At 49.7% G+C, this 67,657-nt stretch overlaps 5 protein-coding genes and 1 long non-coding RNA gene across 24 annotated transcripts in view; 4 read left to right on the top strand and 2 right to left on the bottom strand.

Moving 5' to 3' along the window:
- The window catches only part of Cdc25b (cell division cycle 25B), a 10,140-nt gene extending 4,155 nt beyond the window's left edge, over nt 1–5,985 (bottom strand). The window contains exons 1-8 of one of the 5 annotated variants that reach the window (NM_133572.2): nt 5,571–5,960; nt 4,706–4,827; nt 4,026–4,077; nt 1,857–1,898; nt 1,654–1,690; nt 1,317–1,439; nt 1,103–1,225; nt 341–472 (exon numbers count right to left, since the gene is read on the bottom strand). In NM_133572.2, the coding sequence (NP_598256.2) occupies nt 341–472; nt 1,103–1,225; nt 1,317–1,439; nt 1,654–1,690; nt 1,857–1,898; nt 4,026–4,077; nt 4,706–4,827; nt 5,571–5,770 (831 nt within the window). In that variant the 5' untranslated portion in view covers nt 5,771–5,960. Of the gene's footprint in view, nt 1–340; nt 473–1,102; nt 1,226–1,271; nt 1,440–1,653; nt 1,691–1,856; nt 1,899–4,025; nt 4,078–4,705; nt 4,828–5,570 lie in introns of those variants that run through there. The other 4 variants (XM_039104193.2, NM_001389213.1, XM_063283040.1 and 1 more) reach the window with 4 other exon arrangements.
- Nucleotides 5,986–6,099: 114 nt separating this feature from the next.
- On the top strand, nt 6,100–7,892 carry LOC134486156 (uncharacterized). The gene is made up of 3 exons (XR_010064902.1): nt 6,100–6,322; nt 6,832–6,871; nt 7,579–7,892. It is a non-coding gene; the product is annotated as an uncharacterized LOC134486156 (long non-coding RNA).
- Nucleotides 7,893–13,336: 5,444 nt separating this feature from the next.
- Nucleotides 13,337–16,130, top strand: Cenpb (centromere protein B). Its single transcript, NM_001399319.1, has one exon. It carries the CDS (start codon nt 13,522–13,524, stop codon nt 15,331–15,333), a length of 1,812 nt encoding a protein of 603 aa, NP_001386248.1. The 5' UTR covers nt 13,337–13,521; the 3' UTR covers nt 15,334–16,130.
- A 240-nt stretch (nt 16,131–16,370) lies between these two features.
- Spef1 (sperm flagellar 1) lies at nt 16,371–22,454 on the top strand. 4 transcript variants are annotated; one of them, XR_005501882.2, is made up of 8 exons: nt 16,371–18,836; nt 20,086–20,197; nt 20,708–20,864; nt 21,075–21,114; nt 21,204–21,255; nt 21,514–21,561; nt 21,689–21,792; nt 22,016–22,154. XR_005501882.2 is itself a non-coding variant. In XM_006235033.5 (8 exons), the coding sequence occupies exons 1-8, from the start codon at nt 18,728–18,730 to the stop codon at nt 22,323–22,325; spliced, it is 1,008 nt and encodes a 335-aa protein (XP_006235095.1). In that variant the 5' UTR covers nt 16,371–18,727; the 3' UTR covers nt 22,326–22,454. The 4 variants fall into 4 exon arrangements, 3 of the variants coding, with proteins under 3 accessions (XP_006235095.1, XP_038960938.1, NP_001034113.2); XM_006235033.5 differs by having other exon boundaries at nt 21,438–21,561; nt 22,016–22,454; XM_039105010.2 differs by having other exon boundaries at nt 21,689–22,454.
- An 11,470-nt stretch (nt 22,455–33,924) lies between these two features.
- Adissp (adipose secreted signaling protein) lies at nt 33,925–48,381 on the top strand. 11 transcript variants are annotated; one of them, XM_063283771.1, is made up of 8 exons: nt 33,925–34,383; nt 38,944–39,108; nt 40,973–41,034; nt 41,244–41,360; nt 43,148–43,290; nt 46,447–46,585; nt 47,411–47,533; nt 47,716–48,374. In XM_063283771.1, exons 4-8 carry the CDS (start codon nt 41,342–41,344, stop codon nt 47,814–47,816), a joined length of 525 nt encoding a protein of 174 aa, XP_063139841.1. In that variant the 5' UTR covers nt 33,925–34,383; nt 38,944–39,108; nt 40,973–41,034; nt 41,244–41,341; the 3' UTR covers nt 47,817–48,374. The 11 variants fall into 11 exon arrangements, with proteins under 11 accessions (XP_063139841.1, XP_063139838.1, XP_063139836.1 ...); XM_063283768.1 differs by having other exon boundaries at nt 40,970–41,034; XM_063283766.1 differs by having other exon boundaries at nt 38,586–39,108; nt 40,970–41,034.
- Nucleotides 48,382–48,736: 355 nt separating this feature from the next.
- On the bottom strand, nt 48,737–66,737 carry Hspa12b (heat shock protein family A (Hsp70) member 12B). 2 transcript variants are annotated; one of them, NM_001395016.1, is made up of 14 exons: nt 66,632–66,737; nt 61,711–61,830; nt 60,220–60,279; nt 58,415–58,512; nt 57,195–57,319; nt 55,810–55,996; nt 55,390–55,494; nt 54,974–55,090; nt 53,378–53,552; nt 52,598–52,684; nt 51,801–51,905; nt 51,445–51,703; nt 50,835–50,938; nt 48,737–50,173 (listed from the first exon to the last, which is right to left on the bottom strand). In NM_001395016.1, the coding sequence occupies exons 3-14, from the start codon at nt 60,260–60,262 to the stop codon at nt 49,521–49,523; spliced, it is 2,058 nt and encodes a 685-aa protein (NP_001381945.1). In that variant the 5' UTR covers nt 60,263–60,279; nt 61,711–61,830; nt 66,632–66,737; the 3' UTR covers nt 48,737–49,520. The 2 variants fall into 2 exon arrangements, with proteins under 2 accessions (NP_001381945.1, NP_001381946.1); NM_001395017.1 differs by lacking the exon at nt 61,711–61,830.
- Nucleotides 66,738–67,657: the final 920 nt, after the last annotated feature.

Below are 67,657 nucleotides of genomic sequence, written 5' to 3'. Positions count from 1 at the left end.
AATGGTGGAGAGTCTTCTCTTGCTTACTCCCAAAGAAACACTGGTTGTCCCCAGCCCTGCTGACTATGGCAGCAACACTGCCCCACCCCACCCCCAACACACACACAAAAAGAGCTGTACAAACACCAGCTGCTGCTGCCGCTGGGCTTGCCCTGACCCAGAAGTACCTTCATCATGCCTAGCCTCCATTCCTCTGCAGCACCAGCCCACCTGGTCTTCTGATTGGCCAATATCAGTTCCCTCAAATTCTTCTGACATTGGGTGAGGTTGGAGTCTGGCTGATAGTCTGGACTATCCAAGCAGGGAGCAAGTAGGGGCCTTGTGGACCAAGGCTGTTTACCTTTAAATCACTCTCTAGGATGTCCACAAATCCGTCATCTTCTTCACAAGCCCTTTCGACAGGAGTCAAGGAGGAAGACTGTGCCACAGGGCTCGCCTCCTCCACGTCCATCTTCCCGTCAGTGGTAAGACACTGTCCAAATGGCAAGCACAGAACACTCAGGTGGGGACCTGTCACTCCTTCTGAGGAAAAGTCTGCAGTACCCAGGCGGTTTGTGGGGAAGGAGTCTTCTCCTACTGTCTCTTTAAAAAGTGTTTTAGCTTTTATTTATTTATATTTTTATTTTTTATATTATAAATATACAAACATATTTATATATAAATAAAATATTTTATAGCTTTTATATTTACTTATTTGACTCTTTTCAAGACAGGGTTTCTCTGTGTAGCCCTGGCTGTCCTAGAACTCACTCTGTAGACCAAGCTAGCCTTGAACTCAGAAATTCCCTTGTTTCTGCCTCCCAAGTGAAGGGATTAAAGGCATACACAACCACACCCAGGTATTTTTTTAATTTTTAACTTTATTTTATGTGTATGGGTATTCTGCCTGCACATATGTCTGTGTGCCATTTGCAACCAGTGACCACAGAAGCCAGAAGTGGGTATTAGGTCATCCGGGACTGGAATTATAGAGGGTCATGAGGTGGGTTGGGAGCTGGGAATTGAACCTCTGGAAGAGCAACCAGTGCCTTTAACCACTGAGCCATGTCTGCAGCCACCACCTTTCCCCAGAGCTGTTCCTTGGCCCTATTCTCCTATGTACCATCAAGTCAGGGGCTGAGCTGGGCCTCTGGGTAAAGGCCTCTCTGCGGCTGGCCCACTCTGCCAAAGCTCGGGCAGAGCTGGAATGAGGGAGCTTCTGTGGCATCTTGAAGATATATCCATCCTGTGGGCAAGATTGGAGAGGAGCTATCAGGACAAACCCAGTGTACCCTTCTCTCCCTGGAGATCCTCCATCCCGGTCTCTGGAAGCGCACGTTCTCTTTGTCCTCCCCAGGACTACTGGCAGCTCTGTAGCCTGCTTCATCTTTCTCCCAGCTGTCCAGTGCTTGGGAGTTGGTGATGTTCTGTAGCACAGGACTATGTCCCAGCAGCCTCACCTAGGGAACCAGACAGGGCAGTGATTACTAAAGGCTGCATTCCAGGTATCACCCAGGATACCTTCTGCTACCTTGCTCCGTCCGACTCTTCAGCCCCCCCCCCCCCCAGATGAAATCCCATCTCCCCCAACCAGTCCGGGAATGCCTGGCTAGTTCAAACACATCTCTCAGGTACCCCCAATAAGCTCCCTGTCAGGCCTCAGAAGATACTCACTGGCAAAGACCGGAAGCGTTTTATGGTAAATTGCTCACTGCAAAACAAAACAAAACAAAACAAAAACAAAAACAAAAAAAAAACAGTTCAGAGCTGTGAAATCAGAGGCCAGTGACTCAAAGCAGGCAGGATTCCCTTGCACCCATGACATCCACACCACACAAGACAGCAGGAGGTGGGTAAGGAAGGAAGGGAAGACTCACTTTTGAATGACCCGACTGGCTGCCTGAATGGCCTGTTCAAACCTAGGAGAGAGCAGAAATGACCCATTTTCCCAGTAGCCCAACATCTACCCCAAGCCTCAGGCCCAAGCCTGGCTCATGCCCATAGGGCCAGCAACAAGGGCAAGGATGAGGGCCTGTGGTCAGGCTCTAGGAGGGGAGAGTAGAAAATAGTGCACTGTTGGTGGGACCAGGGACCAAGGAGGAAGGGTTTGAGGCAGCCTGGAATTGTAAAGGCTGCTGTGAATGAAAAGCAGGCCCAGAGAAAGGCAGTGATGGAGACAGCTGGGGCAGGTCACAGGGTCATTAAGACATCACCAAGGCAACAGTCTCGCCAGCCTGCACACACAAGCACAGGCCTTCCACCTGTATGCAAATTACATTACTGGGGCCATATGGCCACCATGAAAGGCATTGATCCATCCCAGACAACAGGCTGAAGGTACCCTGTAATATAGGTGACCCTGGGGGTGGATGCCAGCAATGCTGGGTTTCCCTTTCTGCTAGCCACTGGCCTGGCTCCCTGGACAGGGGCTGCTTTGGTGATTTTTCTGGATCAGCCCAGCAGACCCTTTAGTGACAAGTATACAGGGTTACATTCTCTCCTCCCTCCTATGGAATTTTCTAAGACCCAACCTCTGTTCCACCCCCTCCTTCTGTCTTAGAAGAGGCCAGCCAGCAAGGAATTCCAACAGATGCTCCATTTGAGGCTGAAGCGTCAACTTCTACATACAGGCCCTGCCTTCCAATGTTGCTGGAGCACCTGTCATGTGGAGCTTAACACACACACACACACACACACACACACACACACACACACACACACACGTACACCCCAGCTTCTTTCTGAGAAGCTGTAAATAGTCAAAAGTAAGTGCAGACTAACTGGAGAGGCACTTAGTGTCCAAGTGACCCTCAGAGAGGCCTGTGTGCAATCAACCTGGCATCATTTGTAGCTGGGCCTCAGGGGTGAGGGATCTATCTGTGTTGTCGCTAAAAAACAACGTACACTCCTCCCATCCCCACCCAACTCTCGATTTCCTGTTTGTGAATAAACCTTGAGACCAGCACAGTCTGATCAAAGACATCAGGGGGAAATAGTAACCCCCGCCCTAAACCAAAAGCTGTGACTGGCAATGCCCAGCTGTTCCTCCTAATGACTGACAGCTACTCCACAGCTGGATGGGAACAGGTGTGCTCTACAAGGCTCTATTGTGCCACAGCCAAGGAGGAGGAGTCTGCTCACAGCAAAGACCAGCTTTCTCCTCTCCATTCCCTGTTGCAAAGGGTCTGGTCAAGGGTCAGCCAAAAGCACCAAGTGTCAGGGAAAACTGGGAGCTGCTGATGAGCCAGGCCAGTCTGCAAATGCAATTTTTGTTTGGCCTCGGTTGGCCTTGAACTGCCTATCTTTCTGTCTGATCTTCCAGAGTGTTGGGCCACCACACCCAACAGGACCATATTTTTTTTCTTTTTTTTTTGGAGCTGGGGACCGAACTCAGGGCCTTGCGCTTGCTAGGCGAGCGCTCTACCACTGAGCTAAATCCCCAACCCCAGGACCATATTTTTAAGTTTGAAAAAAATGTTACATGTACAAAAAAATGTATACAGGAGAAAAAGAAAAGTGGGAACATGAGGGGCATTGTTTTTCTGAATGACAATGTTAGCTGGACTAATATTGGAGTATACTTTCCCAGAGGCCATTGTTCCTGTGACCTGTGGTCCTGAGCCCACGTTCCTCTGGTTTCTATGGTATCAGGCCTTCTCTGAATAAGGAGCCAATTCTTAAGACTTAGGAAGAAACCAACCCCTCGCAATGGGGATCCTGAGGAACCTGCCTATTATTTGGTTTCCCTTTCTTAAGCAGGATACTGGGGGCTGGAGAGATGGCTCAGTGACGAAGAGTATTTGTTATTCTTGCAGAGGACCTGAGTTCAGTACCCAGCACCCACATATGGCAACTCACGACAGCCTGGAATTCTAGCTCTAAGTGTTCCAAGGCCCTCTCTGACCGCTATAGGACAACACGCTTACACGCACATATCCCCATGTAGAAAACCATATAACACATAATTAAAAACACATTAAAGAAAGATCAGTCCTCAAGGGCAGGTGCCAAGTCCTCAGTGGAAGGACTCCTCCCCCTCTACTCACGTGCGCTCTGCTGTCTGTGGGTCCATAGGGCTAGGGGAGTCCATGCAGAGACCTGGTGGGACAGAGCACCTTGGCTTGCAGGTAGCAGCCTTTCCTGCTTACTTTTTCCCCAAGAAAGGGAAAAGAAACCTCTTTCTCTTTGAGATCAAGGCATACTTTAATGGGACACTGCCCCCATAGGACGAGGGGCTACATTCTCTATTTACTATGGGAAACGTATCTGCACTTTTTTGTTTTATTTATTTATTTTTTAGTGCTTTCTAAGCATTTTTCTTAAGCTGGTTTAAAACAACTTGGAAAAGATAATGGTTTTCTAAGGAGAAAAGGCTACAGCTTAAGAGAATGCTTCACAAGGACAGGCTTTTGGTACCAAGTGCTGTCTGGGTGGAGCTGTAGTTCAGTGGCTTTACCGCTAGGTTTCAAATAAGTAAGATACCATCTCCTACCAAGAGTCGTCCTTCCCCAGACTCCCAGTTTAGGCTGGGTGTGGTAAGACCCACCAGAGGTTTGTTTGCTTCATAGTTTTGAAGGCAAGCTGGGGGATGATTCTGTGGAAAGGACCGGGATCTATCTCATGGGCAGAGAATTTAGAAGGTCCAGAAAGTTCCCTGATCTCTTTTGGTGGTGGTGGTGGTGGTGGTGGTGGTGTGTGTACCCCCACTACGGGCCCTGGGCCTTACCTGCATCAGAAGATTCTGAGGACTCAGATGACAGGGAGCACTCAGAGGTACGTCTGGACAGGGACAGGTCTGTCAGCCTGTTCTGGAACGACAGGCTTCCTACTTGAGTTTTTGGGGTCTCGCTAGGAAAGGAGAAAGAGGCACAGAGGAGGAGAAAAAGAAATTAATGTTGGATTTGGAAGCTGGTCAGCCCATGCTCCCATGAATTCCCCAACTATGAAGGGCCCATCTATCTGTCACTGAGAGGTGATCCTAGAACTAGCCTGTATCTCAAGTCAAAGCATTTCATTCTACTGAGGCCCGAGAGGGTCTTCTCTGCGTTGACTGGTTCAGGAAAGACCCTTCTAAGTGTCTGGAAGAGTGAGAAGGATGGGCAGGAGACAGCCCAGAAGCTCTGGAGAACCTTCTCCTGCTGGGCACATCCTCACCTCGCCAGCATTTCCCAGGAGGCAAAGGCTAAGCAAGACCCGGCTCTCTGCTGCAGCTGGACCGACCACCCAGCTGGGACCCCACAGGTTAAGGAGGTGGCCCGTCTTTTTTCAGTTTAAGCCTTAGGGGAGTAGGTGAGATATTTTCAAAGAGCAGGGCGCAGCCTTTTAAGACCCACTTCTAGGCCAACCTCATGATCCTCTGCCTAAGAACAGTGTGCAGGAGGCACAATGAAGGAGCAGTGAGGTAAATGATCCTTAGACGGCCAGTCATCTGGAGGGTGTAAGTCGCATAGCTTCTGACTCAGCACACTGGTCCCATGTCACTGAAACAAGGCTAAAGGCGTCGGTGTGCTGCACTCCGTGGCTCTGGTGCCTAGTGTCTCCTGGTCCCGGCCTCCCATCCCACCACACCCAGTGCCCTTGGGGCATCCTACCTGCCGAGCCCTGCGAGGTTGTACATGGTCTGGGTAAGAGTGGTAACCGGAGAGGAGGAAGCCGCACGCTCTGGAGACCCCAGCAAGCCATCAGACCCAAACCCAAAGCCTGAGAGGTGGCGCGGCCGCTGAATGCCACCCAGCACGCGGGCAGTACTGAGAGCTGAGCCCGGCGCAGACTTCTGCGGGGGTACCTCCATGGTGGCGGGGCGGGCAAAGGCTAGCTAGAGGGCCACAAGTACAGCGGCCAGCAGACGCCGACCCAGATGGCTAGGCTCCGAGAGTGAGCCTGGGGTAAGGGGAAGGAGGGAGGGGAGGGAGGGAGGAAGAGCAGTGGGCCTGGGAGTGAGGAGAGGGATGTGGGGAGGAAGGGAGGGGAAGACGCGAGCTGGGCAGCTGCCACCTCCACCTCCTTATATATTCGAAAAATAACAGCGGCAGCGCCGCCAGACGCCACCAATGGGGGCGCCGGTTCCGGGAGGGCGGGACCAAGGGCGGGGCGCTGGTGGCTTGGGCTGAGGCTGGACCAGCTACTTCTGCCGGCTTGGCTTCTTAGGGTGGGTGACTCAGGGAGTTGGGTTAACCCCCTGTTCCACACATACCCTCCGCTCCCTTTGACACGAGAATCCTGGTCTCCAGGATATTGCCTCATGGGACAGGGTTTGGAGGTACATAACCTCAGAAGGAGTAGCCATCACTTAGGGTGGCCTCGTAAGGAGCCCTCGACGTTTACCATCAGTGCACGGTCACCGGTAAGGGTCGGTGCTACACTCTGCTTGAGCCTAGGACGTTTGCCAAGTTTGCTGTGAGCTCTGCGTTCCCTGTCCGGTTTACAGACCGAGCGTTGAAAAGTTCCGTGACTCGTTTAAGGTCACGGGTTTGGTTGAATGGCGGAGACGAAGATGCACCCTCCCGGGCTCCTCTGATCCTGCAGCCTCCCTGTCAACGCCCCTAGGCCGCAGAGAGCAGCTGCAGTCATTCAACCGCGGCGCTTTGCGAGGCACAGAGGAACTGCCTCACTGAGCTAAGCCCAATAGTCTCCCCTATAACCCCTGAGAATTAAACGTTTAGATTTACGCAATGATTTCTGCAGCAGGCAGTTGGGAGCAGCCAGAGAACCCAGTAAGGGAAGAATCTCACACCCACTATGGCTTGGCTAATTTGGGGTTAATAGCACCATAGTGTTTCTTTGAAAGTAAAAGAGGCTGAATTTGCTATTAGTTTACAATGAGCGTTTTCTAACGATCTAATCACCTTGCAGGCGAGAGTCTGTTTTCCTGGAATGAGCTGGGAAGGACCTAGTAAGTAGTTGGGAACTTTTTCAAATTCCCCAGTGAGGGTGTGGCTTCTGGGACGGTCATGGGGTGCAGTATAGGATCTAGGAGCTGAGAGCAGCCTTGAACACCTGCCTTTGCTATTTTAACCACCACCCTAGGCCCACCAGGTAAGAATGGCAAAGGGGTAACTAAGGGTAGGGATAGAGTCTAAGAGGTTCAGCTGTGAATAAAGGAGGACACTAGACACACCTGAGTGGAGTGCCCGAGGTAGGAACCACGACCTGACCACTTTTTTCTTTCAACATTTTGCCCAGTTCCTGTGGTATGTCAGGAACTTATATACTGCTACTGGGGACCCATTTCTTATTCCAGTCATAAGTCAAGACCTTAGTGCCAGGACCAGGAGAGAAATGTGTCCCCACATGGCCTTCCATTCCAAAGACCTGAAATAAAATTGCTCCAAGGAGTATATTTTCAAAACCAACATAGCTGGTTTCCCTCAACCTGCATCTCAGCTCACACACTGTTTGGGGTGAGGAGGAGCCATGCTGTGTTGAGTTTTGATCACTTGAATCTCATGAAGTTCCACAACTGAAAGGTTCTCCTTGTCCCAGTGGAGGAGAGAGATGTCCTTTCCACGGCAACTGACACCCACTCACACCCTCCTGAACCTCACTTTTCCACTTAGATCATAAAATACATACTCAACTAAAACAACAAATTGCTCTTAGAGATTGAAGGCCACCCAGAGACTGTCCCACCTGGAGATCCATCCCATCTGCAGACACCAAACCCAGACACTACTGCTGATGCCGAGAAGTGCTTGCTGACAGCCTGATACAGTTATTTTCTGAGAGGCTCTACCAGATCCTGACCAATACAGATGCTGATGCTCAAAGCCAACCATTGGACTGATCACAGGGACCCCAATAGAGGAGTTAGGGGAAGGACGAAGGAGCGAAAGGGGCCTTATCTGGCATCAATGGGAGGGGTGGCTTGGGTCCTATGAAGGCTTGATGTTCCAGTGTAGAGGAATGCTAAGGCAGTGAGGTGGGAGTGGAAGGGTAGGTGAGTGGGAGGAGCACCCTCATAGAAGCAGGGGTAGGGGGGTATGATAGGGGGTTTACACAGGGGAAACTGGGAAAGGGGATAATCTTTGAAATGTAAATAAATAAAATATCCAATTAAAAATTTGCTCTTTTTTGAGATTAGGAAGAGGAGTGCTATATTATGTAAACCTGGCTGGCTTCTGACTCTGTGTGTAGAGCAAGCTGGCTTCAACTTTATGGTGACTGGGCTGTTTTTGATTCCTGAGTGTTGGGAATTTCAGGCATGGAGTGCCACTGCCCGCAGGTTAAAAATCTCACGGTGCAGCCCGCAGAGTTTTATGTCACAGGCGCTTTGCCTGTGTGTGCACCATTTGCCTGCTTGGTGCCTGTGCAGGACAGAAGAGGACTTCAGATCCCCTGAAACAGAGGGTTGTGAGCTGCAATGTGGGTGCTGGGAGTCAAACCTGGGTCCTCTACAAGAGCAGGCAGTGTTATTAACCTAGAGCCATCTCTCCAGGGCCTTTTTAGGAACGGTGTTTCCTCTACTAGTCCCCCAACACACACCTTTTTTTTTTTTTCCATAGGTGTGACATGTTAAATTTTTGTGCCACTAAAACCTCAAAGAACAACATCTTATGATACAAAAGACAGCCCCACCCCTAAATCTTCAGAAACAGCACTGTGAGAAATTTCTTGTATCACCTCCTGAAGATGATTCATATTTAGCCAAAGGAAGCATGGTGGCAGACGCGCATGGCGGCCACAAACAGAATTAAAGATTCCTTAGTAGCCACGTTCAAAAAGCAAAAGGGAAGCTAACCTCAGTCCTGTACTCTGTCAACTTACGGAGGAGGAGTGAGGAAAGAGGATCAGTGACAGTTTGAGGCCAGCCTAGGCTGTAGAGTGAGAGCCTGTCACAAACAAACAACCCCAAAGTACTACCAACAAAAATAGAAAAGGGTCTGAGGTGTGTCTCAGGGGCAGACCATTTGCCTAGCATATGCAAAGGCCTGGTTTCTGGCATCTGCTCATAACACAGCAAAAATATAAATAAATGCGGTAAGGATAGTAAGTTTTATATTTTAATTTTAGTATTGTATTTAATCTAATATACTAAAAGTATTACTGTGCTGGTTAGTTTTTTGTCAACTTGACACAAACTAGAGTCTTCTGGGGAGAGGAAACAAGAACCAGCTTTAGGCAAGCCTAAGGCTTAAACAGCATTTTATAGTAAAGACAAACTAGGTTTATTCTTGTTTATGACTAAGCCTCTGCTTCTCAAGGATTGGGCTATACCCCACCATAACCTTACCTACCAATGGCTCTGTGCTGCCTGTTCCAGGAATGGCGATCGTGTCCCTGTTTCAAACAGTTAGGACCATCTTGCAACCCTACCTTTGTTTTAAAGATTACTTGACCACTTATGACTACCAGTTGTTTTGACTACTTTATAATGCCCATCTTGCAACCATGTATTTGTTTTAGAAGGTCATTAGGAATAACTTGAGTTTGTGTTCTACTCCTGTAACCTCATCTATTCTGCCCACCAAACCTCCCATTGGAAACACCTACCCCTGAGCTATAAAGCCTTGTCTTCCTCACATCCAATGCTGACCTCTTAAGCCCCACCTTAGAGGGAGGCAGCCTTTGTGCAGACTAGAAAAGCTTTCTTTAAGTAAGTGCTTGCTTTAATTAATTTGGCCATGATGATTTGGTTCACTGGTTTTTCTTCTCCAATCTTTGGGATTAACAGAAGCCTCAATTGAGAGTACGTCTCCAGCAGACTGACCTGGAGGCAAGTCTGTGGGGCATTTTCTTGATTAATGACTGACGTGGGAGGGCCCAGCCTATTGTGGGTGACATCACTCCTAGGCAGGCGGTCCTGAGTTGTATGTGTAGGGGATGGAGAGACATCCCTGTAGTTAAAGAGCACTTGAACTCTTCCGTAAGACTCAGGTTTGATTCCCAATATCCATATGGCAGTTCACAACTGTGTGTAACTCTCATCCTGGGGGATCCAATGCTCTTTTCTGACTTCTACAGACAACTAGGCTTGGTGCACAGACATATGTGATCAAAGCATTCATACATATGGCGATTTGAATAAGAGAATGACACCCATAAGCTGGCTTACATACCTGAATGCATAGGATGGCACTATTAATTGGAGAAGATGTGGCCTTTATTAAAGGACATGCATCACGGGGAGTGGGCTTTGAGGTTTCAAAATCCCAAGCCAGGCCTAGTGGCTCTCTCTCTCTTCCTGCTGTCTGTAGAACTCTCAGTTACTTCTCCTGCACAGTGTCTGTCTGCATGGCCCTATGCAGTGAATTAAACCTCTGAAAGTGCAAGCAAGTCCCCAAGGTCACCGTGTCTTTTCACAGCAAGAGGATGCTTACGACTAAGGCAATACATATAAAATGAGTAAATCTAAGCAAGCAAACAAAGAATATTTGTCCCCTGGGAGGCTAAGACTGGAGAATAACAAGACTGAGGGTACCTTGGGCTATATAGTGAGTCTCATATCCCCCCCCCCAAAAAAAACAAACAAAACCAAAGCCAGGCGTGGTGGCACCAGACTCTAGCACTCGTCTCTGTGAATCCATACAAGACTGCTTGCTCTATGCAGAGTTGCAGGACAGCCAGGTCTTCATAGTGAGCCCTTGTCTCTAAACAAACAAACAAACAAACAAACAATCCCCAAACCAAACCACACAACAACAACAACAACAACAACAACAACAACAACAACAACAATCCAGATTGTTTTAGAAGAATGCTTTTGTCTTTGTTTTCCCAAGTCACTGTTTCTCTATGTAGCCCTTGCTGTCCTGGAACTTGCCCTGTAGACAAGACAGGCTTCAGTAATTTGCCTCCTGAGTGCTGGAATTAAAGGTGTGTGCCACTACACCCAGTTTAGAAGAATTTTTTAAATATATCTTGGGTGGGAAAGGCTTCTGTGTAAGATACAAAAACAGAAGCAATATAGCAAAGTGTAGTCAGAGCTGCCTACTTGGAGATTACAAGTAATCTCATAAACTTGGAAAAACAAGTGGTCTCTAAATCGTTTTCTAAGCTAAGAGGCCCGTGGCAATTTAAGGGAAACATTTAAAATACACCTATCAAAGACTTTATATTCAGAGCACATGTAGGGTTTTTAGTTTGCTTTTTTTTTTTTTTTTTTTGAGACAGGGTTTCTTTGTGTGGTCCTAGCACTGTGTAGACCAGGCTGGCCTTGAACTCACAGAGACTCACTTGCTTCTGTCTCCCAAGTGCTGAGATTTAAGGTCTGTGGTACCATTGCTTGGCTAAAGTGGAGTTCCTAACCATCAGGATGATATGGTTGGGAGTAGAGCCTATGATTGGCAAGCACGAGGCCCTAAGTTTGATACTTATGGCACATGTAGAAGGGAAAAGACCAGTGGAAGAAATGTGGACGAAGACAGAGAATCTCAGGATCCAATATATACACGGATATTCTCTTCTCTGGCCTTGCAGAATACAACACTGATCTGATTTCTGGTTCTGTCTTTATCAGTTCCTCCTAAGTGTGTTGGTAATTTCTAGAGCCCTTCACTCGGAAGTGCTTCCCTTAAAGCTCCCAGGGCTTGGTCCTCTTTGTTTCTTGACCTAAAGCTTTGTCTACCCCAGCTCCTCAGCCTGTCATCCTGGATGCTACTCTTCCAAGACTTTTTTTTTTTTAATTTTCTTTTTTTCCGGAGCTGAGAACCGAACCAAGACTTTTAAAAACATGGCAACTCCTAAATAGAATGTTTTGATCAAAACCCTCACCAAAGGGCTCAGGGATCAATGCCAAGAAGGAGGTAAAATGATTTTTAATAGATAATTCCCCAGAAATAGTGACTTCCACACACAGCAGGACTGATACACATATGAACTCACAGAGACTACAGCAGTATGCACAAGGCCTGCACAGGTTCAAGACAGACCAGGTCCCAGCACTCAAAGGGAAGTGGTCAAAGTGTCCCACCCCAAACCAAGATGCTATCTGCAACTGATACCCACTGGCAAAGGGACAATCAGTTTCTCCCATGGAGTGTCACCAAGAGCAAATCCCATGCCTAGGTGGAGTTGGCCAACACAGAATGAACTCAATGGTATTTTTGGAGACTTTTGGGGCATTTTTTGTCTTACTGGTCTTTTGCTTGTTTGTTTTGAGTTTTCTTTTTGTAGGGCTGTGTGTGTGGCACGCACGTGTGTGTGCACATGTTTCTTGGGTTGTCTGGTGTGGTAGTACATGCTTTAGTCCTGTGGGAGGGGGGAAGCAGGTGAATCTTCATGAGTTTGAGACCAAACTGGTCTATACAGAGTTCCAGGCCGGCCAAGGCTACATAATGAGACTACTCAAACAAAACTAAACAAAAAATAAAAAACAGGCAAGCAAAACACAACAATGTGACACCTTGAGGGTTCATCACTTTCATGTGTTTGGTGCTACAGGGAGAAGTTTTAAGATTTATTTGTACAGATGTATATGTACATACATATTTCTGTAGTTTTAGTTATGGCTACTTTCATGGGGGGGGGGGACAATAACACCCAGATGTTAATAGTGTTTATGGATTTGAATGACTAGATTTGTTTATTTTTGTTTTTCAAGAAAGTGTTATTCTGCATAACAAACAGCCCTGGAGCTGGCTCTGTAGACCAGGCTGGCCTCGATCTCACAGAGATTCACATGCCTCTGCCTCCCTCATGCTGGGATTAAGGCATGGTCCACCACACAGAGCTGGATTGCTAGAATTTTTAAAATGTCGTTAGCGCCATCAAATGGATTTAAATGCTATGGTGTCTTTACAATAAGCTGTATAACCACAGATTGGCCTTTTCACATTTGGAACAATATATGCCATTAAAGTTCAGGTTAGGTGTCTGAGGAGAAGGTGCAGCACTTAAGTGCACTGGCTGCTCTCACAAAGAATCAGTTTGGATCCCAGCACTCACTTTGCAATTCATAATTACCTGCAATCTCACTCCCGTCTGACGCCCTCTTCTGGTCCCGTTGGGCATCTGCACGCAGGAGCGCCTACTCGCAGACAGACATACATATGCAATAAAGACAATTATTTTAAAAAGAAGCATACTGACAGTTGCATTTACACACAGCGAAAAATCCTAATCGCTCGACGCCAGCCAATTAAAACGCAGTCTAAGCAGCCTGATGCCAGCTAGCCGCCTCTGGAGGACAGAGCAGAAGCTAGAGCACCAAAACGTCCCTGTGCATCTGTCCAGGTGCCTGAGTGCGTTTTGTCTCCGCCAATGACCTTTCCGGCGCGTGGCCGAGGCGCACCGACCGGGCCTCAGCGCCCCCGGCGGCGGGTCCCGGCAGCGGCGCGGGGTCGGGGAGGCGGCGCCCAGCGTCCCCCCGCTTCCCGCGAGATCCCGCGCGCGCTCCGCCCCGCGCCGCGCCGCGCTCCCCGCTGGGCACGTCCTGCCGCCCGCGCCTCCCGCGCCGCTCGCCACCGCCCGCCGCCGCCCCGCGAGCCGCTTTGTCTCGGGCGGGGCGCGCGGAGAGGCCGCCAGGTGCCCCCCGCCGCGGGCCCGGGCCCCCCGCCCCGGGGCGGCGACGGCGGTGCCGGGCCCCGGGGCGGAGGGCGCGCCGGGATGGGCCCCAAGCGGCGGCAGCTGACGTTCCGGGAGAAGTCGCGGATCATCCAGGAGGTGGAGGAGAACCCGGACCTACGCAAGGGCGAGATTGCGCGGCGCTTCAACATCCCGCCGTCCACGCTGAGCACCATCCTGAAAAACAAGCGCGCCATCCTGGCGTCGGAGCGCAAGTACGGAGTGGCCTCCACCTGCCGCAAGACCAACAAGCTGTCCCCGTACGACAAGCTGGAGGGGCTTCTCATCGCTTGGTTCCAGCAGATCCGCGCCGCCGGCCTGCCGGTCAAGGGCATCATCCTGAAAGAGAAGGCGCTGCGGATAGCGGAGGAGCTGGGCATGGACGACTTCACTGCTTCCAACGGCTGGCTGGATCGCTTCCGCAGGCGCCACGGCGTAGTGGCCTGCAGCGGCGTGACCCGTTCCCGGGCGCGAAGCTCTGCCCCTCGGGCCCCAGCGGCACCTGCTGGCCCAGCCACGGTGCCCTCGGAGGGCAGTGGTGGGAGCACACCCAGCTGGCGCACTCGGGAGGAGCAGCCGCCGTCGGTGGCTGAGGGCTACGCCTCGCAGGACGTGTTCAGCGCCACCGAGACCAGTCTGTGGTACGACTTTCTGTCGGACCAGGCCTCAGGGCTCTGGGGAGGTGATGGACCGGCGCGCCAGGCCACCCAGCGCCTTAGCGTTTTGCTATGCGCCAATGCCGATGGCAGCGAGAAGCTTCCTCCACTGGTCGCAGGCAAGTCTGCCAAGCCCCGTGCAGGCCAAGGTGGTCTGCCCTGTGACTACACTGCCAACTCGAAGGGTGGAGTCACCACCCAGGCGCTGGCCAAGTACTTGAAAGCTCTGGACACTCGAATGGCTGCAGAATCTCGTCGGGTCCTTCTGCTGGCTGGCCGTCTGGCTGCTCAGTCCTTGGACACCTCGGGCCTGCGGCATGTGCAGCTGGCCTTCTTCCCTCCTGGCACCGTGCATCCATTGGAGCGAGGAGTAGTCCAACAGGTGAAGGGCCACTACCGACAGGCCATGTTGCTCAAGGCCATGGCAGCACTCGAGGGCCAGGATCCCTCAGGCTTGCAACTGGGCCTAGTGGAGGCCCTGCACTTTGTGGCTGCGGCCTGGCAGGCAGTGGAGCCCTCGGACATAGCAACTTGCTTTCGTGAGGCTGGTTTTGGAGGTGGCCTTAATGCCACTATCACCACTTCCTTCAAGAGTGAGGGAGAGGAAGAGGAGGAGGAGGAAGAAGAGGAGGAGGAGGAAGAAGAGGAGGGTGAAGGGGAAGAGGAGGAGGAAGAGGAAGAAGAAGGGGAGGAGGAAGAAGGAGGGGAAGGAGAGGAGGTAGGAGAAGAAGAGGAGGAGGTAGAAGAGGAGGGTGAGGTTGATGATAGTGATGAAGAGGAGGAGGAAGAAAGCTCCTCTGAGGGTTTAGAGGCTGAAGACTGGGCCCAGGGAGTAGTGGAGGCCAGCGGTGGTTTTGGGGGTTATAGTGTCCAGGAAGAGGCCCAGTGCCCCACCCTCCATTTCCTGGAAGGAGGAGAAGACTCTGACTCAGACAGTGATGAAGAGGAGGAAGATGAAGAGGAGGATGAGGAGGATGAAGAAGATGAGGATGATGATGAGGATGGTGATGAGGTCCCTGTACCCAGCTTTGGGGAGGCCATGGCTTACTTTGCCATGGTCAAGAGGTACCTGACCTCCTTTCCCATTGATGACCGAGTGCAGAGTCACATCCTTCATTTGGAACATGATCTGGTCCATGTGACTAGGAAGAACCATGCCAGGCAGGCGGGAGTTCGGGGTCTTGGACATCAAAGCTGAGCTCCTGGACATAGCTGTGCTCCAGCCCAGATGGGTGTCACCTGCCCAAGGCAGAGAACTCTGGGCAGCTGCTGGAGATGGCTGGAGAAACCCAGGGCTTTCAGTAATGCTTCGCCAGGCTCCAGGCTCCAGGCTCCGAGACAGGCCCAGGGGCTGAGGTCCGCCTCACTGCTATTGCCTCTTTCTCAGAATCCTCTTTCCTCCCCATTAGTCCCTGGGCTCAGGGCACTGGATGGGTGGGGAGCTGTCTGGTGCTACCACACCATGCCATCAGTGGGCTAGACTACAGCAGCAGCCAGGGTTGGGTCCTGGAAGCTCTTGGCCAGAGAGTGCCTCTCCCCCTGCCACCCAACCAGGTCTTTGGTCGGGGGATCCCAAAGCCATTCTGGAAAGGGCTCCAGAGGAAGGTCTAGCCTAGGCCCCCACAAAACTAGCAGCCCCCCTCCTGCATCTCTAGGTTATCTAAAGAAGCACAGTGTAACTTAGGGCAGGCTCCTGAGCCTGCCTCTGCCTGCCTTCCACCTCCCCAGATCCCTTTCTCTGGCCCAGTCTTTGGCCCTTGGTTTTCTTTCCAGATTGGAGGTTTCCAAGAGGCCCTCCAGGGGAGTGAGTGACAGCAGGCACCTCCAATCTGGGTAGCTGCAGGCCTTTGTGCCTCATCCTCTGCAGGCCCCCATCCTGGGCAGAGGGGCCTGGGGCTGGGCCCAGAGTCCAGCCATCCAGGTGCTCCTTTCCCAGTTTGAATTCAATAAATCTGTCCACTCCCCTTTTGTGGGAGTGAATGTTTTAACAGCCAAGGATGCATCCTTCATGGTCTGGGCTTGCGTCTATCTTGGGGGACACATCCTTTCCAGGTTCCTCTTGGTTCTTGCTGTAGTGGGGCATGGAAGCAAGGTTTGAGCAGGTGGATGTGGCTGGGGTGAGTGGCAGGCAGTGGGTGACACCCACATCTAAATGTTACAGAATTCTGGGGAAGGAGAGTGTTACATCTTTTGAGGAAACTTAACCTTAAACTTTGTTAGTGAGAAGCTCTGAGTGGGGCAGGAGATAGGGCCAGCCGTCTCTTGGGGCAGAGCAGCTGATGACCCAACCCACCAAAGCTAGTTAGAGTCCTGTAGGAGTGGAGCAGGAATGAGAACAACTTCGGGACCACTGTGAGCCAGGATGGGGTTGGAGGTACATATAAGGCACCCTTGCTTTACTTTCAGAGAGGGAGTTCTTCAGGCCTTTCAAGTGATTGACATTTTCAAGCCCGTTAGCCACAGGACAGTGACAGGTTCTGGGAAACAGATTGCAGCCCCATGAATTGGTAGCTCACTGTGCAAGGCCACTTCCCCCACGCTAGTCCAAAGGTGAAAGCATACCCTTCTTTCAGTACCTAGCACCTCCCTTCATGGCTCTTCCTTACTGAGGCCTTCAAGTTCCAGCCAAGGAAAGGCTTGATCAGGGTAGGTAACTCTCAGCACCAAACCGGTTTTCCCACCTTGACTAGGGCTGGCATATTACCTCTGGTAAATTCCCAATCCCAGCATACCCCAGCCACCAAGTTCTCCCTACCCTGGAATGTAAGGGGGTGGGGGATATCCAAGTCACCCTTTGTGCCTTGTTTGCCTTAGGTGCGGGCCAGAAAGGCTGGCCAGAAAGGGTTGAGTCTTTTGTATTTCTGGCACTATGGGATTACTTCCCTTGAAAATTAGGTTTTTTTTTTTAAATGCAAACTTTGTTTTTATTTGTATCAAGGTAGGGAGGAACTAGGGCCTATAGCAGCCTAGGCAGGTGTCTCACTGCTGAGCCACACTTCCCTTGAAAGTTTTGAAACAAAGTCAAACAAAGGAGTTGGGATTCCATTTGACATCACTCCTTCCTCTAGTTGGAATTCTAGAGGAGAGGACCAGAAAGTCTAGGCTACCCAATGGGCTTACTCTTCAGTAAGTAGGAGGGACCAGTGGCCTTTTCTCTAGATGCCCTGGCTAATCCAGGTCCTTTATCTCAAGTACCAAGTCAAATCCCTTGGATCAGTCTCCTTCCAACAAGAATCTCTTACTGGACTCTGATTTAACACAAGCTAATGCTCTTTTTCTGTGCTAAGTGTCAAACACTCAGGTGCCCATATGAGGTAACAAAAGCCAAGACAAACAGAGGCAGAGGTTCAGTAATGTGCCCAGTGCCACATTATTAATCTATTGGAAGCAAGCTTTCTCCTCAGGCAGGCTCTAGAAGTATCCCTTTAGTAGTTTGTATTCCTGCAGAAATCAGTTTCCAATCCCGACTAGCCTTAAGAGGGAGACCAGGGCATGCCAGTGTCTGTAGAAGCTCTTGCTTTCAGTGTACGGCCATCTTGCAATCCCCTAAACCCATACAAATTCAAAATACTTATACTTTTATTCCTATTTTGTAAATTACTTTGCAAGTACACCTTTGGGACAAGTAGATGAAAACGGTTTCCATTTTACAAAGGAAATAGGGTTAAGGAATTAAATGACCTTCCCTAAGAAAATGGCCTTGGTCTGCTCTCCCCGGGAGTCTGCGTTACATGTTGAAAGGTCCAGTAGAACACATTGCTGAGATGAGGAAATGCTAATGACCCTAGGCCGACAGAGCTTACAGGGAGAGAGTTATAGAGGAAACGCTGATAAACCACTTATCGGGCGGGAGAGATGGTTTAGTGGTTAAGAGTACTGGCTGTGCTTCCAGACGATCCAGGTTTGGTTCCTAGCACCTGCAATGGTGGCTCATCACCATCTGTAAAGCCAGTCCCAGGGGGATCCAACACCTGTCCTTTGCGTGCACCAGGTACACACGGTACACATTTATCAATACAGCTAGAACACCCATACACATAAGGAGATAAACCAATAATTTCAAAATAGACAACTTATCACACTATCTCCGTATGTATCAGATTAGCAGAGCTCTGCGCTGTCCACTCCCACCTTCCACCCCAACCTAGACTTGTCTGGTGATGCTGCCACGCTACTTCCTTTAGAGCTGATAAATGACACAGAAAAGGAATGGGTTCTGGGGGCATAGTAGGTTTTCACAAAGCACAGAATGGTTCAGTGATTGTGCAGGAGGTGGTGTGGGCAGATAGGTGATGCCTTCTTGGGGAGAAAGGAAGATATAAATAAAGCTAACTGCCTTTTCAAAGCCTGGGCCCGGGGGACGGTAACATAGAAAAACTACAACTCCCAGAAGTCTCTGTTTCTAGGCAAGTAGCGACGGTTGCTATGGTTTCGGAAAACAATATGGCTGCTCCCAGATGGGATTTGAGTCTGTGCGGAATAAGGACCCAAACACCTATCTGAACGCTCGCAATTGCGAGAGGAGGCATTTGAAGGGTTCTGGGGCTAGCGCTGGGCTCTGTCGGGAACGGTGAGGCCTTGCTCTGGATCTAATGGAAAGCAGCGTGGATGAGGAGGCTCTGCACCAGCTGTACCTCTGGGTAGACAACATCCCTCTGTCCAGACCCAAGAGGAACCTCTCCCGGGATTTCAGCGACGGAGGTGTGCATTGTTGTGTCTTAAGATATTGTTTTTATGGTTAATGGATTTGTGTACATGCTATTTTTTGTTATGTGTGTATGTAGAGTGGGGCGGGGTGGGATCTGTATTTTGGGACTTCAATTGTGGAAGTGTGCAGTTGCATGTTTCTTCTATTTGTGTGTGAACAATGTATGTCCATTCTATCTTGTGTACATGGAGTTTGTCTGTGTGTCTCCCTTTAGGGGCTTTTAAAACTGAGCTGTGTGTCTGGGTATGTGTGAACCTATTGCCGCGTACTGTAGTCTGTCTTGTAATTTTTGTTGTTTTATGAGATCATCTTGAACTCCTGACTCTCCCACCTTTACTACATTCCTGCGTTTGCCTACTATGTTCTGATATTATAGGCATCGCGCCACTATTCCTATTGTTTAGTGTGGTGCTAGGGAGTCAAACCCAGGGCATTGTGAATGCTAAACAAGCTTGCTACCACTGGGCTGAATCCCTAGCCTGTGTTCTTCTGTATTGACATGTTTGGTCCTGAATGTATATGGGTTTTTTTTTTCGTGGTTATGTGTTTGTTTTTCAAGAAAGGCTCCTGTATTTAAGAAATGCATAGTTCTGTAGGCAGAATGCCCTTTATTTCTATGTATATAATTGAAGTGGTTATGCATATATGTGACTTCTATGTGTGTGTGTGTTCTATATGTGCACTCATGTGTACTTGGCATTTACTTGTTGTGTTTGTCTATATATTCTGTCTTGTGTGCATTTGTAGATGAACATTTTCAAGACACACAGTTGCTGTGTAGCCCAGAACTATTTTCCTGCATCCCGTGTGATAGGATTGCAGGCATGTGCTACCATGCTGTCTCTTTGGTCCTGGGGATTGTGTGCAGTGCTTTGTACATGCTATTCAAGAGATCACGCTACTAATCAAGCTATACCACCAGCCCTGTAGGAGGATGTCTTTCTGCTCTGTTAATCTGTGATTCGTCTGAGACGGGTGTGTGTGTGTGTGTGTGTGTGTGTGTGTGTGTGTGTGTGTGCTCATTTGAATTCCTAGGATACTGTAGGGCCCTCTTGGAGACTCTCAGTTTTTCTATGATGTGAGATTGAGGAATATGCTGAGAAGTGACGGGTCTTGAATTGATCATTGATCTGGCTTTCTTTGTCTCCTTTCTGTGAACCTTCCCTTTTCTGTATCTCTAACCCTTCTTCCTTGACCCCATGCTCCTGCCTTCCGTATCTGTTCCCAACACTATTCCTTCAGTCCTGGTTGCAGAGCTTATCAAGTTTTACTTCCCCAAGATGGTGGAGATGCACAATTATGTCCCCGCCAACTCTCTCCAGCAGAAGCTCAGCAACTGGGGTCACCTGAACAGGTAGTAGAATTCCTGGGTGCAGAAGTAAACTCTGGCTCCTGCCTGCTTTCCAGAAAGGGCTGCTCAGCCCTAACCTCCTATGACCTTGGCTGGGGATGTGACACTGTAATAGAATGATTGCCTAGTGTTCTCAAGAGCACTCATGAGCGTGCGCGAGTGCGCACACACACACACACACACACACACACACACACACACACAGAGAGAGAGAGAGAGAGAGAGAGAGAGAGAGAGAGAGAGATATCCCTGGGTTGGTTCCTAGCAATACAAAGCGGGGGTGAGGGAACAAAACAACAACAACAAAACTTCCTATGATCTAGGCTGCGGGGAAGGGGAAACAGAAGAATCTATTCAGAAACAAAATCAAGTAATTATTTTAACTGGATAGAAACAAAGAACCTGGAACACTGGAGCAGAGGGCTTCAGATGTCTGCCCTTCTTCTGGTACTTTGTCCACTTCTTTCCCATTTCCCCAGTACCCGACCCACCTATCTCATATTCACCCCCCAGAAAGGTGCTGAACAAGCTGAACTTCTCCGTCCCAGATGATGTGATGCGGAAAATTGCGCAGTGTTCTCCGGGGGTAGTGGAGCTAGTGCTCATTCCATTGAGGCAGCGCCTGGAGGAGCGGCAGAGGCGCCAGAAGCTGGGTGTTGGCTCCTTACAGGTGGGGCTGTTGAGTTTGGTGTTGGGGCAAGGCGGTGGGGTGGGGTATGGGAGGGTGCTCCCCAGACAGTGGAGAGCTCTGCTGTGGTGATAAACAGGAAGACTGGGTGCCTATCTAAAAGAACCGGGCCTATGGTGTTGTGGAAACGAAACAGGGCTTCTTGGAGATAGATGAATTCAGGTTCACAGGAGACCATGTCTGTTCTTTCAGGAGCTGGTTCCTCAGGATAGCAGTGGCTACATGGATATGGGTGAGATGGTTTCCCCCATGTCCCTTTAATCAATTTTAGGGTCACCCCAGGACTTCAGCAAGGTCACTTCTCCACTTGCTTTGTCTTAGGTTTGTCCCAGAAGGTTCGAGGAGATGCCCCAACCCTGGGAGAGCAGCTCAGGTAAAGCTGAGAGCTGGACTTCACCAGGCTTGGTAACTTACCCACACAGACTAGGTGGCAGTGCCTTGGGAACTGGGAGCTTCGGTGGGGAAACAGTGAAGAGGGAAGGTCTGGCCACGGGTATTAGAAGGGAAAGATGGGGTCTGATGTCCAGGCCTCTGCTAAGCTGCTACCCACTGCAGAGAGGGCCATCCGCTGGCTCCCCGACCCCCTGGGTATAACCAGGCGCTGCAGGGGGATCCGAACTTCGTCCTCCAGATCGCTGAAAAGGAGCAGGAGCTGTTGGCCTCTCAAGAGACAGTACAGGTAGGTGAGGAGGGGGACACTGAAGCCTATGGGGCAGCTTGAGGCCTTCGGGGGCAAAGCACTATCGGGGCAAAGCTCTGGCAGAGCAACAGGCCTTCAGGTTTGATGTCTCTGCGCCGCCACCCAGGTCCTTCAGATGAAGGTGAAGCGTCTGGAACATCTGCTCCAACTCAAGAACGTGCGCATCGATGACCTCTCCCGGCGGCTCCAGCAGGCCGAGCGCAAGCAGCGGTGAGCGGTGCCAGGGCTGCGCGGGGTTTCCCAATACCCGCCAGAGCCCAGACGCCGCGACCCACCACTCACCTGCGGACGCAGGATTGGGAGGGCGGAGCGAGCTGCTCGTTAGCGTCTCCGGCAGCTACCGCGCTCGGCTGCAAAGGGTTCGGGCGAACGTGGGGGTGTTCAAAACCGAGGCCGGACACTGATCCTCCTCCTTACACTCCATCTGGGCCAGGAAAAAGGACCACTTTCCACAGCCCAGAAAACCTGTACGAACACACCTCATGACTTCCCAAATCGTGTCCTCTTTGAAGCTCCCGGCACTGGGCCTGGAGAGGCGGTCCTCTGGCTCGTTCCACACCCCTAGAACCGGTTCCTTTCTCAGCATAGAAGATAGCTTCATCTCTGTCCATGCTAAATCTCCATGCCCCCCGACACGCGAGAAACTATCCCCGGAAGCTGAGGAATTCTCTTGCCCCTTCTGGGTGCTGACCTGGGATCCTTCTCAGGGCTGGAAATCACAGCAGCTGGCGAGGAAGGGATAAGGTGTTGAAGTAGTCGGGAGTAAGGGAGGCATCCAGCTGTGCAATCGCTCTCCTCTCAGGGAGCATTATCAGGAGTGCCTGGGGAAGACAAGGCAGAGCTGTCTCCATTAAAGGTGGTGTTGTGCGTTCTTTCCTGTGCCTCGCTTCTCTTTCTGCCTGTATGGATCCCCAAAGGCAGTGAGTTCCTGGCTTGTCCTTTATCCCTTTCGTCTAGCTGTCTCCTTACAAACCCTGTGGACCCATGTTATGGTCTCATGTTATGGTTCCCACTGCTTATTAGATTGACGATGCTGCCAATGGGAAGATTTTGTGAAGTGTGACTCCCTGGCACTAGGTGACCCCCTGGTCCCTCTCCAGTGTCCTCCAACCTTGCCTAAACCCAAGTTGCTGATTTTCACCAATTGTGGCCACTCATATTCTCAATTCTTGCCCATGGACTCTCTTAAATTAGCTTTCTGTATGATTCTCAACCCTGTCCACACACCGGCCTCAATCTATCGATGGTTGGCTACATATCACTTAAAACCCTGACCAAGACACCTGGCCGTGGTATGACCCTCACTGTGACGATTTGCTGACTGACCATGATACTGATCATTTGTAAATCCCAAGGCCTGACAGTTCCATTCATGACAGTTCCATTCATGACAGTTCCATTCATGGGCATATTGCAGGGGAGGAACTCCTGTGCCCCGCGAGTTCTGGGAGACACACTACAACAATCTTACAGAATTGAATTGATGGGCTGGAGAAATGGCTTAGCCATTATAAGAGCATTTGCTGTTCTTACACAGCAGCCAGGTTCCATTCCCAGCACCTGCACGGCAGCTCACAAATGTTGATCACCCCAATTCCAGGGGCTCCAACACCCTTTTCTAACCTCCATAGACTCCAAGCCCACATGTGGTGCACAGATTTATGAGCTTAAAATAATTCTAAACACTTAAAAAAAAAAAGAATTAAAAGGAACTTGTATTTGGTTATCTATTACTGTGTAACAAATTACCATCAATGTAAAGGCTTAAAACAACACAATGGGTTGTTGTTGGTCTCTCTCTCTCTCTCTCTCTCTCTCTCTCTCTCTCTCTCTCTCTCTCAGGGTCAAGTCTGAGTATAGCTCAGGTGGACCATAGATTTCCAGGATCCAGGATGCTTACAAGGCTAAGACCAAGGTCTCAACTAGAGCTGTGACAACTGGAGAAGGAGGCACACTCTGCTGTTAACAAGCCAGTCCCTTATGGGCTACTGGGCCTTAGTGTTTTGATGATGGCTTGTGACTGCTCTGACTTCCTTGACACAAGGCCATTTCCAGGGAAGTAGCTTATAGTGACAATTTTGGCATTTTGGATTCTTTAAGAAACAGAAATATTATAAGAATGTGTTTTCATTTTAATCCGAGGTGTGGGATATGGGGCTGCTCCAAACTGTCCACAGCAGCTGACTGTGATTTGTTTCATGCTTTAGGAGGGGCATGATTTTGCTGGTGACTGATAGTCTCTGCGATTGTGTAATGTTTGGAATTCTGGGAACTTTTCAGAGGGTGTATAAATGCTAGGGCCCTGAGGCGCACTGTGGGTGGCAGCTGCTGGTGCCTGGCATTGGTTGTTGGTTGCAGTTTGTCAAGAAGTTGTGCGAGGAGAGGAAGAAAGAAGAAGAATTAGACATCCTGATAGCAAAGATCAAACGTGCCCCAAGGGACTCGATGTCTAATCAGCAGGAAGTAGTCTACAGATGACATCACAAAACAGCCGAAGTCCAGATACAGTAACTAACTTTAACAATTTTTAAATTTGCATATTAAATTTATATGTGCATATGCATGCCACAGTTTGTGTGTGTGTGTGTGTGTGTGTGTGAGAGAGAGAGAGAGAGAGAGAGAGAACCTGAGACTACATAGTGAAGTGTCAGTGCAATTTTAAAAGTGATGATTTTTTTCTTTAGCCCAACTTGCTCCCAAATAAATGGGACAGGGAGTATAAGATTTATTTAATCATGCTTTATGGCACAATAGCTGAGCAGTATTAATCTATTCTAATCCTCTGAGCTAATCTGGCTACCTCCCAGCCAAAATCCCTGAGATGCTTGCATTTTTGTATTGATCTGGCTCTCTCTGCTCCAGGTTTGTTCCCATGGTGTCTCCTAAACCCTTTCCTCCTGGTGAATTCTCTCATCCTCTCTATCTCTCCCTGTCTCTTTCTGTCTCTCTGTCTCTCAACCCCACTCCCCACTCCTCAGTTGGGATTGAAAGTCCAGCCCTATTCTCTTTCTTCCCAGCCATTGGCTGACCAGCTTTTATTGACAAATCAGAGAATAAATGGGGAGCAATATTTACACAACATTGAGACAGGAGATTCTTAAAATAATTATTACAATGCTATGTCTGGATTGCAACCATATATGGGGGCAGAGAAATCAGCATTACACAGGATAAACTTTACACAGTGCACAATAACATTACGCCTAGGTGCAGGAGAAAACTGACTTTGACAAGTGTTCTCTCAGCTGCACACATCACAACTCAGATTGTGCCAAATGCCTTTATCCACTGGGCCACTTGGTCCCAGAATAGCCTACTTTTACTAGGCTCCTGGTAATTTACCTTAACAAAGCTAGCAAGTAAGAAAGTAAAGAACGGGCTAGCAAACCAGTTGTGGTACTGCACATCTTTAAGCCCAGCACCTGGGAGGCAGAGGCAGTTCTATTTCTGTGAGGTCAAGGCCAGGCTGATCTACATGGCAAGTTCAAGGTTGGCTATCCAGGAATATATATTGAGACCCTGTCTCAATTAATTAATTGCAAAGATTAAAGAGCTGGAGCTAAAGCTCAGTGATTGAGTGTATACTGCTCTTGTAAGGACTAGAATTCAATCTTCAGCATGTACAATGGGCAGGCCCAAACTTTAACTTAGTTCCAGGGGATTTGCTACCTCTGGTTTCTGAGGGAATCTGCACATATGTTGACACACATAATTAAAAATAATGACATTAAATATTTTATATGAGTATGTAGCAGAAAGGAGATTACAGTTGAGATACCAAACCTACTCTCTCTTGGAACTGGCCTCCATCTTAAAAAAAAAAAGAAATACAAAAGAAAAAGAAGAAGAAGAAGAAGAAGAAGAAGAAGAAGAAGAAGAAGAAGAAGAAGAAGAAGAAGAAGAAGAAGAAAAGCCTGAGAACTTGACCTACAGCTAAACCCATACCAGGAAGGCCCCATGCTTGTCCTTGGCCAGAGTCACGCCCTTGCTACTTCCTAGCAACTGTTAATCAAAGATTAGTCTGATCGTTTCAGATGTACTTTCAGATCATTTGTGATCATACACGGTCTTGCTTCAGAGCACCCACCTGTCAGCTCACAACAGACATTCAGTTAGATGCTTGCCAGGATGGACACCCTGTTTTCTATAAAACCTTGTCCCAGTGAGAATTTGGAGCTGCTTCACCAAACCATCCTGTGGGTCAGCGATGAGCTCAAGCTCAAGTTTGTATCTCAGTTGAAAGAACGTTACCCTAATGTGACTGCATCGGAGTCGGCTCCTTGGTCATCTTTTGGGGTTCACAATGCTTCCTGGCACAGTCTTATCTAACATAATTGTTTAAGTGACATCCCAACACATTTGCTGTATTCTGCTTATTGGAAGCATGTCACTGGGTCCAGTCCGAACTTAGGAAAGGGTCATATACTGGCATCAACACCAAGAGGAACTGTTGGAACTATTTTTCCTTTTGTGGTAGTGGAGGTTGAAGAGAGATGAAAGAAATTCAGTTGGATTATGTTATTCGTAATGGTTTGGTTCTTAGGACAAGTGGTGGGTTATGTGTATGTGAGTTGTTTGTGGAACCAATGGCTAAATAGTATCAAGAGTATGCTGGGGACTGTATCTCAGTGGGAAGAACGTTTACCTCACACACAAGTAGCCCTATGTTCAATCTTTACTAACATAAACAAGGTATGATGGCCAACTCTAATCCCAGCAATTGGGAGGCAGAGGCAAGAGGATCGACAATTCAGTACTATCCTTGGCTACACAGTAAATCCATAGCCAGCCTGGGATACAGAGACCTTGTCTCAAAAGAGAAGACTGTGGGGTTGGTGATTTAGCTCAGTGGTAGAGCGCTTGCCTAGCAAGCGGAAGGCCCTGGGTTCGGTCCCCAGCTCCGAATAAAAAAAAAAAGAAAAAAAAAAAAAAAGAGAGAAGACTGTTGTGAGTTAGGGATTCTCTTGGTTGCCCTAAGGAGACATCATGACCAAGGCAACTTTTAAGGGAAAGCATTTAATTGGCTGCTTCCTTACAGTTCCATAGGCCAAGTCCATGATCATCATGGCAGGGACCATGGTGGCAGGAAGGCATGGTACTGGAACAGTAGCCAAGAGCTCACATAATCTGCAAGTTACAGGAAGAGAGAACAAGACTGAGCTTGGTAATGACTTTTGAAATCTCAAAGCCAACCCTCAAAGACACACCTCCTCCAACAAGGCCACACCCACTCCAGCAAAGCTACACCGCCCAATCCTTCCTAAAAGAATCCTGGTAACCGGGGACCAAACAAAAATTTAACAACAAATTAAAATAATTGGGCTGGTGAACTGGCTTATCAGGTAAAGGCATCTGCCACCAAGCTTAATGATTTGGTCCATCCGTGGGACCCACACAGTAGAAGGGAGAAGTAGCTCCCACAGGCTGTCCTCTGGATTCGTGAATTCTGATTTCCTTTGGTTTATTCATTCCACGATTCCCCAGATTTTTTTTTTCTTTTTCTTTTTTTCGGAGCTGGGGACCGAACCCAGGGCCTTGTGCTTGCTAGGCAAGCGCTCTACCACTGAGCTAAATCCCCAACCCCGGTTCCCCAGATGTTTAAAGAGGAGTGAAAACAGGCTGACAATCCTGCTGAAGAGAAAGCATGAAAATGACACCTAAGAATTATTAATGTTTTGGATTGATTAAACATAACCATGATTTTTAAAAACACATACACACAAAGTAAAAATAAAAGGCTGGCCTTTAATCCCACACATGGGGCGTAGAGACAGGCAGATGAAGCCACCCTGGTTTACAGAGTGAGTTACAGCACAGCCAAAGCTACACAGAGGGACCCTATCTTGAAAAACCAAAACCTCAAAACAAAACAAATAACACAAAACAAAAAGCAAAATAAAAACAAAAAATTGAAAAGTCTATTTGGACATCCAGAATGTTTTTTATTTTTTTGAGGCAGAGTCAAGTCTTCAACCTAAAACACTGTGTCTCAGCCTCCTGAGTGCTGGGACATGGGCATACACCAACCACACCTATAATCCTTGCACTAAGGTGGGATTCTAGCAGGCTCTGTGTGCTAAGGAGGATGTGTTGTTGTCTTATGTTTCTTCTTTACACTCAGGGCCATGCACTGCACTCTGTGTTCTGACGCTCTTGTAAATACAAGGTGATTTATTTTATGAACCACAGAGCATTGAGTTGCTTAGTCAGCCTTGCTCTCAATACTCCGTGAGAGTGTTCTGGGGTATTAGAAGAGGACTTAAGCAGATTGCCCTACCTTCTATGGGCAGGCCCGCCCCGCCTCATCCAATCATTTGAAGGACTGAATAGAACATAAAGACTAATTGTCCCTTAGGTATAAGAGAATTCTTGCAGCCTGACAGCTTTTGAACTGGCACTCAGGCCCACTTCCCCTTCTCTTCAGACTCAAACAGAAACACTCATTCCCCCCCCCTCCCCCAGCTGAGGACCGAACCCAGGGCCTTGTGCTTGCTAGGCAAGCGCTCTACCACTGAGCTAAATCCCCAACTCCCAGAAACACTCACTCTTAGCTGAGTCTTAAGCCTCAACCTAATGTCCTTTGGACCAGAGCTACCCCGCCGGCTTTCCTAGTTTTCACAGAATTTGCATTGGAATTGAAGGAAGCATTTCCCTCCCCACTACCTCTATCAAGTCACCCTGTAGACTATGGTACTCACCAGCCACCAAAACTGTGTGAGCCAACCCCCTAACCCAGGCTCTTTCCACTTCTGTGCTGACTTCTACCGCTATGCTTTTCTGGGGAACCCTGACAGACACAAGATTCTTCCATGTTGCCATGGAAAATTTCTTCTCTTTAAGGCACATGAAATTCTATTGTTTAGTCTGTCCTATACTTGGATACTTATTTCCTATTTTTCTTATCAATAATAGTAATGCCACAATGATTAGGTCTATGCCCTAATAACAGCGTTGTGTAAGGGGTTATGTGGATGATAAATTTTATAATTGAGGTTGCTAGGTTAAAGAGTTATATTCCGGGTGTGTCGGCACATGGCTGTATTCCTAGCACTGTGGAGACAGAGGCATAATCTCTACAAATTTGAGGTATGCCTGGTTTATAAAGCAAGCTCCATGCCAGCCAGGGCGTGACCCTGCCTGGAACAAAAGAAATGAGTGTTTATGTAGTCCTGATACTGTGACACTGTCCTGTAAAAGGCATGGCTGACTCATGGCTGAGACAAACACTGGAAACCTGTGGCCATACTCTGCTTGTTTTCAAGAAATAAATTACCATTTTTTTTCTGTTGATGAAGATAAAGATGGGATGCAACTGGTTCTTTTACCAATGCTAACTGGAGTTTCAGTAAGCACGAACCCTTCAGACAACAGTTTAAAGACTTCCTATAAATGGATGGCTATATTTTGTTAGGGTCCTATCAGAGAAACAGAAAAAATGCACTTTTACTTTTTATGTCTTCTTTTTTTTTTTTTTGGTTCTTTTTTTTTCGGAGCTGGGGACCGAACCCAGGGCCTTGGGCTTCCTAGGCAAGCACTCTACCACTGAGCTAAATCCCCAACCCCTTATGTCTTTCTTTTTTTTTTTTTTTTTTTTTTTTTTGCACTCCACCCCTCCCAAAACAAATGAATTCTTTGGAGACAGGTTTTCTGTAGGCTTAGATTTTTCTCTAAACCTATTTTATTTAGGGTTTTTAAATGCTTCAATCTCCCTTCTAGTCTACTCACCTAAGGTAGGTGAAAAAGAAGATTACTAAGACAAGGAAGATATGAGTCCATTTAGAAGTAGTTCTTTGGGGGCAGTTCCACTCTTCATTGTCAGGATACCAGCAGTCCAGTCCAATAGCAAAACCAAACAAGAATCAGTAGCAGCGGCTTGATCCAGCAGAAAAGGCTCTGCCAAATCTGCATGAGTCAACAAAAGCGGCAGGAACCAGCTGGAATACCAGAAGAAGGTCTTTAGTATGTTTCCATGAAGTGAAGACCAGTGAAGATCATTGAAGAAGCAAGACCAGTGAAGAAATGTGTGGCCAGCCAACACTATCAAAGCATTGCATGGGGTCAAAATGCAAGACTTGTCTTTTCACTGTTTGTGGGGTTCCATTTGTACTCTTTCCAAACATCATGTGCTCTCTCAGTTGTCCGCTCCAGCAAAACATCACGCGTCCTCTCATGTCTGCTTCAGCAAAACTGCCTCTTACGTGTCTGCTCTGAATAGTCTGCAACTCACTGTGTAGACCAAGTTAGACTTGAACTCAGAGATCTGCCTGCCTTGTCTCTCAAGTGCAAGGACTGTGTTGCACCACCATGTCTGGTGTGTGTGTGTGTGTGTGGGGGGGTAAATGAATGCAGGTGCTGTTCAAGCCATATCCCCCTGGAGTTGGAGTTACAGGCTACTGTGAGCTGCCTGAAGTGGGTGCTAGGAACCAAACTTGGGTCCTCTGTTAAGAGTGGCACATACCTTGGGCTGGAGAGATGGCTCAGCGGTTAAGAGCACCCGACTGCTCTTCCAGAGGTCCTGAGTTCAATTCCCAGCAACCACATGGTGGCTCACAACCATCTGTAAAGAGATCCGATGCCCTCTTCTGGTGTATCTGAAGACAGCTACAGTGTACTTATATATAATAAATGAATAAATCTTTAAAAAAAAAAAAAGAGTAGCACATACCTTTAATCACTGAGCCATCTGACCAATCATCATAGGAAATTTCTTTTTTTTTTTCTTTTTTTCGGAGCTGGGGAACCGAACCCAGGGCCTTGTGCTTGCTAGGCAAGCGCTCTACCACTGAGCTAAATCCCCAACCCCCATAGGAAATTTCTTACAGGGATTTAAATACAGGTAATTTTCAGAGATGGTTACCCAGTCTCTGTAAGGCTTCTCTGCGTCTTTTATGGTACTAAGGAATGAGCACGGGGCCTTACCCATACTATGTAAGCATTCTCCCCCTGAGCTATATTACCTCACTCAATCATTTTAAAAACTTTCCAGATAATGTCCCATTGATTTGTCCAGACTGGCTTTAAACTCACGCTGCAGCCCTGAGAGACTTACAGCTTTTGAACCTCATGCCTCAGCCTCCTGGGGATTATCGGCCAAATGGCATCAGGCCCCAGTTAATGTTTTTATATCTAATGCTGGAGTTTCAAGTCCAAAGATTAGGAGTTGGGAAGGGAAAATGGACATTGAGTGGAACACAGTGGAGTGCAAGAGCAAACGCTCCTGAACAAAGTGAACCAAATGGCAGCTCCTACTGCTTCCGGTCTGCATGTGAGTGAACTGCAGAGGCAGCAGCCCCCCTTGGTCAGCTGACCCAGGAGTCAGAGACTTCAAGGAGCACCAAGAAAACACAAAGTCCTTGTAGGCATGTATGCTACTCTATGTCAGCGAGGTAAGTTAGCAGATCAACAAAGTATGTGGGTGACAGATCTCTTCCTTGGAGCTTGTAAATGTCAAATTCTGTATTGCTGCTATTTTCTTACAATCTTCAAATCTCATGCAAAAATGTCTGTTGTGGCCCATCCTTATTCAAAACATATGTGAAAGAATATTTGAAAAATGCACTTCATACTAGCTAAGTAGCACTTTACAAAGCTACAACAAGCTATGTAGCAGCAAATCCCAGATATATACTTAGGAGAAATACATGTATTTATCAAGAGAAACACACCAAAATCCAAAAGTACATGTTATTTTTTGTATCTGGTGTCTTTTGCTCAATATTGTCTAAGAATCATCCATATTTTTGCATGTATTCAGCTGTCCTTTGTCATTGATATCATTGTGTAAATATAGTACAATTAGTTTACTTATTTTATTGTTGATATATATTTGAATTGTTCCCATCTGGACCTGGCTTAGTGAGGGTTTTACTGCTGTGAAAAGACACTATGACCAAGGCAACTTTAACCAGGGCTGGGTGACAGGCTCAGAGCTACAGTCCAGTATCATCAAGGCAGGAGCATGGCTGTACCCAGGCAGGCATGGTGCAGGAGGAGCTGAGAGTTCTACATCTTCATCTGAAGGCCAGTAGAAGGATGGTTTCCAGGCAGCTAGGGTGAGGGTCTTAAAGTCCATGCCTACAGTGACACACCTATTCCAACTAGGCCACACCTGTAAACAGTGCCACTCCCCAGGACAACCATGTGTGTGAATGTGCACAAGAGAAATAATGTAGTATTTTTAGCATATATCAAAAATGTATTTTTATTTATGTGTATGTATTTTTGAATGGGTTTGTCTATATGTGTATGTGTGCAGAGTTCAATCAAAAATATATTTTTATTTATGTGTGTTTGAATGGGCTTGTCTATATGTGTATCACATGTGTGCATAGTCCCAGGAAACTAGAAGAGGGCATCAGATCTGGAATTGGAATTACAAGCAGTTGTGCCTGGGTGTTGAGAACCAGATCCTGGTTTGTTGGTTTGTTTGTTTCTCAGACAGGGTTTCTCTGTATAATGGCCTTGGCTGTTCTTGTAGATCAGGCTAGCCTCTAACTCACAGAGATCCACCTATCTCTGCCTCCCGAGTTCTTAAAGGTGTGTGCCACCACCACCAGGCTCAAATCCTGGTCTTAAGAGCAGCACATGCTGTTAACTACTATGCATCTCTCTAGCCTCCAAGCATTTATCTACTTTATTACATATTAGTTTTCCAAGATTTATTATAGTTTAATTTTTTATTTATTAAAGTTCAGAATACTCGGGGCCGGAAGTGGAGTTTTCCTAACCTGTAGTTGCTCATTCCTTCTCATATACTGCCCTCAACTCTATAGAGCCTGGTGTTCCAGCTTTGGATAATAAGGCCTTGGGCACAGGAAGCTTCTTACCGACCTGGGCACTTCTGAGGCTGCCATACCTTCCTGGTGCACAAGCCCACTGAGAAGCAATGAAAACAGCCATATAATGTCTGTCCTGGTGTTCTGTTGGCACTCAAAGCCTTACTTCTCCAGGAAGTTTTCCAGGACCATTTGTGGCCTTTCCTGGAAACAGGAAGCATGCTCTAGGACAGGCAGCTCCATATCACAGGTCTTCCCAGGTGTCCAAGATGCTCCGAGCCCAGGAACATGAGGAGTGTTGGCAAGATCAGGAAGCCACAGTTCTTTCTGTGTGGTGGTCTCACAGTAAGCTGTGGGTGTCTTGCACAGGGAGCAGCCAAGCACAGTAATTTACCTTTACCTATCTTACATGTTCAGAAAATACGTTAAAAGGAGTTGACAATTAGAAAACTGCCCCACACAGTAAACTGTTAGCAATTACTCTGCTTAATAGAGCTCACCAAGAGATAAGTTTCAAGTGAAAAGGAGCAGGAGAGAAAAGGAATCCTGAAACTGAAAGTCAACACACACCTAGGCAGTAAAATAAATGAGAAATGGGGGTCAGAGGGAACTAAGGTAAACTGATGTTCCAAAGAGGCTGAGGCCGATACCCCAAAGCCCTTGGTTCCTGTTTGGAATGTAACTATGTGTTGTTAGATCTGATATTTCAAAAGAAGACTGGAAATGAGAATCCTTTGTGAAGAAGTAGGATGAGGGGCAAGAAGATGGGAAGAAGAGTTCTTTATAGAAGCCTCCGGAGGCTACATCTGCAGGCTACTTTTGCCTGGCATGGTGGCCTTCAGGATACTTTGGACCCACTGTCTACTGACTCGGAAAAGAACAGATATGAACACACGGGGCTTATGGAAAGGTGGGAGTAGGGGTTGAGTAGGCTGGGATTAGAATGAAAAGTTCTCAATGTTCGCGCTGGAGGACAGAATTTTCTCAACAGTAGGGAGCGCACGTACCACCCAAAACACTGATAAAAGTTAGAGAAGCCCTGCTGAAGCGCTGGGCCCTCTGAAGTAAACGCTATGAAAACAATAGTTCAGAAAGACTAATTTAACAGCTTGCAGACAGAAGATTGGAGTCAGGCTAAGTAAGGGCCATAAGGATAGAGAAGAATTGGGACTTCGAGGACGCTTAAAGGCAGCGATCACATTCTATTGGAAAAACAAGCAAGCTCTCAGCGGTCCAAGGCCTGTCTGTCCCCTCTAGTTACGTTGGAAGGATCGGGAACCTGTGTGTTCTGGACTGCTCCTTCAGCGCTTTAAGCTACTTGTCCTAGTCAGTGTAAATAAGGGTAGAGATAGTCACACACCGACAGGTGGGCCTTTGGCAAAAATCCAAAACCCTTAGCGAGTGCTCTACGTAGACGCCCACACCCTGTCGGGTGGGTCGAGACGCATCTCGCTGCCATGGCGACTGCCTCCTTGGAGACCAAGAGCAGAAGCTCCTGTCCCCGGGGGCGCCGGCGTACGCTCCCTCCCCCCCTTCCCACGCCGCGTGCCTTCTTTGTTCTTATGCTTATCAGGAATAGGGAACGGGTGGGAAAGGAAGACCGAAACCCAGATCCAGTTGAGTAGGAAAGATGATTGCTTAACTCCTAGACAAAACTGCCGCAGCTCGGAAGCCTCATGGGGAAGATCGCGCTGGTCCGCTTCCAGCAGCGGTTCCCACATAGCTCCCAGCCCGCTTCACCACCGGAGCTCGTGCTGCTGAGGTGACGTCGATCGTGGGGCTCAGCCTCCGCGCTCACGTGATATGGAATTTCGTCGTTAATTGGTGAATCTCAGAGACAGCGCATTGGTCTGAAGTGTCCTAGCCCCGCCCCTCCACGCCCCTCAAGCCAATGAAGGAGGAGAGGGCGTGGCGCGAGGGGGCTGCGGCGCGGGGCTCTTCCTCGCGCTCTTGAGCCCGCTCTGCTGCTGCCGCCGCCGCCTCCGCGGTCGTTCCTGCCCGCCTGGCCGCGGGGCTCGCCTGCAAGGTGAGATGGGTCCTCCTGGCTCCGTCTAGTGCACCAGCGCCGGCTCCTGGGTCTGAGATCCTCCGCTGTGCTGGAGCTGGAGGCTCTGCTTTGGAGCGTAGGGAACTCTGCAGAAGCGGGATGGGGTGGGGGATGTGGGGTCCTGGGTACAAGTGACGGTTAGCCGGCAGGGTACAAGTGACACCTCAGGGTGGGGGCGTAAATGTGACTGACTTCCTGTTCCCACTTGGTCTTCATGGCTCTATGTGACCTTGGTATAGTAGCCTCTGAGCCTCCGGTGCCCGGGCACGATCATAAGGTGGATGTTGATGTTGGGAGTGTCGGCTCCGGAGACTCCTGCGTCAGCCTGGCGAGCTCAGAGAGCGCAGAGCATTATCTCAGATGGACAGAACTACGGCCTTGCTCTTGGTGTGGGTATGTCTGAGGCCCGTTCCGCTGCTCTTGTCCCCTGAGAAAACAATAATAGTGGGGTGGGGAGTGCCACACCCACAGCGATGGCGGTAGGAAAGGCCAGAGGGCTAGAGCCAGAGCTTCCCCAGTGTCTCGCAGAAATGGTTTGATTTAGGTTCTGGACCAGTGCTCCTGTTACTGAATAGGACTCGGTTGGACAGCTTGAGTCTTTCCTCTTTAATCTTGGTGGTGGGATGTGGAGATAGGGTATTGCTTTGCATTAAGGAGCGCGCCGGGGTGGGGTGGGTTAGGGTGGGGTAGGATAGGGTGGGTGGGTAGTGGGTAGGAGGGAGATCTGGAGCAGCTGTCACTGGTGTTCTGCTTCTTGGGTGGAAGAGTCAATCTAGAGGCCAGAGGAATCCAAGCACCCTCCTTTGGCTGAGGTCAGGGGGAATGTGGGAAGTGGATGCTTGGCAGAGGAGAGCCACACATATTGGTAGACAGGAGTGGGTAGCACCCTTTTCACAGGTCAACCTTTTCCTTCGCTGTGAGCCTTGTATCAATGGCTTTGGGGAAGGAGGCTTTAAAGATAGGTCAAGGCTGAGTAGGTAGAAGATTGCTTCCACATGTGACCTGGATGTGGCCCTCCCTATCAGAGACTCCAGTGGGTGTTCTTTGAGCTTTAGGGGGAGGTTGGAAAAGTGCTAATGCTGGGCTGAGTGATTAAGCTTTGACTGGGTCCCTGGATGGGGGCAGGGGAGGAGGTAGGAAGAATTGAAGGTTGTTTTCTGCTTTGACAGAAAAAGGCTTCTATTAGGTTGAGAATGGTAGATGAAGAATGATTTGAGAGAGGAGACGCTAGAAGGTTTGGGGATGTGCTCCCAGCCACACAGCACAGTTCAAGCTGAAATTGGCTTTGTGATGCCTTGGGGCTTACAGGCTGCCTCTGGGAAGAGGTAGATAATCAGAAGGGAAAGTGTCACAATTCAAGAGTTTCCCCTTGCCATGGATAAACCATCATTGGCTCTTAGCTTGGGACTCGAGTGCTAGAACAGGGCAGCCTGGAGTTGAAATTGCAGCCTAGACTGGATAGGGGCAAGGCATTATGGCGTTGAGGACCCTGGGTTTTTCCATAACCACCCGGCTGTTTACCCACATGCTTGTTCTTTGGAAAGGTAGGCTCAAAGCTTTCTCTTACCCACAGTTTTGTTACTCCCGGTTCCCTAAGAGCATTTGAAAGCCCAAGAAGCCCTCAATGTTCCCCATCCTGCAATATATACGTGTGTGTGTGTGTGTGTGTGTGTGTGTGTGTGTGTGTGTGTTTGCCTGCTGCCATACCCAGTGTTCTTTCCTCTCACTCCCGATTTGTTGACAGCCGTCTAAGAACAGAGGCATCATCTTTGTCAGATGAGGGCCTGAATTAGAAAAGGCTCCACAGCAGCCTTCTCCACAGTCTCCCTGGAGCCTGGCTGCCCTGGAATGGAAGAAAGGAAGAAGGGAAGGGGAGAGAGGCCTCCTTAATCTCTTAGCTAGTTTCTGAGAAGCTGAACTCCCTGAGGGCTCCTCCAAGGGTGACCGGAAATGCTTTTTCTGGTGCCCCTTTTCCAGTGAAATTGCCTTTGCTCGAGGAACCAAGCTTTTGTTTTTGTAGTGGTTAAGGGTTGAGGTAGGAGAATAGAGGGTGTGGGTATTTTCACAGAGTTCTAGGCAGAGCTGCACCAAACCCTGAAAAGAACAGGCCACTGCTTTCTCAATTGGAGAAGTAAAATGGCCCATCCTTACAGGCAGCAAGGGTTTAGTCTGAATTTGATTGGCTGCTGCCCCGTGTGTGTGTGTGTGTGTGTGTGTGTGTGTGTGTCTGTCTGTCTGTCTGTCTGTCTGTCTGTCTGTGTCTGTGGTTGAGGTGACAATGGGAACTTGGCTAGCACGGGCACAGGCTGGAGGCATGGTCAGGCTAGAGGGTGTGAGGTGGCCTGGCAGTTCCCTGTGGACAGGACTACAGCAAGAGAGGCCCAGTGGCCTCTTTTCCTGTTTCTAATGAGGAATTCGTGTGGATAAGTGTAACTCCCATGGGGCAGCCACTGGCAGGTTGTCTGTTGTGAAAGGAGGTTTGGTTTTTCCAGGCTCCTGTGGTCCCTGCCTTACCATTCTTAGGGTTACAGGCAGTTCCTGCATGACGGCTCTCCTTCAAATTCTGGCTTCTGCAGGAAATGGAGGTCTTGCTTTCAGTAGCTTGTTCATCTTGGGGTGGATATGGGCAGGAACCAACTGACTGTCGTAACCCTCTAGAGGGAGAGTGGAAGGAAACCTCAGTTGGGAGGAGGTTGCCTTCTAGAGCAAGAATTGGCTAAGAGATGAGGCTGAAAAGTTCCCGAGTCACTGACCCTGCCGAGCACACCATATCTAGCCCAGTTGGGCTTGCTTCAGGATGTCATTCATTAGTTCAATCAACAAATATCAACTGAATTCCTCTTCCTCTCCAGTGCTTTGATGGATGCTGGGAACATTTGGCAAAGCTGGAGTCACTGCCCTTAACGACAGGAAAGATTAAAATAAGTTACTACAGAGTGAGAGAGGACACAGCTGGGCCTTCCCTGGGATTGGGGTGGAGTGTGACTGCTCTCCTAAAAAGATGCTGGGGCTGAAGCTGAGCTTAGCTTAGGTGTCGATGGGCATTGGGGAGCTTCTGGCTGAGGACCTGGAAAAAGGTAGACCGGGACTACTCCAGGTCAGACCATCTTGTTAAAAGGGTTCATGGGAGTCTTTGCTCACCAGCCACTGGTCCTCCACATCTCTTAGAAATATCTGGAGATATGGAAAAGCCTCACAGACACTGGGCTGTGGCTGCCCCATGGCTGCAGCGGTATGAAGGGGACCAGCCACCCTGGTTACCAGTCACGGCCGGGAACCTACCACTCTAGGAAGTAGCTGGAATGTTTTCTAAGGCTAGGTTCCCTGGAGGCAAGCTGACCAGACATGAGGAGGGCAGAGCTTGCTACTCTTCATTCCAGGGCCTGTGAATGAGCTTCTGTGAAGGTGTTGATGGTGCATGTTCCAGTTCTGGCTGCTTCTGCATCCCAGAGTCTGGAGTCTTGGAATTCCACGCATCTCTCCTGCTTTCTACCGGGGCTGTCTTGAGCCCCAAGCTCTGAACACCCTAACCACAGTGGGGTCTGGGTGAACTTGTCTGGCAGCAGGCAATATGGAAGAAAGAAAGTGCCAGGGGTTCCCAGGACTGCTCAGTATTCAGGGGACAGGCCCAGCCACTGACTATAAATGCTACCCTATAGCTTCTCTTCATTCTCTGAATTACATAAGGTCACTCCCCGGTCACTCATCTCTAAACACTTCAGTGTGCTTCTCTGAAAAACATGGACATGCATATATAGTAAAATTCCATTATCTCACTGAATAAAATCAGTTTTTCAGACTGGCTTCAAACTCTCTGTTTAGCTGAGGAGGTCAGAAAGGCTTCGGTCCCTTGGTTTTTTTTTTTTTTTTTGGTTCTTTTTTTTTCGGAGCTGGGGACCAACCCAGGGCCTTGCGCTTCCTAGGCAAGCGCTCTACCACTGAGCTAAATCCCCAACCCTCGGTCCCCTGGTTTTAAGCTGCTGTGTGAATGCTGGGAGTTGAACCTGGGTCCTTGGTAAGAGCAAAAAGTGTTCTTAACCATTGTTCAAGCCCTTCTTAATATATTTGAATTAAATTAATTTGCACAGTGCTGTGGCATTGCCACATGTTAAGCAGGCACTCTACTGTGGTGTTCTATCTCCAGGTTTCCAAATGTTGGTCTGTGTCTCCTTTCTTAATAGAACCTCACTCCATCGACCAGGCTAGCCTCAGACTCACAGAGATCCACACGCCTCTGCATTCCAAGCGCTAAGACCAAAGCCACACCACCATGTTCCGCTTCCATGCCCACCTCCCAGACTTAGCTCATCTTTAATTGTATGTATATGACTGCGGGGGACATGTGCTCAAATGCCCACCTCCCAGACTTAGCTCATCTTTAATTGTATGTATATGACTGCATCTTTAATTGTATGTATATGACTGCGGGGGACATGTGCTCAAAAGTATAGGTACCAGGAGAGTCCAGAAGAGGTGTTTAGATCCCCCGGGGTTGGAGTAACTTACTGGCTATGGCGAGCTGTCTAACATGGGTTCTAGGACTCAGACTCCGGTCCTCTGCAAGATCTCAGGCTGCCCCTGAGCTGGGCCACAGTGGTCAGCCATCCTCACAGAGATTCAGTGTCATCAGCTCTGAAGACTTTGACCAGGAGCTTATTGTGAAACCTATCAAAGTGAAGAAGAGGAGGAGGAAGCGCAAGCCAGGTACTGTCCGTGGGCAAGCTCGAACTTACTCCTGTGGCATGTACAGTACCCATCCAGCCCTCCAGATGTCTTCTTTTAATAGAGTTAGAAACCCTTCCCACCATTTCTTGCAGTTGATGAGGCAAAGGGTCTGCTTTCTTGTGGGATTTATCTGCCTTCTTGGTGCCATATGTGAGCGTCCATCTAAAGCAGGTTGGCAGAACTGTGCAGGCCACGTCACAACTATTCAAAGTAGTTTTGTCTCAGTGCAAAAGCTATCACAAATGACATACAAATGAGTAAGAGGAATCGTGACCCAATGAACCTTTATTTGCAAACAAACACTCAGGCTGTGGCCCAATTTCGTATCTAGAGCACTCTCCCCACATCCCTCTCATATGGAAACAGGTCAGTTGTCCTGTGGCACAGCCTGCCTTCTGGACGGTCTCATTGCCTGCTCACAGTTATTCAATTTGTTCCACAGTCGTGTGTTTCTGGCTAAGTTGGATGCAGAGGCTCAGTTAGGCTTGGCCTAAGCATCTTCATCAGTCATCTTGTGACTTCATGCAGGCTGTCTCACTTAGGGGAAATGGCTATGTTGTCCCACAGTGAGTGAGGGGAGATAGTATTTCTCCATTGCAATCTGTGTCATTCTCTCTTTGGGCCTCCAGATCATCTGTCAGTGCCACTTGGGTGTCTCTCATGGGTCAGCAGCATCCAGAGAGTCCTTGCCTCTGGCGTTTGTTTCTTTAGGAGCGCAGAATGACTTGGCATTTGATCCTTTGTTATTAGCAGGAAGTTGCCCACAAAGATGGCAGTTCATGTATGAGATACAGGCTGAATTATTTCCCTTTAATTGCCCGATTCCATAGTAGACAGTTGAGGCAGTGCTGCCCTCCGTGGTGCATGAAGTTAGGGTTCGCTTTGATTGCTTTCCACCTTTTCTGTAATCTGTACTCGTGATGGCTGTGTATATTCCATCTCTTCTATCATGCACTCACTGCCTTTCTGATGTTTATACGGGCTCTGCTCTACCCATCAGAAACTTCCTAAGAGTGCCTCATGGTGGTTCTCGATTTTGCTGAATGAATGAATGTATGTATGTATGTATGCATGCATGCATGTATGTATGTACATATGTACAGTTGCACATGCACTAGTCAGCATATGTATGAAGGTCAGTGGAGAGGTGCAGGAGTTGTTTCTCTTCTGCCATGTGGGTCCCCCAGATTAAATCCAGGTCATCAGGCTTGGCAGCAAGTGCCTTTACCTGCTGATCTATCTCAGCTTCTTTCTTTTTTTTTTTCTTCTTTTTTTTTCAGAGCTGGGGACTGAACCCAGGGCCTTGTGCTTCCTAGGCAAGCGCTCTACCACTGAGCTAAATCCCTAACCCCCTATCTCAGCTTCTTTTTTTTTTTTTTTTTTTTTTTTGGTTCTTTTTTTCGGAGCTGGGGACCAAACCCAGGGCCTTGCGCTTCCTAGGTAAGCGCTCTACCACTGAGCTAAATCCCCAGATCCCCAGCCCCCCTATCTCAGCTTCTTACAGTTACTTTTTCACTGAGGTAGCCCTTGGGTTGCTTAGCCAGAGGCCTCTGTGACTCAGGTTCGGATCTAAACAGCAGGCTTAAACCTCCTCCATAGGACTCTGTATGTGGCCCTGACTGACTGCCAGAATATGAATATGAAATCTTATGAGGTCGTCTCCTATTCTTGCCCACTTGTAACCATACTGTTGACTGACCTGTATCTACTTGAACTGGGTGTATGACCTGAATAACATAGTCCTTGGGCCTGCTCTTTGGGGTCAGCAATACCAGAAATAGGCTCTAAAAATTGCCAGTAAAGAAAGCCTCCTTTCTTTCTAAGCTGTCTTTCCTGCCAGTAGGTACTTGAACATACGAGTCCTGTTGGCACTTTGGCAACTGAAGCTAGCCTGATGAGTCTTAGGTCAGTAGGGTATCAGGCAGGGTTGGGCTGAGGGAGGGTGTGTGTGTGTGTGTGTGTGTGTGTGTGTGTGTGTGTGTGTTAACTAGAAGGGTCAGACAGGGTGCCCTTGTGACTTCTGAAAGCAATAAGGGTTTTCCAAAGGGAGCTCCCCCGGATCCCCACCAGCCATGGGGGTCTTGACTCCTATTTCCTTATTCCTCATCCTTCAGGTTCCTACTGCTGTCTCTGGAGCATGGCAGGCTGCTGAGCTTGAGTGGCAGTGTCAAGTAGGAGCTGTGTGTCTTGCCCAGGGGCAGGGAGGGTGTCCATGGCTGCAGCCAACAGAGGTAAGTGCTGTAAGTGTGTAAGTTTGCATGAACTCTTGGAGTGGCCCCTGGTGGATGGAGTATTGTTACATATTGACTTCTTTCAGCCCTGAATGTGATATGTCTCAGTGTTCAGAATATGCCAGTGCTTGTGCTGGGTCCAGGATCATCCAAGCCCCTGCAGGGAGCCCTGGGTTCACCATTCTATGGAAGTATATGTTCTTGTGTCCACATATGTCAGTCCTTCTGTTCCACTGGTCGCAGTGTTAAAGGACATGAGGCTGGGCTGGTTAAGCATCAGATACCTGGGCCAGGGCCTCAGCATGAACCTGGAAGGCTTTAGGTAAAGGAAACTGGGTAAGATTTGAGAACCAGGCTGAAGGGGGCTTACCAGGGACTGTGGCTATACATGTTTGGCAGGGCTTCTGTGTATCCAAGAATCTAGACCAGTGCCAGTCCATGTTCTCCCACCAAAATGACTCGAGCAGACTCTTGGGAGGCCTAAGGCCTCTGCTGGAGGGTTACAGAGGGCTGGGGTCATGCCCTTGGTTTCCCGAGGCTAGACCTTCCCCATAGGCTCTTGGCTATCTCCTAGCCGCATAGTATATTCTAATCCCTGTGCTTTCTGGCCTTAGAATTCCCAGTACATCACAGTGACAGCTAATAACCCTCCCAGACCCTCATCTATACTAGTAGAGGGGGAAACTGGGGTAGACTGGGAAGCTTCACGCCTCTTCAGTGCTAGGACCATTGACCTTGCAGCTCAAGTCTCTTCCAGGTGGCCACGTTTTTGTTTTTTGTTTTGTTTTGTTTTTTTTTTTTGTTTGTTTTTTGTTTTTGTTTTTTTTCTTAAAAAGTGTGGTTTTGTAAACAGGCTCCATTGTAAGTAGATTCACTAGAGTTCATTCTTATCACTGTGCTCCAGGTTGGTTGGAGTTATCAGGAGTCATAGGCTGGGCCTGTCTCATGCACTGACAAACCAGGAAGGGAAGGTGTCACTGGGGAAGGGAGATGGTTCAGCAGTCCTCTTGTGCAGGGCCTGGGTTAAGTTTCCAGCACTCACAGCAAGCAGCCCAGAGACACCTGTGAACCCAGTTCCTTCAAGTTCCTTGCCTTGTTGCTGTCCCTACTCCCCATCCCCCAGACAGGGTTTTACTATGTGGTGCCATCTGGCCTTAAACTCATAGAGATTCACCTGCCTCTGCTGCCCAAGCACTGGGATTAAATGTGTGTGCCATTATGCCTAGCAGACCAGTGCTTTCTTGCTGTGACACATTGTTCACATAAATTCAGGCACACAGACAACATGCACATAAATAAATAAACAAATAAATAAAAATCTTAAAAACAGGGGCTGGGGATTTAGCTCAGTGGTAGAGCGCTTACCTAGGAAGCGCAAGGCCCTTGGGTTCGGTCCCCAGCTCTGAGAAAAAGAACCAAAAAAAAAAAAAAATCTTAAAAACAAATAGATGGTGGCTTGGCACTGTGGACAGTTCCCCTCTACACTGAGTGATGGCAGAGAAGGTGCCAGCGTCTTTCCCGCCCAGTGAGGGGTCCTATCAGCCACACTCCCTGAGTCTTTCTCACATGTATGCTGGGAAGGGCATATTTGTGGGAGACTACATAGGAAGGTGTCTGTGTGTGGGTGGGGTGCTCAAGCCTCAAGGTTAACAGTGTCTACTGTGACTGGTCAGTGTATGCTGGGTGATGTCAAGAGCAGTCTGAGCATGGGGAGGAAACAAGGAGATGTGGTTTCCTGGTGGTGAGGGAATCCGGCAGTCCCTGGAGCCTTCTCCTCCTCTTCCTAGGCAGTAAGCCCAGAGTCCGAAGTATCCGCTTTGCCGCAGGCCATGATGCAGAAGGCTCCCAGAGCCACGTCCACTTTGATGAAAAGCTGCATGACTCGGTGGTCATGGTTACTCAGGAGAGTGACAACAGCTTTCTAGTCAAGGTATGTGAGCTCCCCTCAGCACCAGCCTCACGTCTTCTTCCTCTCGCCTGCCTTCTAGAGGTTGTCCTATCCATCTAACCCTCCCCCAGCTGGGGTCACAGGCACATCCTTGCCTCTCCCTGAGCCTTGGTTTCTTCATCTGTAAAATGGGAGGTAAGGAACTCAGTGAGTGATTTAAACACATGCCATAGACAGGGGCCATAGAAGGCTGGTTGGAAGCTGTGGTACCATGGGCCTGGATCAGGCCTTGGCTTGCTGTCCTGGTGTTGTGGCCTTGGACAGTCTGTCCCCCATTTATCTCTTCTGTCCTTTTGTCTGGATATGCTTCTTACATTTATTTGTTTTGTTGGAGCATGCATGCCACAGCCACAAATGAAGGTCAAAGGACAGCTTGCACGAGTCTGGTCTCTCCTCCACGTTGTGGGCTCCAGAACACACAGTCCACAAGTGACCATGGTGAATATGTTAGTGCATGTTTTTCAAAGCTTTGTTTCCAAAAGCTAGTATTGTTGTTAGTGAGGGGTTTGCATTTGTTTGTGTGTTTTGATTTTGGAGAGAGGGTTTCTCTGTGTAGCCCTTAACTGCTCTGGAACTTGCTCTGTAGACCAGGCTAGCCTGGACCCTCAGAGAGATCCATCTGTCCCTGCCTCCTGCGTGCTGGGGTAAAAGGTGTGTGCCACCACACCCGACTGACATGATGTTTTTTGTTTGCTTCTGTTTGCAAACTGTTTTCTGCCTGCCAGGAAATAATTTTCAATGAAATTTCACCCCCATCTGGTATTTGGCATATGTCATGGCTGCCTCTGTGTTCTGATTATTTCCATTCCTTTTATAAATTAGGGTTGGGATAAGCACCATTCTCCACATCTCTGAGTATTTCCCTGGCAAGTGCTACAGTTGAGCCCCAGGTCACAGTATGCAAGTACAGGCAGAAGGTCTTTACATTTCCTTGTAAAATTATTATGGTGTTTTGTGCACTATACTGCATTGCCATAGTGTGCATGTGGAAGTCAGGGGACAACTTTGTGGAATCAGTTCTCTCCTTCCCCCTTCACATTGGACTAACCTCTTGTCCAAAGCCTGTGTGTGTGTGGCAAGTGCCTTTATCCATTGAGTCATCTTATCAGCCCCTAGAAAGCCTTTAAAAAAAAACCTTTTCCTTCCTTCCTTCCTTCCTTCCTTCCTTCCTTCCTTCCTTCCTTTCTTCCTTCCCTCCCTCCCTCCCACCCACCCACCTAGATCTATCTGTCTGTCTGTCTGTCTATCTATCTATCTATCTATCTATCTATCTATCTATCTATCTATCTATCTATCTATCGTGACAGGGTTTCTCTGTATATCCCTGGCCATCCTGAAACTTCTTCTGTAGATCAGAGATCTACCTGTCTTTGTCTCCAAAGTCCTGGGATTACAGGCATGTGCCACCTCTGCCCAGCCTTTTTCTTTTTTTTTTTTTTTTTTTTTTTTTCGGAGCTGGGGACCGAACCCAGGACCTTGCGCTTCCTAGGCAAGCGCTCTACCACTGAGCTAAATCCCCAACCCCTGCCCAGCCTTTTTACATGTATTTATTTTGGGGAGAGGTGTGCCATAGCATATATACAGGACAACTTGGAAGAGCCAGCCCCCCCCCCCCCACTTCTACTATGTGGGTTCTAGGGACCAGAGTCAGGCTGTCAGGTCAGTGGCAAGCAGAGTGCCAGCTTATTAGACCTGATAACTTTTTGAGGGCCATTAACATGGCTTAGCAGGTAAAGGTACTTGTCCAGCCTGGCTACCTAAGTTTGGTCCCAGAACCTACTTGGTGGAGGGATAGAGTCAGCTCCTGCAAATTATCTTCAGACCTCCACAGCACTGTAGCATGTGTTATGCCTACCCTCTTAGCAATAAATGAAAAAGAAATCCAGATTTTAAAAAGCATTGTTTTGTTTTTTTGAGACAGGGTCTCATGCACTCCAAGCTGTCCTTGAACTGGCCGTGTAGCCAAGGATGACCTTGGACTCCTGATCCTTCTGCCCCTACCTCCAGAGTGCTGAGATGACAGGTATGCCCCACCAGGCTTGATTGGATTTGGCGATGGGGATCAAACCCAGGGCCACGCATGCAGACAGGCACTCTATCAACTGAACTCTATCCACAGCCCTTTGTCTTGAGAGTGTAGCAGAGGTGGCCTAAGACAGCTACAGGCTAAAGAGCAGTCTGAGCTACCCAGTGAGTCTCAGTGCTGGGAGTAGCTGAGAGCTGCCCTGCCTGGCTCAGAAAGCGCTCCTCTCAGATGCATTCAGCTTATGACCCTTCACACCAAAAAGTTCCAAGGCCTCTGTCCCAGAGGGATAGCATTGGTTTGCCAGGCAGTGTGTCTGGACAACAGAAATTGCTTGGGCCATGAGCAGAGGTCACTGGTCACATGCACCACTGAGTGTGCAGATAGTCACACATCCATTACCGTGTGTTGGCAGACAGGATCATAGGCTTAGTGGTTAGTAGTCGGCTTTTGGCTTGCTGTGGGAACAGCTGGCTTAGTGGGTTGTTGCTTTTTGTTTGTTTGTTAGTTTGGTTGGTTCTTGGGATCAAAACCAGTGACTCACACATGTTAAATACATACCACTGAGCCATTCCCCAAATCCTAGTGTCCAGTTCCCCATTTCTGTTTTCTCTCTCATCCCGTGCTATGAAGTAATGTCACCAGCGTTCCTTCCTGGGCTGCTTGATCTGGATAGGTGCTGTCGTGAAGATTCCCCTCCCTGGCTGTGGCTGGTTTCTTACTGTGTATCACACAGGACAGGAGTGACCAGGAGGTCTAGGAAGGACTTTTCTATAGTTCACAATGTGACCTCTAGGCAGTCCCTTCCTGACTTCCATATTCTTATCTATAAAACTGAAGCCTGTAGGGTATTTGAGACAGATGCTGGGCACGACCCTTCACCAAAAAGTTCTCAAGGCCCCAGTTCCACAGGGACAGCATTGATTGCCAGGCAGTGTATCTGGACAGCAGAAATTGTTTGGACCATGAGCCTTAAGGGGAATAGCTGGAGAGTAACAAGCATTGGGCTCCCAGGGAAGCAGATGGTGGGGCCCATTAGCAGCCCAGGCGACATACCCTGAAGCCCTAGGAGAAGCCACAGTGAAGATGCCCCTCCTTTCCCCCTGTTGCTGCAGGTAGGCTTCCTGAAGATCTTGCACAGGTATGAGATTACTTTCACGCTGCCTGCAGTGCGCAGACTGAGCAAGGACATCCGTGAGGCCCCTGTCCACAGCTTGCACCTCAAGCTCCTCAGTGTCACGCCCATCCCTGAAGGTAGGTCCCCTCCTGGGCTGCTAGAGCCCTGCCCTCATTAACTATGAGTGCCTGCTGCAAGTAGGCGTGAGAACGTGAGGGTTTTTGCCCTTTTCCTAGCTAGGATGATCAGGCAGCTCAGCAAAAGTCAGGGCATGGCACCTCCTTGAGCTTCCAGTATGGGAGAATGGCAGTTCCAGCCCCAGGTCTCCATTTTTGGACAGAGAAGTCCATTCCATTAACATACGCTGCAGGTTTGCATACCTGTTCACTCACTGATGGTACCTTCATTGGAGAGGTCCCAGAGATGGGAGCCACTGAGGAACTGTCTTTGGGCCTCCAGCCTTGGCAGCTTCTCCAGCTAGCTTCTGGAGCTGTCCTACTCCTGACCACCAGCCTGACAGAGACTAGGGTGTCAGTTTCAAGGGTACGATGCTGAGTACTGGCTTCATGTCCCCACTACTGCTTCCTAACCACTTGTCCTTCAATGGAAGTCCCTTCCTCTTGCCACCCCAACTGTTCAAAGCCCACTGACGGCCTCTCCTTGATTTCCATCATCCTCCTGCCATCTTGTGTGGCACCAGAAGGATGAATTGGACCTGGCCTTCCACCTTGAGAGCCACACCGCGTTCTCAGGCCAGAGGCACATTGGCTTTATTTGAAAGGATGGGGAGCTCCTTAAGTCCTGTGGGACCGTCTCTGTGGGGTGGGTCTCTGAAGGAACCATCTGGGCTTCTTTCTGGAAGAGACTCAGCAAGAGCTACTGGGTGGGGGACTGAGTGCTGGGGACAACATAGAGTAGCTATGGAAGGTACTGATTGCCTATCCATCCCTGTCCTCCATCAGGTTACAGCATCAAGTGTGAGTACTCAGCTCACAAAGAAGGTGTCCTCAAAGAGGAGATGCTCCTGGCCTGCGAGGGTGACATAGGCACCTGCGTGCATGTGACGGTGCAAGCACGGGTCATGGGTGAGTTAGAGCTAGGGCAGGTCTGATTGGAGGAGGGAGACATGAGACTGACTTCAAGAGATTCTTGAAGCTGGCAGGGTTTTCCCTGCTAGTGCCAGGGAGAGGTCCCTGTGGAATAAACGTGGTGTGGTGCCAGCACACAGCACACAGCACACTCCTAACTTGTGGTGCCTGCCTTGCAGACCGGCACCACGGTACACCCATGCTGCTGGATGGTGTCAAGTGTGTGGGCGCCGAGCTGGAGTATGACTCGGAACACAGCGACTGGCACGGCTTCGACTGAGGCCTGGGGCTGTGCCTGCCTGCCTGCCTGCCTGCCTGAGCCCCTGAGCCTTAAAGTCCACCTGCTCCCCGACATGCTGCGTGATGGTGTGGCTTCCTCACCTCTCCCCTGGTGGGCATGGCAGGGTTAGACCTTGCTCATGCCCCCCCACTTCTGCCTTCATTCCTACCACACCCTGCCTCTCCACAGTCTCCTCCCCCACTTCCTCCTCTCCCATGTGCCTGAGTCTCCTGACAGAAGAAATGGGTTGAGCCCTGAGGAGGCTGTCTGAGAGGAGGGACCTGGGGTGGGACTTACCTCTTCCACCCCAAGCCATAGGGGCTCTAGCTAGGGATTGGGGGAGGACCGAGTGGCTGTCTCTGTGACATTGATGCCCCATTGCTGCTGCTATTGTCGTCTCCCTTCTCCACCTCTGCTGCCCTCATCTTCTTCCCCACTGCTGTTCGTGTGGTGAGGAGGTACAGTTCCTAGCTCCTACCCCTCAGGTCTGTGGTACTTGGTTTTTAAATGACTGGTTGGGATAGAGACCTCAATAAATAAAAACTCTAGTAGATTTCAGAGGTCAGAGGGAGCTTTTTGTTCTCTGGGATTGGAAGACCTTCATAGATGGGCCAACTTGATCAGGAGGAAGGTACTGTGCCATACTGTGGCACCTGTACCTCGAGGACATGGAGGCCTGTAGGTCTTGGGACTAGTTGCTTGAGTGGGAAGGCATAGGACATGAAGCAGCCTTCAGGAACTTGGGGATGCTGGACAGGGAGAAAGCCACAGCTCCTTGCCACATCCCTTTGATCTGCGGAGCTGACAACAGTCTTTCTAGTATTCATACACTACTTCCACTTCCGGGGTCCCACTTCCAGGGTCCCACTTCCGGGGTCCCACTTCTGGGGTCCCACTCTGGTGGTTCTAGAAGGCTGTTCTTTCTTGACCTCACACTTTATTTTCAGCTTAGGGTGAGTTCTTGGGCGGAAAAGCTACCCTACACATGGTTGGCAGGAAATGCCTGACACTTCACACCTGGAGAAACTGATTATCTGATTTCCTAATGCCCTACTATTCTGCTATGTGGCAGAGCTGGAACGTCCCCCTAGCCCTGGCCACAGTAAACTCTGTCCTTCTGTGGCTGGGTTGGGGGTGAATGGGTCATTTATGGCTTTTCTGTGGGTCCTTTGAGAGTGCTGTGTCCACATCTCCTCCAAACTGCTTTTCACTGTGGCAATACAGGCTCCTCACCTGTCAGCCACGGTGCTGCAATTAACAGTCACACAGCCAGGAAGGTGCTGTCACACCAGTCCCTCTAGCATGGGCCGAACACACCCCTCCCCACTCCCCCCTGCATGAGATTGCTCTCGTGGGCTTCCTGTGGCTTGAACTCAACAGTTGATGAACTCTAACCTTCTACCCTGGTTCTGTACCTCCTGTGGCTCCTCAGCAGCTTCGCCTAACCTCAAGTTCAGGCCAGTGTTTAATCCTCTATTGCAGTCTCTTCACAGTCACACACTTACCAAGCCAGGCTCACCCTCTAAGCAAACTTCTTAGGAGTCTCTTTATACCACCTCGCCTCTTGGGGTAAGGGGATTTTAGTGCTCCAGTCAGCAGATCAAGGCACAGCCGTAAAGCGAGTCTCCATGTGTCCTTACCACGAGAAAGAGACTCTGTTGTGAAAACTACCATGTTCTTGTGTCCCCACCGAAGGGTGCACCCTCAGTTGGAAAGAAAGTCGATGGCTGCCCGCACTGAGCGATTGGTGCTGACATCCACAGCAGTGACCTTAATCTCAGTATCTCCAAACTGCATGGCAGCACGGATCTCACGGCGGCTGGGGGACGTGCCCGTGTTTTCTGGGCTGCCTTCAGGCTCAAGCTCCAGGCTGAGCGCACCACACTTGCGTACACCAGGGTCAGTGATGAAGCGCGCGTCCTCCGCAGCGCAGCAGTACAGATTGATGAGCACACGCCGCTGGCCGGGGCGCGCGGGACAGTAGCTGCGCCGCACCTCCTCTCCTAGGGCCACCGACTGCTCTGCTGCGACAAAGCGCTCAAAGACATCAGTGCACCAGCGGCGCCCATCCCGAACCAGCAATTTCTCTGGTGGGTGGTGGCCAGGCACAAAACGATTGAGCACGCCCACACCGTAAGTGAGCGGGGAGCGGCGCACCCGCACCACACCAGGTGCCTGGCCGAAGAGCACTGCTCCCTTGAGGATGGTGAGGCCCACATCGTGCGGGACCACCACCCGCAGGCCACGATTGCCTAGAGCTTCCTGCACCGCGTGCTGCAGCACCGCTGACTCCGCAAAGCCGCCCACCAGGAATAGCAGCTTCACACCCTGCACCTCAGGCTTAGCCAACAGCATCTCTGCAGGGCAGGGACAGGTTTGGGATGGGGTTCAGAAAGACAGAGAAGGAGACAATCACTAAGGCCCACCATTTCACTGTAAGTGGTGCTTCTGCTGCCCCGACTAGTACTCTTTGCTTTGCTTTGGTTTTTCAAGACAGGGTTTCTTTGTGTAAGAGAACCCTGGCTGTTCTGGAATTTTGTAGACCTTGGTTGGCCTCAAACTCACAGAGATCCACCTGCCTCTGCCTCCTGAGAGCTGGTATCAAAGATGTGTGCCACCACGCCCTGGCTTCACCGTATTCTTAGAACGTCGAAAAACCAGATATTGAATAGAAAGCTCTTTGAAGGTTCTGGCTCTCATCAGTGGACCTGACGGCCCCCAACACCCTACTACTCTGCTACATCTCATCCTGTGAAGGGTGAAGAATCAGGAACATATTCTCACTGTTCAGGACAGCGTCCACTCTACACTCTATCAGCTCGTTTAACCCCATTTACAAAGTGGGGAAATGGAGACACCAGTCTTTAAGATGGCAGGACTAGTCATCATGGGATGTTTGCTCCAGATACTGTAGATGATTCAGATTCATGCTAGGCTAATGTATGTGGCTTCCAGGCATAAACGAGAGAATTTTTTCCGAACCTAAAGTTGGTGATGAGTGGGGCTCTGTGCACTCACCTATGTGTTGGATGATCCCGCTGACTGTGGGCTGAAACAGCTCATTCATAGCTTCACAGGACATCCGGAGCATCCCCTGTGAAGACCACTTCACGAAGTTCACACTGTGGGTGGTGAAGGAGACACAGGTTTGCCAGGGAGGGGTCCTTGTTCGCTACCCGTACCTCCATGGAACTCTGTTGGGAAGGCCCAACAGGAAATGCAGACGTGACTGCTCACATGGGGTATAAGGGTGGACACCTCTTATCCTCAGCTCCACTCTGTTGTCTGCTTGGCTCATGCCACTCATGCGTGAGATGGCACAACTTGTCCTTACTTCAGAATAGAGGAGCCAAGAGCATTGAGTAATGGGGCTGGGAAGGGACAAGATAAAATTTGCAGTCTCTGTCCCTTATGACACCACCTTGGGCTGCTAGTTCCTGACTGCTGGTGGACCTGCCCATCACCCAGTATTCACACCCCTCCACCTGTCGCTGGCTGGCTGGCTGGCACGGTGTATGTGTGTGGAACTAACCGGGCCGCTCTCTAGGCCACAGGGCCCATGACTCTCCCTTGCAAGGGCAGGCTGCATTAGTGAATGCTGCCTGAACCTTCTTGAACCTGGGCCTACCTGCTCCTGCGCAGGGCCGTCTCCACATTGTGGCCTCGTTGCTTGCGGTAGAAGTCAATGAAAGAGAAGGGAAGCGAAATGTTGAGCGCCCCCGCACGGTGCGGGCCTGCGGTGCGTTTGCGGGCCTCGAAGGCAATGGTTAGATCCACCCAAGCAGCTGGCCGTTGCCTTTTGAACTTGGCGATGAAGTCCTCCCCAAATATGCGGCAGAGCAGCTGCTCAAAGGCCAGGTCCACCCCTACTGCACCATAAGGGCCGCCTGCAGCAGGGTAGGAGGTAGAGGGCGTGTCATTACCAGATAGGCCACCAGGGGACCAGTGCGAGCTGGGTGGCAAGGGTATTGCTGGTGTACTTGCCAGAAGCCTTGTACAGCTCCTTGAGGGTTCCATGAGGCTGCTCCAGTTGGTGTACCGTCAGGTCCACAGTGCCACCCCCACAGTCTGCCACCATGTAGCGGTCTCCTGCACCCATCAATACAGGTAAACATTAAGGCCTGACCTACAGAATCAACTCACCTGGGTCCACAGGGTCACAGGGGCTGAACAACCACCAGACAGCATGCATGGGATGAGGTCCTTTGTACATGTGTAACAGCTGTATATAGCTTGGTCTTCATGCGGGACTCTTAACGGGGGAGCAGTTGCCTGCCTTTAGGACCCTTCCCCCCTACTGGGCTGCCTTGTCTAGCCGCAATAAGAGAAGACACACCTATATCTATAGGAGGCCTCCCCTTTTCTAAAGAAAGAGGAAGAGTAGATGAGGGGGAGGGGAGGTGGGAACACTGGGAGGAGAGGAGAGAGGGGGAGTAGGGGGGATGTAAAGTAAGTAAATTAATTAAAAATTTAAGGGCCTGTCTCTCACCCTCAGTCTTACACTGCCCCCACCCCAGCCTTCCACCCTGCTCCAGGCTCCAAGCTCAGCTTTGGGGGACAGCGTGGAAGGGGGAAGGAGCTGGAGGGCTTCATCTCAAGCTACCGAATAAGGATGCAGAGTGGAAGGGGGATGACTGGAGGCTTGAACATGGAACAGAATCTCCTGTGGAATGAGTGAGGGGTGCAGCTGACTGAGGGAAGAGGTAAGCTTCAGTGTACCCTTGCCCCACCCCCGCAGGCTCTCTCCTGGCCTGGGGGCTCCTCCACACCCTCTGCCTCACCTTCTTGCATCTCTGACCACAGTTCTCCCACACCGGACTCCACCAGGAATGTTCGGCTGTGGCGAGACCTCCGCAGCTGCTCTCGGGCTGAGGTTGGGCACAGCAAGAAAGTGAGGAGGTTGGGCCACCAGTCTCAACCCCTGCCCTTACCAAGACTGTCCAGAGCGCTGCAACAAGAGTGACCTAAACCCCAGGCACTAGAAGCAGGGAGAAGCATTTCTGAACACAGGGCTTCCCTGTGACCTTGGTACAATCAGGCCCAAGAGACCTTGAAGAATCTGGGTGGTAGGTGTCTCCCAGAGTCCCAGGGAAGTTCAGGGCTTGGGGCTTCTCCCTACCAGGGAGATCACATTTAGGAGGAAGACCAAAACTGACTACAGTTGTTCTTGGCCTCAGTGCTGGGTCTGGCTGTAAGAGCTTTGGCCACTGAGGGTCAGGGTTGGGTGGGGCTGATGTGTGGGGAAGGCTGGGGCCCAGCCTGCCCCTTGTTAGTACCCATTGAGCACCTGCCCCCAAGGCAGTTTGTGTCTCCCTGACCCCTCAGACTCTGCTTCCCTGCTCAAAAGTGAGACTGTCCTCAACCTAAGGTCCTGGAACCAAGGCTGTGGCTTCCTCCCCCAACCCCCCCCCCAGGGGTATTCCTGCCTCTGATTGGGTTCCCTCAGGATGGTAACTCTTCTTCCTACATAAAACCAACCCTCCAGTCTCCTTGACTCTCTGACCTTCCAAGGGTACTTGCCATCAAACCCAGCACTAGGCAGCAGCCCTGGGACAGCTTACCATGTCGGAAGCTGGAGTCAATGGACCGCCGCTCACCCAGGCGCCCACCACCTGCAGTCCGGCTACTCAGGTCCATGAGCTGGTGCAGACGAAGTTTCCGACAGTAGACCGAGGCAGCCTCAGGCTCCAGGGCAATGAGTAGTTTTTCTGCATCTTCTCGAGACACCAGGCCAGCCTGGGGATAGGTGTGGCCAGCACCATAGACTGTCATATAAGATGGAGCTCTGGGGTCTGGCTGCTCCCACCTCTTCTCTCATTGCAGACTATCCATGCTAAGCCTGTCAGGTCCCTTCATGCTGTACACAGCTGAAGCTGCCTCACAAACACTGTGAGGTCAGGCTAGGGAGGGTCAGGACCAGCGCGGCAAAGGGTTACAGAGCGGGAGGAGGTAAAGCTGCAGTGAGTTTCCCATATCAGGTGCAGAGCTGGCTGACCGAGTGCTGGCTGTGGTGTTACTGGGGAAATTCTAGCACAGGGTGGGTGGGTGCAGCAGACTGGAGGGGACAGTGGGGCACTGCTGGGCTCACCAGGCTGGTGTCAGATATTGGTCATAGGTTGCCCCACTCCCAGGAGAACTTTGTTCCCAGAGAATCTGCTATCACGGGAAGGAAGTAGTGAAATTCCAGGCACCGTGACAGGCTAGTGGGGTAGGGGAGAAACACTCCAGATCTGTTATTTCCTGCAGCAGGACAAAGGCTCTCTCCAGAGAGTTTAGACTTTATGGAATTCCATGCATTCTGAGCAGGTTAGGAAGAGGGAGATAGGTAGGAGTGTAGGCTTCCTGCCCAGGACTAGCCCTTTCTGAGCTGGCAGGAGGGAGCTATGTGGGAGAAAGGAGGGCAGGTAAATGGGCAGCCACAGCTGTGTCTGTCTGGGGACACCTGAACACTGCAGAGAGGCTCTCTGAGCTTAAGGTCACTCCCTTCTAGGGACAAGCATAGCCACCCACAGTCCTGTCATCTGGCCTACAACTATGGGCATATTGGTATAAGGAGGCCCAAGGTAGGCTTGAGATAACCTTTCAGATCTCCTAGGGGTTTGTTCCTCAAGACCCCAGGGGCAGAGCCAAGCAACCCAACTGGCTCTGTGAGGTCTCTGTGTCCCCACTGGAGAGGGTAGTGTCTGAATCCCACATTCTCTGTGGTAGGAAGACAGCACACAGTTGGCCTTAGTGTGGCCAGTTCACCACCACAGTTGTCCATCTGTGGCTTCCTATGGAACAGAGCTGAAGTTAGACGCCAGCAAGATCATGTCCTTGCTCAGAACTCCCTGGTCCTGACCCCTTCGTCTTTCATCCTGAGAGTCCATCTTCAACAAATTGTTGTATGCACGATACTCCCTATCTGGGGCTCTGCTTCTCAGGAATGTGACAGGACTCTATGGTGGCCTATACCTCTTGTCAACTGCTCTGGTTTTTGCAGGTCCACCTCCCCCACTCTACTGGGGACAACAGCTCTCCAAAATCCCAGCAGGGAAATGGGGGTTATCTTCACACTAGGATTTTGTGGTCCTCCAGGTTAAAGGGTAGATGAAGGCTGGGCTACCCCCAGGGCCATCTTGGGTGGGGGTGGGGCAAATTCCACCTGCAGTCCTCACCAGGTAGGCAGCCTCTCTCATGAACTGTTTAGCTGGCTGTTTCCAGATGGCAGGCACTGTCAGCACCCAGCGCACAGCATCCTTCTCAAGCATGCACTCGCTCTGCTCCCTTAGCTCCTGCAGTGTGGGTGGGGTGGGGAATGGACCGTAAGGTGACAGTTGGTCTGAAGCATTTTCAGCTCTCTCTGGGAGCTGGAAGGACTAATCAAATCACAGCGAGGGTTTCCCAACTTGGGAAAGACTCTCCTGGCTGACCCAAGTCCATGTTCTAAGAGACAGGACAGGGAACTGGAGATGGGCTGTGACCTGGCAGTGACCACTCATCTTCTGGACACAGGGTGGGATGAGGGGAGAGGAGATGAGAAGGGGGCTAGGGTGTCCCTGCCCCATTCAGTGGGTTGGGAAGAGCAACATACCTGAAGGGCATGTTCCTTGAAGAAGCGGAGGGCATGGGCAAACACCTCCAGGGCCAGCATCTTCTTTCCGTTTACTGCCTCTAGCTGGGTCTTCAAGGTAAGATCCTGGTAGAGACATGGGGCCACTGTGTAGGAGGCCATAGGTCTGCCCTGTTTCCTGATGACTTTTTCCAATAGTCACCCGTTCCCTTGCTTCTCATCCTCTTCTGTCTCACATCTGCTCTGCCCTTAGCGACAGCCACTCTAGTCATGCCACTCACTCCCCTGACCCTTCCTCACGAAACCTACAATGGGGGTCTTGCCCTCTGTCCTGCCATTAACCCACCCTCTGGCCTTTCAGCTATGCCCTGCTCTCCACTAAGCTGTCTGCTGCCTTCTCAGCTCCACCTCCCCAGCAGGAGACTGGCTACATGGGCTCACAGTGGCACTGTGGATCTTCATCTTAAACTTCTCAAAGTAGAGCCAGTCCCGAGCCTCCTCAGGGTCTAGGTCGTGGTAGTAGTCACGGGCAGTGTAGCCAAAACTGTGGAAGATGCCTTCTGGGGTCAGCAGCAGGCAAGTGGGGGTCTTCTGGTGGGCCACGCCTGGGTCCCCTCCCTCCCATTTCCTGTGAAGACAAAGGCAGTCAGGGGAGCCAGAGGCAACCTTCTTACAGTTGGGTGCTGGCCCTGGAGCCAGCTGTGTGACCAAGAGCAAGACGTAACTTCCCTGAGCTTTCCTCCTTCCCCCTTTTGTTCCATCTGTAAAATGAAAATATTGTAGCTGAGGGTGAGACTGTAATCCCAGCATTCAGGAGGCTGAGGAGGGATAACTGCCAGCCCTATCTACAGAGTGACACCATCTTTCAAAAGTCCCCCCCACCACCACCAGAAATAATAATAGGGTCTCATGAAAATCAAAAGGTGCCGATTTACATCCCTCTATAAACGCTGCCCCTAGGATCCTAATTATCCAAGGGACCCTGAGAGACCTCTGGGTAGGGTGTCCCATTTGACCTCTCCTCCATATTCTTATGAGCAATGTCAAGCTATTGTTCAATAGCCTGTGTCTGGTCTCCTGATGTATTTTCCTGGGACCCAAGCAGAAGCCATCTGTGGTAGGACAGTCACTGTGTAGTCCTCAAGGTTGTTTTCCAAGGCCAATTTACTTCAAGGTCTTTTCTGATTCCTTCCTTTGTTTCCTCCCTCCCTCCTTCCGTCCCTCTCTTCCTTTCTATTATTTTTAGAGTGTAGGCTGGGCATGGTGCCATCCATAACCCTGTCACTGGGAGGAGGGGCTGGGGTGGGAATCAGTGAGTCTCCAGGGCTAGTCAATAGGTGAGCTCTGGGTTCAGTGAGAGGCCCTGTGTCAATAAAACAAGGAGCAGAATGACAGGGAGATACCTGTTAGCTCCTGGCCTAAATATGCATGTGTGTGTGTGTGTGTGTGTGTGTGTGTGTGTGTGTGTACACATATGTGCACAAATACACTACACAATTAAAGCATACAGCCCTAAAGTAAAGCCCTGGGTTGGGGATATAGTCCAAGACCACTTGTGTAGCATGTTTGTGGCCCTGGGGTTGATGTCCAACCCTGCAAATAAAAATAAATCCATGAAACCCAATATCCCTGCAGGGGGCAGGAGTGCTCCAAATAGGGTGAAGCTCAGACCCGAGGTCCATTCTTTAGTCTTTTGGCCAATGAGGAGTCCTAGAGATGCCAAGGGCTCCAATAAGACCCTGTCCCATGATTATTTCTAAGAGCAGACCAATACCAGAGTTTGAAGTCCCTCTTTCAGCCCAGTCTCCCAGTCCAGCTGCTCTTACCTCATCATGTGAATGGCCTCAGGGTCAGTAGCAAAACTGAAGGCATAGCCACTGGATGTGGTCCCAAAGTCGATGGCCACAACCACAGAGAAGGAAGCCCGCTGTGGAGCTCGGACCTCTGGCTTCTGTAAGTTCAAGACCTGAAGTCAGGTAACAACTAACAGGAGCACTGTCCCTTCACTGCCCGTGGCCCAAAGCAGCTTTGCCCCTGTCTCACTGGCCCTTCTTTCTAGTTTTATGGCCCACCTCTAGGCTGAGACCTGGCTATGCTACCAGCTCCAAGTCGAAGACCTATCAGTAGCCATGACAGTTTGGGGTTGAAATGACTGCTCTCTGCCTTCCAGTTCACCTGACTTCTGCCCAGACTCCCTCAGCCCACCTCCACCTCAGCCATTTTTCACGGCCTTTTAACTAGCCTTGCCCCGGCTGGGAGCAATTTACTCTTCTTGGCTACTTTTTAATATATGGATGTGCATCTTTGACCTCCTGTTTTTGTAACACAAACTGGAAGAGAGGAGGGGCCCCATCCCAGTGCAGGGATGTCTCTACATCTCCCAAGCTAGGCCTGGGCTTCCTAAGAATAAGAGGGACCCTGAGCTGGATGACCAGGACAAGGCCGTATAGGGGAGGTAACCCAGGAAAGCTGTGGGGAGAGAGGCTATGTCTTAGAACCTTCAATTGTACAGTTTCTAAACATCTGAAACACTATACTTCTCCCTGCAATGGGATTTAGACCTGTTAGGCCTCCGGTTGGCAGAAATAGTGCTCTGAGGACCTAGAAAAGTCACATGCTTGCCTAAGCAGGTCAGCCACAGTGGCTCCCAGGAATCATCCTGCTACAAAGAGCAGAGTGAGTTACTGAACTTCTGTTTTCAAAACTGTTGAGCCTATAGCCCAAGGCCATGGGGGAGCCACAATCACTGGACCAACCGAGTGATCCCTGACAGAGGTCCTGTGATAGCCTAGGTATGTATGTGAGGGCCTGTAGGAGGTCCTGTGATAGCTCAGGTATGTATGTGAGGGCCTGTAGGAGGTCCTGTGATAGCCCAGGTATGTATGTGAGGGCCTGTAGGAGGAGCCTGGGCACAGCTGCAGTCTGGGGAGCTCCCTTTCCTCATTACTTTCCCCCAGTCCAGTCCCTGTCACGGCTCTGCCAGGCACTGCCCTCCTCCATACCACCCAGACCATCTACCACCCAAATACCATCAGGCAGGGCTTACTGGAGACTGTGAAGGCGTGAGGGGAGCAATGCCACAGCTTTCCTGGGTCCTTGGGGAGCCGGGAGGGCTGGGCACCGGGGACCTTTCTGGACTAGAGCCTGTAGAAGAGAGAGGGCAAGTCTGGGAAGCAGAAGCCCAAGTCAGAATTAAGGGTTCTATCTGTTATCACTGAACCTGGCTGAGGTTAAGGGCCATTTGCTAAGAAAGGAAGACTGGAAGGGGTAGGAAGGCCATGCATGGTGCAGGGTTAGGGTCTTAGTGCCTGCTTGGATCAGCCAGAAGCAACTGTCTCCCTGGATGCTGACTTATATATCACCTGGGCATAGCTTCCCAATTCCCCTTAAGCCCAAAGAGGAACAGGAGGAGGCAAGGAAGCATTTTGTAGCGAAAGTCAGAGTCTGGAGATGAGCAGGCAGGAACCATGGTCAGAAGGGCTCCTGTGGCAAGGCTGGAAGGGACTACAGATGCTGTGACACGGGACATTTGTCCCATAGGCAGGTTGTTCCTCTCTGCTACTAAGTTGGGCCAAACTGTTCTAATCAGGACTTGAGGGAGTTTCCCCACCCCCAAAGGCACAAACAGGACTAGAAGGGAAAGGCAGTGCCTATCCCCAGCCCGACTCTGTGTCTGGGGATGTCCACAGCACCAAGAATTTTTATCACCTGTCCCAGCACATATGCACATGCTCACATTAGCACTGGGAACAGAAGGACTCCTGAGATCATCCTGAAGAGCCAGGCCTGGGCTAGGCTCTAGGGGCTAGGAAGCAGACCAGTCTCCAGGAGGGTCCCGGGTCTGGTTTGAATTTGACACTTGTGGGTCAGGAAGGCCAGCCTAGCTGGACACCTAAAGGTTTCCACCAAATCACTAGTCACCATCACACTAAAGTTTGCTAAGGGTCATGGGAGGGGGTGGCACTGAGACCCTGACATCAATGGATGGGGCTAGGAAGGCTGGTAACAGAAGTGGCGGGGTCTAGCATGAAGCCCTGTGCCAGTGGGTCTGATTGGCTGTATCCTGAGCCAGAGCAGGCTGTGCTCCCTCAGCCCAACCAAAGGATCCTTGACAGTGGTCCTGTGATAACCCAGGTATGTATGTGTGGGTTTGTACAAGGTGCCTGGGCACAGTTGCAGTTCCTGAAGAACAGGGTCAGGAACACTGACTGCAATTCATGACCCCCCCTCCGCCCAACCCTGCCCCACCTCGGGCATCCAGTACAGACTAGGCCCTGCTGTCAGCTCTAATGTAAGAGGCAGTTGCTGTGGCTTAAGCCTGGGAAGGGAGGCAGGAAGGAAGGGCCCAGCCCACCAGGTCTTTGTGAATGGACTTCCTGAGGAGTGTCCCTACTGCCTGCTGGCCTCCCACCCTGCAGAGAGCACAAAGCCTACACTCCAATGAGAGCAGATGTGCAGGGTTCAGAGCACACAGGCTCACCGCAGACCACTCAAAACACACAGTGCTATGCACTGGGATCCACCTGCCCACTCACAAAGGGTCCCATGCACACACTCGCACAAAGCACATGCAAGGCCTTTTCATACAGACAAGAGGATGCACATTCACTAACTAACACACAGGGGGCTCCGAACAGATACTTTGTATATACAGACAACCCCTGTTCATGTGCGCACGTACACACACACACACACACACACACACACACACACACACACACACACACACAGTGGAATTTATAGACTGGCTCTCAGGAACCTCTGTTGAGAGAGGCAACAGGGGCAGTAGCTAGGAGTCTCCATTCGGAGGCAAGAGGGTTGGTGGGTGGGGATAAGCAGACGAGGTCTTACTGATATACAGCCCTTGAAGGCCCATTTCTGGGACAGTCAACATCCTTGCAGTCTCTGTACCTGTGAACAAGAACAAACAAGCAAAACGAGACTTAATTCTTTGCTCTTTCACGGAATGCCACCATTGCTGCTATTTCTTTACTCTGCTCCAGAATCATTTGACACTAATCCCCGACATCATGCTATTTACCTATAAACTCTTGAGTGTGTCTCTCTCGAAGATAAAGGTATCATCACATTTTGAAAATCACCATTACAGTTGTGCTATTATGGCTAACCAAATTCCTTTATATCAAAGCTCAGTCTCCATAGGCTGGGGTTGCTCAAAAGTGCTCTTTGCTCTGTAGGAACTGCATATATACATGTATGTATGTATGTATGTATGTATGTATGTATGTATGTATATACATACACTCATACATACATATATTTCCCAACTTTATAAAGATGGAAGAAAATTTGAATAGTAATGAGATAAATATGCTTGCTTTTTTTTTTTACATAAAATAAATCTTAGCCAGGCATGATGGCTCACACCTCTACTCTCAGCACATAGAAGGTGGACACAGGAGGATCAGGAATTCAAGATTCACCTTGGCTACATATCAAGGATACATGACACCTGTCTCAAGAAAACCAATAAATAAATCAATATCGGCTGAATATTTGATATCGCAGAATGACTGATATTTCGGTTTTATAATGGTCAAGCTAAGTACGCTGCTTCATGTAAGTACACAGTACAAAATGACAGACTGATTTTAAAAAAATTTTTAAAAGATGTAATTATTTTATGTATGAGTACACTGTAGCTGTCTTCAGACACACCAGAAGAGGGCACCGGATCCCATTACAGATGGTTGTGAGCCACCACGTGGTTGCTGGGACTTGAACTCAGGACCTCTGGAAGAGCAGTTGGTGCTCTTAACCACTGAGCCATCTCTCCAGCCCGACAGAAATATTTTTAATTCCATTTCAGAAACTGTAAGAAATCCTGTTCTAATCTCAAAATTCATTCATCTATTTTTAATGAAATTCAATTCAGCAACTCAAACAGTGATCTTTCAAATCAGACATCACCGTGGCTGGAGAGATGGCCCAGTGGTTAAAAGCTGCTCTCCCAGCACCCACACAGCACTTCACGACCATCTGTCATTCCAGTTCCAGGGGAATCCAATGCCCTTTTCTGGCATCTGGGGGCACTGGGCATGAAAGTGGGGTAGAGACATACACATGCAGGCAAAGTATCCATACACAAAAGAAGTAAAAAGTCATAAAAAAAATCAAACATCCTTTAAAAAAACAAAACAACAAAAGAAACCCACCGAATTTTTTTCTAACTTAATACAATCCAGTGATATTTATACTGAGGAATGCTGGTAGGAGAATGTTAAAAGTCTTTGTTTTCTGTAATTAAACCAGCATGTTTCTATAAGGAGTCTTGGAAGAGTTACATAATTTCGTATGTACAGTAAAAACACTAACTCCTACCACAGAACAGCCTGGAATCTGCGCTGAGGTGATTCTATCGGCTTCCACTGGCAACTTGTGGTGGACGGGCACGCACAGTGCAAAGGGAGCGGTCTTCAGAACCAAGGCTGCAGGCTAGCACTGCCAGAGACAATCAGGCTTATTTAGATTTTGATTTTGAAGTAAATTTCAGTGTTTGAACATCTGGCAAACTTATTGTTGCCAATTTTTCATTTTATCTGTTTAGCCAGGCCTCCTCAGAGTGGGTCACTAGCTATGGTTTAGGAAACTGTGATCTGTGTCTGTTCTGGGGACTCAGGTGATCATGATCAGGCAAGCATCCGAAAGTAACTTTGAGAATGTCAGGCACAGTAAGGATGTGAAAATGAAGTCACTGTGGGAGAGACCTGGGCTGGACCCTCCTTTAGACTCGGTTTTATGTGAAGGGCAACAGGAAATCTTCGAGGCTTGGAAGTTGCAGGGTCAGGTGGAGCATGGCCACATTTGTAGTTTGGTGCCTCTGGCTGCATGAGAGCAGTGTGGAGGTGGGAAATCAGCCTGGTCACCACAGGTCTCCAGGCTACAGATGATGGCAAATGTGCATCTCAGAACGAGTGGAGACATTTCAGGGGCAGTGGTTTGAATCGGCAGAGCTAATCAGACCTGTTAAGTGAGCCATAGGAGAACACGTGTGTGCCTTAAGCTGGAGATGGAGGGAAGACAGAGAAGACTGGCTGCAGGCCCGGCTGACAGCAGAAAGGGCAGAGTGTGGACAGAGTTTCAAACAGAGGTGTAAAACCCAAAGCAATCATACATGTAGTCTGGAGACTGGGAGAAGTCTGTGAGTTGGAGGTGTACATTAGAGAGGTGTATTACATGGAGACTCATGGGAGTCTGGCAAGAAGAATGGGAGGGGAGGGAGGAGAATGGCACCTGAAGGCTGGGCAGGTGGAAGTAGGCTGACCCAGGACCATGACAAGCCCAGCAAGAGAAGAGGGTGAGGCTACAGGATTTTAAACAAATAGGCTAGAGAGACGGCGCAATGGTTAAGAGCATTTGTTCTTATAGAGGACCTGGGTTCTGATCTCAGCCTCTACACTGTGGTTCACATCCATCTTCAACTCCAACTACAAGGGATCCAGCCCTCTTTCTGACTTTTGTGGCACACATGTGTTGCACAGGCTCACATGCAGGTAAAATACACAAATAAATAAATAAATAAATAAATAAATAAATAAATAAATAAATCCTTAAGTCCTACTGGCCCAAGACAGACAACCCCAGATAAAGCTGAGCAAAAGAGACCAGACAAGCCTGGCCAAGAAGGGATATGAGTACCCGGAGGGGAGAAGGAAGGGTATGTGCTCATGGGTTTTCATTTTAAAACAAAATTTTAATCTCTAATTATTTTACAAAAATACAAAAGAGGAGAAGTTGAATATGGGGCCCACACATCTATGGTTACATGGGAAGTCAGAGGACAACTTCTGGGAGTCACTTTTCCCCTTCCACCTTTCCATGAGTTCCAGGGATCAACTCAAGTCGTCAGGTTTGTGTGCAAGTGCTTTTACCTCATGAGCCAGCTTGCTGGTCCACGTTGATTTATTGGTCCAAGGTTATTTTTTATTATTATTATTAATAATAATAATAATAATAAACCACAGTTATTTATGGTTTGGTTCCTAACATAGGACATATTTGAGCTTGAATTTGTTAGGTTCTAGGGTCCAAGCTCTAAGCAAATACCTCTCTCCCCTCCCTCTCTCCCCTCCCTCTCCCCTCCTTTTCTCTTCTCTTCTTCTCTCCTCTCTTCCATCCCTCCTTCCCTCCCTCCCTTCTTCCCTTTCTCCCTTCCTCCCTCCCTTCCTCCCTTCCTCCCTCCCTCCCTTCCTCCCTTCCTCCCTTCCTCCCTTCCTCCCTTCCTCCCTTCCTTCATGTTTTTTCTGAGACAGGGTTTTTCTGTACAGCTCTTGGAATTTGCTCTGTAGACCAGGCTGGCCTCAAACTCAGAGATCTGCCTGCCTCTGCTTCCCAAGTGCTGGGATTAAAGGCTTGGGCCACCACTGCCAACCAGAGCCTATATTTTAATGAGATTCCTAGGGTAATTCAGATTCTCCTTATCATTTAATTAATTCAAGTGTTCTCCGTGCTCAGTGGCCACAGAACATGGGCTGCCGCTCTTACCCATGAGCCTGGCTACTCCTTTAAACAAAGGTGGAGGCTGCTCTCTGCAGCCTGGTCAGGAAGTTTTGCTAACAGAACAGCAGACACAGCCCTGCAGCGGCACACCCATGCACACAAGGATACTCCCTTGCTCACACACCATCTGAACACACCCGGCCCCATCATGGAAAGACAGCCAGATTCTCGTAGATGCTTGTCTATCCAGGGTACACCTCTGTGACGGCACCATGGAGATTTCTAGATTCTCAGAGAGGCATGGTTGGCTGCACCAGGGGTCAGAATTAGAAAAGAATGAGGGCTGGCAGTAGCTACGAGATGATGCTGAGAAAAGGCAAAGCTAATAGAGGGGATCCATAAGAGCCCCAGGAGTCAGGACTAGTCAGGGGAAGAGGGGGTACACTAGAGCTGGGTACCACAAACTCTCCAGAGCTGACATTATGTCTTAATAGTACATCCACTTACAAAGTGATGTTAGCTAGAAAGCAGCCATGCCAGGAGTATTTATACTGAAGAAATTGCCAAAAACTACAAATCAGGCTTTGCTCTTAGAGAACTGACTGCATTCACTGGCATGGTACTGCATCAAAGCCCGCTGCAACACGTACTGAGCATTTGTCATAAACTCAAGTGAGGTGCTGAGAACCACTTGGACGGACGGATGGGTGGATGGATGGATGGATGGATGGATGGATGGATGGATGGATGGATGGGTGGGTGGGTGGATGGATGGATGGGTGGATGGATGGGTGGATGGATGGATGGGTGGATGGATGGGTGGGTGGGTGAATGGATGGATGGATGGGTGGATGGGTGGATGGGTGGATAGGTGGATTTTTCTGGATTTTTTTTCCCGTGCTTATTGGATGGTGGAAACTAACTTTGAACTTCCGAGAGAAAAAGACAGAGTGGTTGATCTAAGGCTTAATTCCATGTCACAAGTAGATGCCTATACCTCTCATATGGCACCAGACATGAGTGTGTCGCCTCTCTGTACCTCAGTGTCAGGGGTGACACTGGGCTTGTGAAGACCCAGTCCAAGTGTGAAAAGTGCAGGGAGAGGCAGGGAGCTGGGCGTGTGTGGACAGTACTTCTGCTTCTCTATGTGGATTAGTACTGGGTCTTACCGGGAATCTTATTGTACCTACCCTGAGTTCTTTTTGACAGACAGAGGTAGGGACTGAAACAAATTCTGATGGATTTCCACAGATCCCTAAGAGGTGGTGGTAGAGGGCGGAGCTGTGCAAGGGCACACATGTGCCCTGTGTGTCTTCCAGACCTTCCCACCGTCCCATGCATGGGTACCCAAAAAACATCTGAGGAGAATGCTGACTAAAGGGCTTGGGGCAGCTTAGCTCCCACAGCTAGGTCAATGTACAGAGCTGGAAGTAGATGGAGGTGGACCCCCATCCCAAGGACTTTCTAATTTCACTGTGGCAACATCTGAGTTTGAGAGTCACCGAGTAGAATAATTTAGTTTACAGAAAGTCATCCTGTTTCCCAGTGGAGAATGCATGCCAGATCCTGACCCTGCCATTTAACCCTGTCTATGGCCAGCTCTTAACTCTTGGCCTCATGACTCCTACGCTTCAGACTCAGACTGACCTATATCCCAGATTGCTGTCTAACAGACATGGTCTGTCAGTCGTTGAGGACTAGGACTGGGTGTGGCCAAGTGAGACCTCAGAGACTTCTCCAGATCTCACAATAGCCTAGAATTCTCTTGCCAGATGGACACCGTTCTCCACGGGTCTCTTCTTGCATGGGGTGAGTAGGCTGTGTACCTGTCATCTCCAGAACTCTGCAGGTGTGTAGTGTTGCTGGACTTCGAGTTTCTACACGAAGCCCATGGGAACAAAGAACATCTTCTCTGGGACCCTGCCTCTCTCGCTTAGCACCCTGCCAGCCCTTTATTTCAACAGCAGTGTCAGCAGGCTACAGTCAACTGGGGCCACAGGATCAGATCAGAACTGGCACCCAAAGAGCTGCCCCACCCTATGAGGCGATGACTTCAAGGAGAGGGGACCAGGAAAAGGCTGTGGAATGAGGAGGACACTCCCTCCTGAGGTGGCTAGGCGTGATGGCCCCTCTCTGCCTCAGCTTTGCTCATGGGAATAACTAGTTCACAATCTCTGTTCCACCAAATCCTAATGCCCTCCCATCCATGACCACTGCCCCCAGTGGAACTTTTCACTCTCCAATGGTTCCATCTGTTCTTGGCAGACTGAATAAGGGTCCCTTCCTTCTCTCTTCTCCACCGACAGACTTACTTCACAGATAACTCCTCTAACCTTATAGAAGCTCAGACCCCACCCAGCTTGGATCCCACCCTCGCCTCTTTGAGAGAAACCTGAGGTTTCAGGAGTATGACATCTTGTTCAGACGCTCTCCCACATCCTCGGATTTCAGGGACTGGGGTCTCCTGAGGCACTTCTTGACAAAAATACATTCAACTCCCCAGTCTCACTTCTGGCCTAGGCAGCAGGTCTCCACAACTGGTTAAGTGAGCAGGCCCCAGTCCACAGCGACTCTCCTGTCAGGTCCCACCCCACCTCCCCAGCGTGCGGTTGTTCCAGACCAAAACTCCAGTGGGGTTCCATAGTCCCAGGTAGGAGCCAGAGCTCAGTTGCCTCCCCCTGCCGGGCCAGCGGCCCGCCTCCTCGAGGAGCTTGAAGATCTCTCACCCAGCCCACGGGCTTATAGCCCCTGGCGGCAGCCTCTGCAACTCTCTGGGGAGCCCAGAAGTCCTTCCCCAGCTTACCTCCGCTCCTCGGACAGCTCCTCGGGATCTCGTCGCTTGGCTGCTAGCTCAGAGCACCGCAGCAGAGCCTACTGTGGCCCTCGACGTGCGCCAGGCCCGTCTCTGCACCCTCCCCCAGGCCGGATGGCCTCACTCACCGCCCAGATGTGCGAGCCGGGGCGGGGCCTGTCTGCGCGGGGCTCAGCAGAGGGGGCCCAGCCTGAGCCCCTCCCAGTTCCTTCGCAACACAGCAGCACCGCGGGCCAGCAGTGCCTCCCCTGCTTGGAGGGGGTTGGGATGGGAGAAGGCAGAGGGGGAGGAGCAGGGTGGGTAGAGAATTCCAGACCCTCAAAGACCTTCTGCTGCTCTTATTTCTCTAGCTGCCCACCCTGGGGCTGGGCCTCGGCATCTGCTGCCCAGAGTCTAGTCCCTCACGGAGGGTGACCCTGTTATAGGACTTTGCAGTCTCCTTCTCAGCACTTTTCCTAGCACTTTCCCCCAATGGTCTGAACTTGGGGTGAAGGCAGAAGCTAGGTTTCCAGGCTGGGACCTCAGGCCTGGTTGGAGACCACCCATTCTGCTTCAACAGTGAGAAGTCCTCAACCTTTCAAATGAGGCTCACAGCTTTCTTGTATCAACCCAGGACCTCCTGGTGATGCCAGGACCTGACTTCCACATCAGGAGGCTTGTAGGGGAAGCCTTGGTTGCCAGGTGCTTGCTGGAGTTCTGTCCTGAGTTGACTTATCCTGGCCTGTACTCTCCTCCCAGGATCCATCAAGTCCTAGGTCCCTGTGCCCCACAAAGACTCCAGCTGCTTCCAGACCATACCTGTTGTGACTGGCTCCCCTAGTCCTAGCAGGGGACAAAGAGGGGACTGGCTTCTGTTCTCTGCCCACCCACTCCTTTGCTGGGCCACTCACCCCACCCCACCCCACCCCGATCTGCCTAGCTCTGTGACCAGAGAAAATGTCCCCTTCCCTAGGGCTTGCTGCCCATACTGTCATATCTGCTGTCCCAGGGGGTTTTCTGACTGAGGTCAGGACTGGA

The sequence above is a fragment of the Rattus norvegicus genome, chromosome 3 (genome assembly GCF_036323735.1).
Source record: "Rattus norvegicus strain BN/NHsdMcwi chromosome 3, GRCr8, whole genome shotgun sequence".
Lineage (NCBI taxonomy): Eukaryota > Metazoa > Chordata > Mammalia > Rodentia > Muridae > Rattus > Rattus norvegicus.
The sequence above is the reverse complement of the archived record's forward strand: the minus strand, read 5'-3'. Positions and strand labels throughout refer to the sequence as shown.

Bases quoted from the DNA above. Each gene is read 5' to 3' on its own strand.
- Adissp (NM_001025691.1), top strand. The intron at 43,291-46,446 runs GTATGTGAGCTC...CTGTTGCTGCAG, and splicing joins ACAACAGCTTTCTAGTCAAG to GTAGGCTTCCTGAAGATCTT. The intron at 47,534-47,715 runs GTGAGTTAGAGC...CCTGCCTTGCAG, and splicing joins GGTGCAAGCACGGGTCATGG to ACCGGCACCACGGTACACCC.
- Spef1 (XM_006235033.5), top strand. From the start codon at position 18,728: ATGGAAAGCAGCGTGGATGAGGAGGCTCTGCACCAGCTGTACCTCTGG. The intron at 21,256-21,437 runs GTAAAGCTGAGA...TACCCACTGCAG, and splicing joins ACCCTGGGAGAGCAGCTCAG to AGAGGGCCATCCGCTGGCTC. The intron at 21,562-21,688 runs GTAGGTGAGGAG...GCCGCCACCCAG, and splicing joins CCTCTCAAGAGACAGTACAG to GTCCTTCAGATGAAGGTGAA.
- Hspa12b (NM_001395016.1), bottom strand. From the start codon at position 60,262: ATGTTGACTGTCCCAGAAATGGGCCTTCAAGGGCTGTATATCA. The intron at 57,320-58,414 runs GTAAGCCCTGCC...TTGAACTTACAG, and splicing joins TCACGCCTTCACAGTCTCCA to AAGCCAGAGGTCCGAGCTCC. The intron at 53,553-54,973 runs GTGAGGACTGCA...ACCTATCCCCAG, and splicing joins TGAGAGAGGCTGCCTACCTG to GCTGGCCTGGTGTCTCGAGA.
- Cenpb (NM_001399319.1), top strand. From the start codon at position 13,522: ATGGGCCCCAAGCGGCGGCAGCTGACGTTCCGGGAGAAGTCGCGGATC.